Here is a 71238-nt window from a genome sequence, read left to right as displayed (position 1 = left end):
CCATGCTTAAGTAATTATAAGGGAAAAAAAAGACAGCTTTCCCATGTCTCAGTGCCATGCCCCTCCCTCTCCGAAGAAAAATGTCGATGACTTTGAGTGACCATGATGTGTTTTGGTTTGTCTCATCGAAAAAAATGCCTGAGCAGGAGAGGGAGAACCAGAACCACGGGAATCCACATACGCCACCTCTATCCCGGTCAACCCCCCCTCCCTCACTTCACTGCCGTGACATTAAGATGACAGCGGCGCTGAGAGGGGATGGGAAACATAAGGAGAGAAAGTAATGACTTGCACAAGTCTCACAGCTCCACCATGTGTTCAAAAGCAGGAAGAGACACATTCACACACATATACAGGACTGAAAACACACAAAAATGATGAACAAAACAACACAAATTCCTCATTTACAGGGGAATAAAGTAGAAAAACACAGATGTCTTTAACACGGACATGTTGGGACATGTTTATTAAGCAACACAGCTATTTGTCATGCAGCTAAGGACGGTTGCATGTTAAGTCATTTGTTTTTGAGACACCTTCGTAGGTTATTCAATGACAGTCATGGATTCTATATCATTTCTAAGTTTTGTCCTCAACAATAGATGCAGTTTTAAGGTTCTTTCTAAGCCTCTACATCTGTGTTTTTCACTGGATTGAGTTTAGATTTGTGCTGCCTATCCATAACAACCCGGGGATGATTTGCAGGCCATTTCAAATTCATGCAAATAATATGCCCAAAAAAATTCCTTCATATTAAATTTGAAAATACATTACATATCGACTAGTTTCCAGTAACACCTGGACTCCACTGAACTCTGTTTGTCACGAGCTTAGAAAGTCTTCAGCCTCAAAATAAAGTCCATTTGTGTCGTTTCTGTGTGTTCTGTTGTGTTGCGTTTCAAGGCAGTGATGATGGATGATGTCATCACTGGGTTTGACTAACGTGCACTGATGCAACCCATCTCACATATGAACATGTTCAACTGACTGTGTGATGTTGTGCATTTTTTTGTCACTGATCCATCCCATTAAATTGCACAAAGATGCATCTGCTACATACGGAAGCCCAGAGCAGACGTGGTACGTATAAACTTTTTTTTTAAGGTTTTCTCGAGGTAACGAGATAATTTACCGATGGTTTTCAAGGCCACTTTTTCTCCCCAGTCCGCCCCTGTTTATATGTGTTTTATGTGTTCGCAATTTGTTTGTCTTGTACAGATAACTTTCATATCAGCCCGCGTCATTTAAGGAGACGGCTGGCTCGACTGCAGCTCAACAGGCGTTTACACCTAAAGGCTGATTTATGGTCGGTGACGCAAGACGCAACCGACCATAAAATTGAGGTGACACACGCAAGCCCTTGCAAGATGCGAGCGCAAGCCACTATCTACATCACATCCAGTGGCGTGTTCATCTTACGGTTTCATCCCCCTAATAAAAGACCGCTGTTTTCAAACGCCAAGGTAGAAAGCGAAGAAGAAGAAGAAGAAGAAGAAGCAGCATGAATCCACTCGACACATATAAACAGGGGCGGACTGGGGGAGAAAAAGTGGCCTCGAAAACCATCGTTAAATTAACTCGTTATCTCGAGAAAACGATGATTATTTTCTCGAGATAACGAGTTAATTATCTCGTTATCTCGAGAAAAACCATCCAAAAAAAGTTTATACGTACCACGTCCGCTCTGGACTTCCGTAGCTACATACAAAAACTGTTATTCTTTATCTGAGCCTCTATGTTCCCACCACCTTTCTAAATCAAATCAAATCAAATCAAATTTATTTGTAGAGCACATTTCATGTACAAACAGTTCAAAGTGCTTTACATAAAATAAAAGCATTGCAGCAGGGAGTGCAAGAAGCATTAAAAATACATAAAAAAATATAAAGAGAAACAAATAAAATCATTTCTACACAAAACAACACGCTTAGCTTTGTCTTTAAAGGGAAGTTGTTTTTGTCTTTTTAAACCTGGACCTTATTTCTGGCATGAAATACGTTAATCTACTCACGATAACAGTTTGGTGAAAGTCGGCGTCCTTTGGAAGATATTTAGATCATCAGCGTATATCCATATAACGGGAGAGAACAGGGCAGAGACAATACAGCCTCTAAATAAGGCATTATCTGTCTTTATTTCACCACCACTTTAAGACCAATGAATGAATGAACGCGTACTATTGTACTGTTAGCTCAGAGCTGCCGTGTTGTTGTTATTGGGGGCTTATAGAAAGCTTTCTACACACACGTTTAGTGGGATGACGTCATCGACGCGCGCCTCTGCAGCACAGCTCATTCACTCCGTAGGTGGTGAGATGCACCCTTTCAGCCTGATAGTATTTGTTATTTTTTCCTGTTTACCTCGAACATCACGGACTGACACGGTTGTAAAAATGATTTAGCTGGCAGCAAATTAGTTCAAGGTGGTGAGGTGAACATATCCAAAGGTCTGTTCATCTCATACGTATTGTACTCCACATCGATCACGGCGCTTGCTGCTGCTAGTTTTGTGCAATATGGCAGGATATTTAGCAGATTTTGATGACGTGGACGAAGACTTTGAGTACGATGGACGTCCTTACCAGAGTGAATGAACTGCGCCACAGCGTCATTTTGATCATATTGGTTTTATTTTAAATAGATGTATGCTTATTTTATCTATGTGTGACACCGACACTAACTGGCCCTTTGTTAAGAACAGATTAGATCTCTGAGGGGCTCCTCTGATGATCTATTGTGCTTCAAATGGATTCATATTTATTATTTTTGTGTATAACTGAATGTGTTCTCATTCCCAACCTGTCACATAATGATAGTTGGTCAAGAGCCCATTACCATTGCTTTCCCATACAAGGGGAGCTGCTTTTCGGGCTACATTTTGCCAGTTTTCCTTCTGCAGCGGAAAGTGACTCACAGCAGCATCATAAGTAAATGCCCACAGGAGAACCTTGTTGCACGGATCTTACTCATAAACAGAGAACACGGACGACGGCTGTTTTTCACTTTCTCCTTTTCATGCTTTGGGTCTTCATTTGCCAACATTTCCTGTGTTGCCATAGTGACACATCCCGTGATTGATACTTCACCAGTTTGTTTGGAATACCCTACAAAACTGAAACTTTGGGGGAACCCTGCACTTTTAAAACCACTGCTTCTCACATAATATAAGTATGTTAGCACCAGGAAGTGAGAATGATCAAAATTTAAAATGATCCAACACCTTTTCTTTTTTTCTGCAGCCAAACTGGCTAAAAATATCAACTCATTCTTTATTGACTTATGCTGCAGTACTCCCCAAAGCCTGGATTTCCTGCTTAAAAACACGTGTTGGCACGCAAACATTGCCATTTAGCTCAGATCACTGCTCACGTTTAGCCTGACTTTCTGTGGTCCCTGCCTCTGAGGCAGATCATGTCCTCGGGTCTCTAAATATGTCATTAAACAGTAAAAATGTCAGAATTCCTCTTTGTGACCTGGAAGTCTGACTGAGCGCTCAACAGAGATGAGATCGTGGTGAATCAACAGAACGGCTCGACAGACGAATCCTGCGTTTGGCATGAAAAACAGTTCAGTTAGCCAACAGATGAGGAACAGATTTACTTGAATATGAATAGTCAGTTTGTACAGAGACGGTAGAGTGGTAGTTTTTATTCCCCCGACTCAGTTTGTCATTTAAAATACTCTTTTTTTTCTCTGTTATTGTCGATGATTACAGATGGATTTCATTCTTTGGGTCTTTCTCCACCCCATCTCCCATTCCTCTCCCAACATCTGTGTCAAATCTAAAGAATACAATGAAACCCCACTTAAGCACACTTAGCACTTATCCATCCGATCTGCCAGGCATGGACGTCGGAACTATTTTCTGAGAGGAAGCACATTTATCAATGATTAAGGATTGGATTTGTAGTTATTTTATAATAGCATGCAGTTATAAGAGAACTGGATGAACACGGCATCTTTATTGTTAAGAAAATGAAACTTTGATAACTAAATCAAGCCATTTTTTGTCATTTTTGTCATCACCTTTGTTTTGAGTCAGTCAGTTATGATTTGTACAATTTTTTATTTAGTCAAATAGAGAGGTGTTAGTTTGCTTTCCCTGGAAAGGGCATCACTGCAGCTGTTTTTGCAGCATTGCTTCCTGAGTTTAAGTTCTATCACTGACCTCTTTTTTTGTCATGTTTTGCATTTTTGTCACGTTCTGTGTTTCCGTCTCATCTTTAGTTCTGCTATGTCCTCACCTTTTTCCTCAGTTCCCTCTGGTCTGGTCATCAGTTCCACTCCCTTCACCTGTGTTCATCAGCATCAGCTGCGCTCACTCACCCTCCACAGTGTTTAGTCTGCCGGTTGTCATTTGCTCATTGTCAGATCCTCGCCGGTTGTCATTCGCTCATTGTCAGATCCTCACCGTTACACCTCATGGTTTACTCGTGTCCACTCAGGTCTGTTTGTTCATTGGCCCATGTGTGGGCCAGCTCTGACAAACCGGATCTGGGCCAGTAATGGGCAAACATTCTTTGCATCATGTGGGCCAGAACTGGGCCAGATCCCTTTTAGCTCATTTAAAATGGCACTCTTTCGGCTAATTAAAAAAGTTGATTATCTGCTCATCAACAGAAATGAAGCTGATAAGAACGTTTTGAAACTTACACCCAGCAGCAGCGACGTCCTCAGAACCACAACAGCATCATCGGGACTCCAGCTCTGCTGAAAGCATCTTTATCCTGATGCAGGTGAGGCTGGATGATCCGCAGCCGGGCGGTGCACCTTCTGGAAACATCCGACTGTAGAAAGAAGAAGTTTGTTTTTGCTTCATCAACATCTGAGCTGCAGCAGCTGCTGCATCAGTTCATCCAGCTCTAAAAAAACATGTAAATAATTTAGCTTCATTACAGCCTGAACTGCTAAGTTCCAGTTTTATTGATTCATTTCAGCTGTGAGGTGAACTGAGGCAGGTCAAAGGAACTGCGTTTCACTCCCATCTTGGGTGAGGATTTTCTCTTCGAGAAAACAAATCTGACCGTTTGTGTGGGTTTAATCGGCGTTTTAGTTCAAACAAACTCCGGCTCAAACCTCTCCTCACCGAGCTCTGGAAATAGAAGTGTAACCCCGAGTGGATAACCCAGTAAGTTAGACACTTAGATAACTACTGTACCCTGGTTCCAATCAAGGAGCGAGGGAAGGCTAATGTGCAAACACGAATATTTATTTACACAAACAACAAACAGTGAAATCCATTCGGATTCAAAATCCCCTGAATAAACGAATAACAACAACAAAACAAAACAAAATAAATTGTCCTTTCCAGATTATAGCTGTTCTGATATTATAGTTCAATAAAGTTCAGTCAAAATGCAATTATAGTCCATTCCCGTCAAGTCTATTTAATGTAAATGCTACCCGGGTAGTGTGTATGTGTGCTGTACGTTGTTCAGAGCTTTAAAAAAAATGATAAATTAAGGAAAACCCTGTAAGTATACATATACACACAATATATGTCAAACATAGCCTTAGCGGACAATTTACATTCATCAACCTTGAACATGGCGTCCAAAAAATGGCACAGGAAGAATTACGGTCGTCATGTGAACAATCATGAGCTTCTCCACCTCTGACGGCATGGAGCGGGTTTGGGGCTGCAAGGTTTGCAGGATGGACACAACATCCTGGATGGTGCTAACTTCTCGTCCCCTAAACGCATCCCTCAGTATGTCCAGCTCAAGGCTTAGTCGCGCTCGTGGAAAGGGGGTCAGTTCCAGGGGAACCTAGCCTGGGAATTCCCAGACGCCATTTGATAGACATTCGTAGCGCCCAATAAACGGCTCTAGGCATTCGTAAACCACGCCTCAAATACGAGAAAATGCACACCTAGTTCCCAGACCACCATCTCATTGAGATGTGGATGCGTCAGCCAGGCTAGGTTTCCCCTGAGCCGCCTCAAGAACTGCCTGCTCTCCCCCTGGGCTGCTGTATGTAGTCAGGCAGGCTGCATATCACATCAAAAGCACAGATCTATACATCAAAGAGATAAATCTAAGTCAGACAAATTTAGTTTAAATTCAGATTCTTTAGTTTTTTAAAGCGTAATGCAGTGGGTGGCAGGGGGTGCGGCCGGCGTCTACGCTGCCAGGGGACGTGCAGCCTGTTGCTCCTGGATTAGAGCAGGGGTGACCTGGGGGTAACTGACGAACACGAGGGACCAGGTTTTGGATTGTTGTAGGGGTTAAACTTTATCCACAGGATTTCCATCACAAAAGCCTCCTCAGCGGTGAACAGACGTGACCTTGAGGCCTGCCAGGGCCAAACTGAGGAAGTGAATTCACCGAAGCGTCCCCCATTCATGTGTAGGCCTAATAGGTCTCTGTCTATCACGCCGAGCCCCCGACCCTTGCCACACCTCCTTCTCCTCTTACACCGGCCCGAGTCCCTTTATTATGCTGATCTAATGACTCTGGAGAGTAATCCAGAGGACCTTCATTAGAATAAGGGTGGTGTGTTACGCGCTCATTCAGATCTGAACTGACACTGGATCCAATACCTGCCAACTTGGATGAGCTTTAAAGACGGCAGCTGTGGTAGCAGAACTTTTTTATGCTCACAACAAACTATTGTAAACTAAATCTATTTCAAGGGTTCAAGGATGTTAATCTAATTTTTATACTGTGGAACTTGTGGGTCCATAAACTGGACATAATAATCAGTTAAATAATATATGAAAAAACTGAGGAAATAAACTGAAATCAAGCGATATTTCACACCTTGACTTCACCAGACACAGTTACACTGGAAAAAATGCCCCTCCAAAAATAAGTAAAAAAACAGCAAATACGAAACGTTTTTGCTTGAAATAAGCAAAATAAATCTGCCAATGGAACGAGTGAAAATTGGCTTGTCAAGATTTCTTGAAATAAGATGTGATATTTAGGACTTTTGAGATAAAAGTGATCTTGAAATTGGCTTAAAAACCTCTTCAAATGTCAATAAAAGCTTGTTTCATGTGCTATGTGACTCAAAACTATTTGTTTGCCATACGTAGAAAGACTGCAGAAAATCCAGTCGATTATCAACTGCATCAGTACGTTTCTATGCACAGTTAAATCGATCGATGGTTAAAGCTTGACTAGGCCATTTAATTGGACGACTATCTGTTCCAACATACAAGCATGGGAGGGGAGTCAACTTATTGACTGAAGCATGTGGGATTGTGCTATAATAGGTGGTGAGATGCACCCTTTCAGCCTGATAGTATTTGTTTTTTTTTCCTGTTTACCTCGAACATCACGGACTGACACGGTTGTAAAAGTGATTTAGCTGGCAGCAAATTAGTTCAAGGTGGTGAGGTGAACATATCCAAAGGTCTGTTCATCTCATACGTATTGTACTCCACATCGATCACAACAACTGAGGAGCCTGTGCAGAGCGCCTCAGCCACTTTGAGCCCCATTGAACATCGACATGCAGGAGAAATTAGCCTCCCAACCCAGTTATCTCGCTGGGTTAGTCCAGCTTTAAGAAATTCAATTTAGCTGGACTAACACTCTCAGATCTAATCTAGATCTTTTTATTTAGACAAAGCAAACATTTGTTGAAACTGAAACTGACAAAAGGTAAACTCATGGATGATGAGGTTCTGTGGCTGAAAAACACAGAATGTTTTCGAAGCACAACACCAGATAAGATCAATTTGACTGCAGGATCAACTACATTCTTGTTTACTTTTGTCATGTGAGCAGTTATCTCACAGCACTTTGCACGTCACAAAAACTTTTTATTTTAGACTTGTAGTCACACCTCCTCAGCTTGGCAGACCATCTGGGGGGGTCCACGTCTGCAAGTTCATGTTGCATCCTTTTTAATTCTATTTTAGATCCCAAAGTTTCCCGACTGGCAAGTAATTCAGACTGAATTACAGGGTAACGCTGTGAAAAGATTCTATAATGTGATGCTGCAGCCATGAAAAATAGTCCCTAACATTAAACAGGGTGTGCAAGACAGCATCATTAAAGGATAAAAACACCAAAGTAGATAAAAATACATGCATTTTATGTTTATAAATTATGAGGAAAACATGTTTTTTTTTCATTCCAATCAGTTTCTGGGTGAATTCAAATCAAATCAGCTTGGCTATACAAGATGCAGTAAATGCAGAGAATCTCATGAACCAGCTGACCATTAGGGTACAGAATCAGCTGATATGATAGAACTTCTTCTTTCCTACTCTGGCAGTTTTCCTGCTGAGATTTGCATGTTGGCATATAAATCTGTTTTTGACCAAATTACCACAAACAGTGGGCCAGCAGAGACACAGAGAAGCTGCTTCCCCTGGGGCCCCTGTGAGTAAATCCAGCCCAGCCACAATTCTAGGTCAAGCAAAAAAAAGGGAGTCAGTTATTCCTATAGATTTTAAAGGATGTAGGATATCTACACGATGCTCTTTTTGTGACTATTTGTCACCTCCCTCGGGCAACACTTGTGAATAAATTGAATAAATAATGCTGTGTAGGATTAAGAGCTCTAAACAGCAGCTGCACAAAGTGAGCATGAATGTATCCAAAACCAATGATCTGATAGTAGATTTCAGGAAGTATCCCGCTGTCATTTCCCCTGTGGTGATTAATGATCAGGCTGTACACGCATCTGAGCACCGGAACTGACAACAAGCCGACCTCTGAGCCTCGTGTGGGTGCTTTGTGTAGTAAAAGCCATCGGTTTTAATCAAAAACTCCATAGTTTTCGTGTTGATAGAATTTTAACTTTGAATGAGCTTCATAATCTGAACAAGGTCAGAGCTTTGAAAAGGACCCAGACAACCCTGGCTGATCAAAGCCAACCTCCTCTCAGGACACAGATAGACAGATCGACTTTCACTGAACAATGTGATTCTTCTTTACATCTGGAGCTATTGTGCTTATTCCTCTGGTGATGATGATTATTTGACCGGTAGCTGTACAACAAATTCCACCTCTGATATATTAACTACATCCTTGATCCTTGACTTTGACTCTGTAAGCACACCACATACACTGTGGCAATGCAGGGGGATGATTTTGCTTTGCTTATATTCTACTTTCATGTCTTAAGATTAATCACACACACACACACACACACACACACCTTTCACAACTTCATACATTCTAAATTAAGACCTGGTATGCTACCACACACCTTCAGACCATGTGGAAAATCCTCAGGCAATACATTTCACCGTGAAAACAAACACTCTCTGTTCAATAAACCTCTTTGCAAACAAAACATGAATAGCACAGCCTTAGTCTTTGTGTGTTTTATTGATTCTGGGACAATAATCCAAAAAGAGATGTGTGGCTGCAAAACATATTGCATAGCCATGATTTATTATTTGTCCTTATTTGTGAGAAGGAGAAAAAAAAAATCAGCCAGGGATATGCATAACTGTAATTAAATGACATTTCACTCAGGAGGAGTAAATTTCACATCAAGGACTGGTTTGGAACCAGTTATCGGGCAATTTATTCCTTACAATTTACGAGCGAGCTTGCCCTCAGGCGTTCCCACAGATCTCAGTGGACTGACTCTTGAGAAGCAGAAGAAAGAAACAGTGCTCCCAGTAAGTCATTACCTCTGACTATGGGGTTATTAATCCAGACAATAAAGGCTGTATCCCTCAGCAGCCCATGTTTTACATTTATTGTGTGGGCTTTTAGCTTTGAGAGTTACAGTGAATATGCAGAAAAATGATGTGTTTGAGTTTATAAACCAATGGCTGAAGCATTTGGATCCTTTACGAGTGGTGAAAATCACATGTTTAAGTCTGGCATGTAGAAAGGAATTTGCTAAAGACAAATTTCTTAAATATTTCATCTTTTACTGCTTCAAAATTAAAAAGTTTAGGGAGCCTCGGTGGCCTGTACTTAGAAACACACCCTTCTGCCAGCATTTGGGAAACTTTTGGTCATTCTTGCTGCAAAAACCATCCAGTTCTGTGAGATTTTTGGGCTCGCTGCATTTTTTACATCTATTTACAGAGGTTTCATGACATGTAAGTCAGTGAGGGACATGATTTACAAAGATTATCCTGCTTCAGAAGCCATCCTTTATTCATCTTCAGCTTAGTTTTCTTTTTTTATGCATAAACTGTGTCTGCAACTCTGGCTGCAAAATGATCGAATTATCAAATAATCAAACTTTTTGTGAGCATCAAATTCTAAATTTGTTTATATTTTCTAAATATAACTGAGTTGGTTAGTGAAGATACAGAAAATAATTCCAATTGCACAGAGTTGTTTTTGCTACATAGCCGTTGCCTGTTTTGTTGGCAGTAATTACTTTAAATTTCAAAGTGACAGGCGTAATGTGGCCTCGGTAAGACCAAAGGCTCAGAAAAAACATAAGAAAATAGTTTACATGGTATCATTTAAGTTGTATATAAATTTCAAGCAATCACTGAGGTTTCATCACAACCCTTGTGTGCCTTGTCACCTAAGCTAAAGAAACTAACAGCACAATGTTTGACTTTTACATTCTCCCTGCCCTGTTGGAACAGGGAGGGCTTAATCTGAAGAGGCAGTCATATGGTTGCAGTTACCTTATTTCATCTGTTCTGTGTTAAGGAGAATGATGGCCATCAAACGCCGGTAAATGAAACACCATTTGTGGAAACCTCCGCTGTGAACTTTGAATGTTTGACACACTGACAAAAACATCAGGCCAGCAAGTTGAAACAAAAGGTACTGGACTATCAGATTAAACCTCAAAGATCTTCTGATCAGCAACACCTGAAAATCAAAGATAAATTCAAGATAACAACTGTGAAGAACTTGTTCAGGATGCCGGAAAAGATGACAAACTGACGGTGAAAGATACACAAAACCATGTTTATTGTGTCTCAGTTGTGGTTTTGAGTCATTCATTTACACATATATAGCTGGTTCAGCTTCTTTCATCGTCAATTTTTCAACATAAAATGACCATCTTTCCTTCACTATCACCAATTGAGGTGTACAGGTGTCTGAAGTAGTCATTAAAAAGTTGAATAATGCTTTAAAGGTTTTTGCTCAGTGCAGGTGTGTAACTGGTTTGTTCTGTGGCTTCGACAACCAATAAATCAAATAATCCAAAAGCTGTAATAACCACTGCGTGTGTTTGATTTAGCAGTAAATCAATGTTACTGCAAACAATCAAATTAAGAGGGAACGAGGCTTTCTAACTGTTGGCATTACATACTTTACATCATATGATAGTCAGCAAATGGCAAGACTAATGCCTGAAAACTGGATCCATTTGCAGTTTGTCTCTTTTTTTTTAAGTTTGAACATCTGGCAGATGTTTAACTGGAAGCAAAAAGCAGATTAGAGCTACCGTTTCTGATATATATATATAAAAAAATAAATAAATAAAAAAAGGGTTTTAGGGCTTTGTGGCTGAGTGGAAAGGAGAGTTTGAGTGGTGAGTGAGATAACATTGGCTTTGAATATTTCATGCAAGTGCTGCAGCAGCACAGATTTGTTTGAGCTAAGAGAATCATTGAACAAAGTATCCAATTCATACATTGATTGTCTTTGCTTGAGGTTTTGAAAACATGAATTAAAGCAATGCATGGAAAACAACTCAGTCAAAAAAGAAGAAAAATTAGTGTCTTTGAAATTTAGACTGGCGAGCCACGCCCTGTGGCTGCTGCATGCTTCCCACTTAATGTTGCCCTTTTTGATTAATTCTGGGCTTTTTGTAACAGGGATGCATTTCCAGAATCTCAAAGCAAACGTGAGAAAAATCCGCTCTTCTCACCCTATAAAAAGATCCACTTATTACAAAGAAGATGTATTTTGAAGCATTTGACCATTCAAATTTATATCAGGTTGGGTGGTGGGGTAGGACACGGATGCAGACTCAGAGGATGTAGAAAAGCAAACTGGGTTTTATTTCACAAAAAATAAAACAAAGTTAAAACAAAAGGCCGGATGTCCAAAAACTTAACTGTGGAACAAAAAAACTTAAACATGGCTAAACAAAAGACTTGGCATGAAACACTTAAAGCTGCAGTCTGCAACTCTTTTTCAAGCATAATGCCTGGAACTGTCCGGGGATTCTGAAAGTAGTACATTAAATACCGAAATACAAAAAAAATGAGTTCTCTAGGTCCCCTATATGTCCCGCTAGGTCCCTCCAAAGCCAGCAGGTTTGTTTACAAAATTGCAGACCGGACCGGTAAAAGGTAACCAATCAGGTTTACGAGCTGGGCTCTGCTGCCTGTCAATCACCGATTGTGCACGCGCGATACAAGGTAGGCTCGTCCCCACGCTTATTTATCTGGACTATTGAACTTCATTACGGGCTAGTCTACTTACTGTGTCTTCCATGATCGCAAATGACAGGTGAGTTGATGAATGAGGAGTCGTGTAGGCGCATCTGGCGTGCACGTCTACGTGCACGAGTTCTCATGTGTTGAAGGGGCGGGACAGGAAGTTGAATAACTTTTTATTTTTCGGTTAAAAAAAAATCAGCATTTCTTGCATTTTGCGACTACGGAGGTCACCGTTTTCAACTTCAAGCGTTCTGATAGATCATGTAAACTCTTAAAATGCCAAAAAGTAGGACTTTACGTATGACAACAACAAATCTTGCAGACTGCAGCTTTAACTTGGCGTGGCATGAAGGGAATCAGGAATCAGGAATCAGGAATCAGGAATCAGGAATCAGGAATCAGGAATCAGGAATCAGGATAAAGCGGTCTCAAGGTAGGTAACAAGGTAAAGATCCGACAAACTGAAAGGGGAAACCTGGAAACTAAATAGGGAACTGGGTGATTGTGAATGAGTGCAGCTGATGGGGAAAACACAGGTGAAGTGAATGAAACTAATGAGCTGGTAAGTGAAGTTAAGGGAAAAACAAAAAACCTGAACCAAAGACATAAAACCTAAAACATGATAAAACATCAAACTAAAAACATGGGGAAAATCCCATTTATTAATCAGCTTTTCATCTTAATCTCGAAATTAAATTTGACTACGGGAGTTTTCTTTTTAGCCCTTCTGTGCTCAGCTGCAACTGATGTGACGTGTGTTGTAGCCTTCAACTCTACTTTACTGACTTCTTGAAGGATCATTCTCTGTGTTTGGACACAGTGTGTGTAACAAGCTCAAATATTCACTTAGTATACGGCTTTTCAGCTCTTTCATGTCACAGTCATCCTCGCTACATCATGTGCTCGAGAGCACTGCAGCAAAACTACTGAGTGGATCCATCCACTTGGATTACTTTGGGTTGTTTTCCGCTTGACTTTCTTTTGTGTTTTCTCGCGATGCTTATTCAAGTGATGGATTTCTCCTGGACGGGCTCAATGCAGGACAGATCTGTTATTACTTGTGTGCATCTTCACTGGCTCAAATGTTCGCTTCTACGTCAGACTAAATGCACATCAGGGGGGGCTGATGTTTTATGCCCCGCTGGGCTGCAGTCATTGAGGACACACCAAAACTTTAATGGCGTATCTTTAGATACAATAAAGAAGGTAATCAGAGCGCCATTTAAACCAGGCTTCTTCAAGTTGGAGACTTGAAACATTGAAATCTTAAAGCCTGTGTGATCATTGCAGTATCTTTACAGCATTCCAGTTAACATTCACGCTTTTATATAACATCTGTCAAGGATACTCAGGCTTTAAGGAGAACAGAAAGTTAAAAAAAGAGAGGAAATTAAGGTAAGACATGGTTAAAAAGGGAAGAAAATAATCAAAATGCCAATATAAAAAAAGATAAGCACTGAAAAATCATCATTCCCAGCTCCTCACATACTAACACTTGGTCAGAAGCCCATTGTGTCAGCTTTCAACACAGGGAGTGCCCCTCGTGTCACTTTCTGATGCACAGGGAACTGCTCTGCAGGTGCTTCCTACCAGTTATCTTTCTCCAGTGATAAGAGAAGACCGCCGTCTACGACTATATGCCATTATGCGTTAAAAGCACTTGGACAGAATTAGGAAAACATCAAGGTTTGGCATTAAAATACGAAATTATTTACTGGGGAAACCTAACATCTTCCACATTACCATGAAGCATATCCTGAGACTTACGTTACTTACTCAGGAATTCCTGTTGGTCTTAAAGTGATGCTTTGGAGGTAACCTTTGTTTTCTAAGTCAATGAAATTCATGTTTATAACAAGGATCTCCCCAAGCATCACAACTAATGGGCAGAGCCTCTTCTTTATTTCCTGTTGCAAAATGTACAGGAAATCCAACCTTCACGAGCACATCTGCATATATGGTGACTCATGGGGGACCCCAACAAGTTCCGCCGCCAAAAGAGGACGCTGGCACACATTCTGCTTGGGTTTAAAACATCTCTAACTCTGGGATGACACGAAAAGGTGCTCCAGACATCAAGAGAGTCGAGAAGAATCCATCATCTTTATCCAGGAGGGAGCCATCAAAAAGGCCGAGGCCCAACCTGCTGCACACCATCAGGTTCTGGGAGATGAGGGCAGATGTGGGAAGAAGGCTGCGGTTCCCAGAGGTGGAGCACACAACCCACTGTGGTCAACTGAAAGCTGGAAATATTTCTAACTGAGTGAACAATGCTGTGGGAGCAAAGCTGTGAAGAAGCCCATGAGGGAAAGGTATCAAAGTACCAGCTCTTAGTGCAAAGAAAAAAGGATGGCAGGGGTTTCTCCTCCTGTGGAGAGTGTGTCATCAGGGGTTTAAGGCAGATTAGTGAGATGGCTGTTATCAGCTTTGGTCATGGACAAAAGAAGCAAGAAAAACGCAGCTCCAAGGATGGGGGAGGAGGTTTTGCTAAATTTGGTGTAAAAAAAAAAAAAAGAGGGTTAGAATGCTTTGGCCACCATTTCCAGCACACCAAATGGAGAGTGTTGTGGTTAAGGGGTGGGGAGCATTCAGTGAAGACAGTGTGTTAGGGTTAGGATGGTATACAGATGGATTTACTGAGCCAGTAGGGGAAACAGTTTAGTCATAGCAGCAATAACAGCACCACTATAGTAAGGTGACAGTGTAAGGGGCCAAAATATGCTGTGAAAAATAATTATTACAGAGGAAATTAGCAATAAGTATAAAAGACAAATAATTAGGACTGTATCTACAGGTGGTCAAGTGATAAAAAATAGTTATGTACAGATGCCTTTGCGTTTAAAAAACATTACAGAGACAGTGTAAAAGGAAAGGGATCTAAACAGGAGGTGATGTAACAGATGGTAGCAGAGATTTACATATTCATATTAGGAGTAAACTACATACAGATGTGGAGTGCAATGGTTATCACTGAAGTCATAAAAACCAGAGTAAACAAACCACACACATGCCTCATCATGCCTTCAGATATGCCTGCAGGCATCCGCAGACACGGCGAGGACTAAATTCTTATATTTAACGATGCAGAAATGCCTGAAAAACATCAAACATTAAACACTTGTGTCAGTCAAAGCCTGCCGTTCAAGAAATTCTGGCCAAATGTCAAATAACTGTAGTCCGCACTAAATAAATACGACATACTAAAGCTGCAAAGCCAACCACGTGTTACTCTGAGTGGGTATTTAACACCCCTAAACTGTGTGCTTTGCAACAAGGTGGAGGTGGAGGGAGGGGGGAAACGAAGGTGGTGCATATTTTGCGCGCTCCCGCGTACACGCTGTTTAAGGCGTGACAAACATTTTAAAGACAGTACATATCTACTTATAACACGCGGATTTAAGCGTTTGTTTTTTTTAAGTGTATTTTTTATTCAAGAAAGCACAAAGTAAGATTAATTTAAATACAATATCTTGAATTGGTTTTGTTTTCTTTTTAACAAACATAACCCACCCACCCACAACACCCATATACTGCTGTAAAGAAAAAAAAAAAAACACATATAAGCATAGATAGCAAAGTTAAATAAATGAACACTGCAATAAATTAAATAAATAAATAAATAAAGGGAAAAACAGTAATAATGATAGTAGTAATACTAGTAAGAATTAAAGTGCCCATACAGTGATGAGAAAATTGAGAAAAATAAATAAATAATAATAATAATAATAATAATAATAATAATGACAGACAATGGGGGCATTACATATTCAAGCACATGTCAGTAATTAGGCAAGATCAAATATATAAGCGTTTGTAACTAATTCTCCAGGCCTCGCTGCCTTGCGCAGGATACTGTAGTTCACCATTGCAGCCCACGTGCACGAGCAGTGCGCGCAAAAACCGGGAACGCGCGTGGAGGCGGTCCGGGGCTGCCTCGGTTTTTTCTGTAATCGCTTTTCTGGTGCTGCCTGCTACCTCGAGTTAAACAGCAAGGACACGGGAGCGAGCTGACGGCCGTGAGAGGATATACTTGTTACGGTACCTTGGGACTACGACGCGGAATTGCAGCATCGACGGCCAGCCGCCAGGTAAGGACGACACCCGCGTCCAGCCGCCGCTCGTAGAAACGCGAAAAGTAAGTAAATGTCCCGTGAAAAGTGTCGTTTTCCAGTGAAGAAGAAGAAGAAGAGGGAGGAGGAGGAGGAGGAGGAGGAGGAGGAGGAAAGAAGGGGGGTGGGGAGGTGGATGTGTGGGACGAGCCTCCCTTTGTGCCGAGGCAGGGTCACTGCTCTTCAACGCTCAATGTGGGCACTCCAGAAACGGCGAGGAACCGCACATTTAGCCCCCCGCGCCGCTCCGCTCCGCTGGCCCTGCCGCTGACCGCCCCCCATCAGCCCCACCGTTCGCAGTTTCGGACCAGTCCGACAGAAACGCCTTCTCTCGTTACAAATTTTCAATGAGTTTGGGGGAAAAAAACGAGGCCCGATAAGCTTTTTCTCCTCTTTAAATACCCTTCAGCGGTAACCCTACTTTCCGCCTCCCCCCAACCCCCCCCCGGCCTTGCAACGTTAGCTAGCTTCCAATAATGTTTACGGTCGCTTTTGTAAGGACGGCTCGGTTGCGGTCCCCCAGTTGACCCCCTATTGTGCGTTTCATCCCCATAATTGTTGATCTACCTGGCTTGACAGAGCAATGAAGTAATGTCTGACCACATACACTCGTCTTAACTTGTGTCTGCTGTTATTTTCGGGGTTGTAATGTCATCGTTTCGGTCTCTGCATAGCCGTTGGAGCGTGTACATTTCAGCCGTTGACGTCCCCTATCATTACCGTGAAACGCCCCCGGGGAAAGGCGACCTGCCCCCCTGCTTCAGTTTATCGTTTAGGTTCACTTTTTTTGCCCACCAGGTGTCTTTTCTGTGTCTGTTCTTTTGTTACATCGGGGGTACATTTTTTTTTATCTCACCTATGTCTTTGTGAAGAGAGCGTTTTGTTCAATTAGCCTTGAACAAAACGCCATTGCGCGGATCGCCTCTTCAGTTTCAAGTGTCTCTATCATCGATCTGCAATTGATGATTATATTTGTATTATATGTTGGCATTATATTTGTATTATATGTTGGCAATCTGATCCCAAACCATCATATTATCCAGTATTCGTTAAAAGAAAAAGATAAAGCATGACACAGGACAGCAGCAAGGCTGTTTAGTTTGTGTAAATCTGAGCCAGTGAAGCCAGTCTTATAAAGTCTACTCAACAGCTACTTTACAACATATATAACCACTCTTTGACTATTAGATGAATGTCTCGCATGAATTAAACTGTGATCTGTGCCACTACAGATTTGTAAACTTCATCCAGCTTCATCCACATCCAGATTAAGAAGGATTTTATGTGGAACAGACGGATGACGGACACCTGCCCACATCTAAAGTTTTGACTTTCCTCGCTGTCCGTGTTTTTCAGGGCCCACGATGTCCAGCGAAGTGCAGAGACCTGACGACAGCCCCAGCACAAGCGGGGGAAGCTCGGATATCGAACAAAGGGAAACGGTACCACCTGAGCAGGAGCGAGAGCAAGCACAGCCCAAAAAGAAGGAAACCAAGATCTCGAGTAAAACCGCTGCTAAACTTTCTACTAGTGCCAAGAGGTAAGCTGAGGGGAGGAAAAAAAACAGCCTGAATCTGAGTTTGTAGAGCAGGATTTACACAAGCACTATTTGTTAAACTGAAGCCGCCCCCCCCCCCCCTCCCCCTCAGTGCCTGAGGGTGTGAAGTTGTATGAAAAGACTACAGTTCCACAGGCGTTGTCATTTCAAACATCTGTGCTATTCGGCGTGACACCAAACCCACAGAAAAAGAAGGTAACACATGGTATCGAAATGTCACTGCTGTCGTTTAAAAGAGATATTCCCCTTCCAGCCTGTTTGTTTTTATGAGCTCTGCTGCGCTCCCGTTTCTCCTGCTTCTGCCGGATCTCCACCGGGCTCGGCGCTTACTTCCAAAAAAAGCCAGGTGATGAAAGAATTACGCAAGCAGCTGAGCAGGGAGTCTGTCGAGGCTGCTGCATCTTTTTATAAAAGTGACCGAAGGGGCCATCGCCTCCCCTTTCTGTATGTCCGCGCCTCTCTGAAAAGCAGTCTGCGTGAGCACCGTTTGCCCTCAGCTGCTCTTCAGCATCTCTGATTCATATTCTACAGAAGAGCAAAGATTAGCTTGATTTTTCTGCAACACAGACCATTCTTGGGTCTTTCAAACTGCTTTTATTCACTCGGCGCAACGTTTAACAGGAATATCTCTTTGTCTCTCTTTTCCCTTTCCAGGATTCAGAAAGAGCTTGCAGAAATAACACTAGACCCCCCTCCAAACTGCAGGTAAGGAGATTCAGCCTTCATGTGTTTAAAGCACTTCAGTAATGACTCCTGAGCCTGCGTGCACTGATGCTGTAATGAGTGCAGACAGCAGAAATGCGCTCCTTTCATGGCTTCTTGTCTGTTTGAAACAAAAAAAAGGAAGGCCACGCTGTAACGCACTCGTTTAGTCTCTGTTCTCATAACGCTTGCTGTGTTGTTTTGTTTGAGATGGTAATCTCAGGTGAATAAGACCGACCGCAGCCCGTACTTGCGTTTAAGTTGCTGCACGCTGCAGCCTTTTACACGGTAGTATTACGGTACCACTGAAATGGTGGGAAATGAGCGACTTTAAGACCTGTTTCGATTCTCGTGTGGTCCCCCCCCCCCTCGCTTTGCTGGGGATTTACCACAGACAATGGTTATTGTGTGCAACTGCTGCGGCTCTCAGCCCTTTGAGGAAGAGAGATGGTCGCGAGCGAGTGGTAGACCACATGTGCATCAGTCTCTGTGGACGGGACAAAAGGCGTACCTCTGGGGTGTCACTCAGGAGCCTGCCTTTATTAACCTAAAATACACAAAGTGACACATCCATTGACTATAGCTCTGTTTAGGGCAGCACAAAGATTACTCTCCATCTGCATTCTGCTGCAAATTAAGAAAGGAAATGGAAGCTGGTCTTTGTTGAAGACACGTGGGAGATTATGATGTTTTCTGATCATTTGAGACTGACTATACTCCTTCAGAGGCACCTGCTTAAAAATGATTAAGGAAAACGGCTTTGTGTGACTCATCTAGTGATTTGAAATTACTACACCCTAGACAGCCTTGTTTATTGCATGAATTAATCACGCCTGCTGGCTCTCATCAGAACCCCGCCATCATTAACGATAAACATTGAGCTAACCTTTTTATTTCAGCTCACAGCCCATTTTTGTTATTGTACTTGAAGCTGAAAGAGATGTTGTTTTCCTCAAGGACTCTAATCTATTTCAAACCCCTCCTCCCACCCCCCCAAAAAAAAAAACTAGGTTGGCTCACATGAAGGATTTAGCTTGAGGACACAAGTAAGTAATTTGAAAGTAAAATAATCGCTGGCGGATATTTCACAGTCATCGTCTTAGTGGGGGAGCTAGTTGCCTGGGAAACAATTAAGCTTCTTCAGGATTATCCTTTTCTGCGTGTGTTCCCTCTCCGTGCACGAAAATGACACCAAAATTTAATAATGCGCATTCTGTGGTGCCCTCAAATAGATTAGACCCTCTGTTAACAATGACGGGGGATCAGATGCATCGAAAATATCTCAGGAAAAAACAAACACGCTCGCCCGAATGAGCTCAAACGTCGTTTGCATGCAGCTCAATCCTGGTCAGGTCGGCCTGAAAGGTTATTCATTTAATTCGCTGTGACAAATGGAGTCACAGGCTGTTGGTCCCCCTTCAAGGGGCACGTACGCAGAGTTGTGTTGAAGAGATTCTACAAATGAGATGCTGGGGGCCAACTGATGTCTGCCTTTCCGATCCTCTCACCATCTTGCTCTGTGGCTTTCTCATCATGCAGTTAAAATCTCTAATGAATGGAAAGTCTCGCTTTTGTGTATTTCAGTGAAGGAAAGTGTTGATCTAATTTGGTGAAACATTCGTGGCAGGAGCTGCCCACTTAATAAGTACAATAAAACACGCATGCCTTTTCATCAAGCGTCCATTTAAAGGTTACTGCGATAACACTTTAGCCGCATTAAATACCCTAATCTGCCGTTTCTGTATCCGGCCCCTTGATAAATCACACACTGAATGATGCTTCCTGGCTTTCTCCCACTCAAAAGTAATGTTTATGCTTAAAAAAAAAAAATCAATTTCCATGCAGTGTGACCAAATCTGTGTGGCGCTGTGCAGGGTCACTGCTTGGGGACTGCGAAAGGTTTAAAACTGACACGGAGTCGTATCTCTCCCGGCTTTGTGGCGGCTCGCTCGTCACTTTGGCAGTTGTCATGCATCAGAAGAACGGGTGCGAGTTGGAGCCCAAAAGGATTTGACACAGCAATTATTCTCCCTGACATACACTTCAAGTATATTGTACAGGCAGCTTGTGCCTCCACACTGATTGAAGCGGCTTTTGAAAGCTTTCCAGCAGGCTTCACAAATGCTGTTTTAATCTCGCTGAGAATAAACTTTGATTAGATGCTCTTAAAGAAGAACATGACAGGCTTATCGGTATCTCTGGACTGAAAGCCGTGAAGATTTATATTTATGTTGTTGTCGCCCGAACAAGTGTGTGTCCACAGTTAATCTGATGACGCTGCTTATGTTTGGGCTGTTTTTTTTTTTTTTTAAGTTGATGTCGTGAACTCGTAATGTTTAGGCCTAACTATTGTTAAAAAAAAAAAAAAAAAAAAAGGCTTATTGATGGATTTGGAGATGGTTTTCTCTGTAATTTGATCATTTGGTACCTTAAATGTCACCATTTCATAACTCCCCAGGTTATGCTGACCACTCTGGAAGGCATTCATTTCTCTTTTAACAGAAAATCTGGAACAAATGAACTCTCCCCATTTTTGTTTGATGATACAATTTAAACAACACTAAAGATGGTTGTAGGTGATGATTCTGCTTCATCTCATATAATTGCATCCTGTTCCTCCCACTACCGCCTCCTCTGCTCTTAAAAAAAACAACTCCTTTATGCTTCCTAATTCATATTTCCTTACCTATTACACGTGTGTCATTTGCATTAAATTGCAATAAATGCTTTAGCAGCATTTACTAACAACAGCTTTCACTGGCATTTCAAGCAAAAATGTCCAAATTGATCCAAAAATCACAGCTACTGGTGATGAACCCTGCCGGTTTGGACTCATCCTCGAGGATAGACAAACATACATCCGCCACAGCTGCAATGTAGTGATAGCAGAGCAACGTTTCAGCGCCTAAAACATAATGGTAAATGTCAGGGTTTGTATCAGACCATCCAGAAAGCCATTTTCAACTTCTATTGTTCAGTGATGCTCGACAGTAACGGCAGAATAATCCCCTGCTGGAGAGGTGGAGATGCCAATTTCTCCTGCTAAGGCAACTTAGAAAGATTAAATTGAATGCAGCTGCAACACATGGTGCACTTGGGTAACAAGTTCAGTCCCCCCACACATCTCTGCCAGTTTGCTCCTAATCATTGTGGGAAGTATAAGAAACCACTAACTGAAGTGGAAGTAGATAAGCCTGAAAAAAAAAGTCATTTATGAAACTTAACCACAGAAAAGCTCCTGCTGTGATTTGAAATGGAATCTAAGATTCATACAGATTTTTTTTTTTTCCCTTATATTTGACCAAATAAGCAATTGTAATTTATTAGATTTCAATCAAGTTATTTCAAGTGCAAAAGTTGGTAAACTTACATGTACATATTTGTTGTTTTAGTTGGATCTGTTTCCATTAACAAGCTTAAGCCATCAAACACTAATTTCTGTGAAACCGCACATAGATTTTCATTTTATTCTCAAATATTAGTTAGAAATTGCTATTTATTTGGGTGGAAACCCACCTATCTGTATGGGCTGTGGTTCTGAATGTCATCAGCATGCTGACGTCCCCACAAAGTGAACGAAAGCAGAGACATTCCTGGCAGACACGAGCACTTTGGTTTGTTGGGCCATATTTTCCTGCTTCTCTTCCAACTCGCTGTCTCATTAATGTTTTGGTTCGAATGCTCTGTCTTTCTTCGTCTGTGGGGCTCTTTGTGGCAGAGGAGCTACACGCTGTAATTTCAGCAGAGTTCTTGTTTTGACATGCAACATAACATTAGGTAATCATACCGAGCATCGGATGGAAAACGATGAAATATCTTCTGTTGTTGTAGATCGGTTTGGGCATTTTCAGGTTAATAAGAGACAGAAAACAATACAAAAGCACCAATTGTATCGTAATGGCTCTCCCTGTGATAAAAGGCAACGGGTATTTTATTTTGTGAAAATAACAGGAAGTGCGTTGCTCACTGCGGCTAGCTTTAGCGGCGAATTCGTCGGAACAAAATTGTAAACAGCCGGTATTTTGTCAGGTTTTCAACACGTTGGGGATCTAAACGACTACTTTCTCGCCTGAAAATGTTTCAAATGTTGCTAAAGTTTACAGAGTTTAGAGCTTAAGCGAAATCAGCTTCAGGCCGGCTGATTTCGGCTCGGGCAGGAGCGAAATGCATTGTGGGTAAACGCTCTGCATACTGTCTGATTGATCAGTATTCGCTTTCACAGCCCAAGACTGCATAAATGTGGTGTTGCTCCATTGTTTGTTTTCGATGTGAACAAGCTGGCTGAAGGGGATGGATTTGGACTTGGCCAATCGATGAGCCGGGTTTTCTTCTTCTGGCTTCTTGTCAGCTGTTGTGACTGCGTGACGTTGACCAGGCGGTTCGATCCGCTTTAAAAAGTGCAGTGTGAAAGGGAACCGAGCACCCGAGACTATCCTGGTGTGAGACTACATGAAGCGATGCCCAAAACAGAGTTATCACACAGGCATGGCATGCTTTTTAACATGAATATGTATCTCCATCATCATCGAGGCTCACGGAGAAATGAGGCTGCCTTTGTTGAAGGTTCTGACCTCCAGCTCTGACGGGATCGTCTTCGTGTCTGGTGGTGTCTGCTTATTAGCTTCCTGCAGGCCCCTGGGGGGGTCGTGTGTGTGAGTGACACAGCTGGCGTAATTTTTCACAGCGTTACCATTAAGCACAGCAGGAAGGGCTTATCAATATTTATGAAGCGGTGCGGTGCGGGGGGGGCTGGAGGAAAGGGAGGGGTGAGCGCCAGGAATACCTCCCGGTTATTCACGTTGATCAACTCGTGCATCGTGCGTGACAGCGTCGAGCAAAACGGAAGGGAGTAAGGATTTGTGGTTGTGAGTGAGGAAAGCACACACACCTGCCTTTTTACAGTTGCTAGACAATGTCAACAGTGAAAAGATGTTGTCTTTTTGCTCCTTTCAACCACATATCTTCATATCTTCCCTGACAGTCATCCAAAGAAAAGTCTTTCTTAAGTAAATACACACCCTGTCTGCAGCCACCTCACACCTCTGCTCCCAGTTTAGTTTCAGTGTGCTGGACAAAAAGGATGTTCTTGTGAGGCCAACAGCTAAAACATAAATATCAAGTCGGCAGTTCATTGTGATTTATTAGGAGTGCATTTTGATTTTGTAACCTGTAGAAACTTTGCCAAATTTAAAGATCTTTACGTAAAGATGCAGAAAAGCTTTTCCTTTAAGAAGGTGGCCTTTTGGCTGTTGTTGGATGGAGCATGTGAGTCATTGCTTGAGGGAAGCAGAAAAGCAGATCTTGGCTGCAGTTGAGATGCATGTCAAGAGAAGTGATTAAAATTGCTCATAATCAGAGATGATCTAGTTAATTGATTGGCCCAGATTCTTGGATATTTTCTCTCTCTCACATAATTTGCGGCTCTTTAGATTCCTCATAGGGTCACATCTTACATGCAAAATTGAGTTACGGCTCACCTTCGCCATTTAGTTTTTCCTGCTGTCGTCCCAGTACACATGGAGGGCAGTCGAGTTAATAAACTAAGCACATGTCACTGCAAATATACTGTCTTTAAGATATCTGAATAGGTATTTTGTCAAATGAAAATCAGGATTTTGTCACCGTTTCTGACACATTCAACCATCCTGGAAAAGAAACTGAATTATGCAAATGAAGACGATATAATTGGGAATTCGGCTGTTACACGTTGCTGTTTATACAAATATCAGCTTCCATTTTCCAGCTGTCATGTAAACACGCTAATAGTTTTATCTTTGTTGGATATTATGCACATTGATCTCAATCTGTGCACATATGTGACACATGCTGAAAGTAGTTTTCTGCTCAAACAAAGCACGGCCGCCCTCATCGTCTTCCTCCTCACGCACAGATTTGATCTGAAAATAAATCCGTTTTCTGCCTCAGACTGGAGGTAGCGCACGCCGTCCCTCTGACACAGGCTCCAGAGTTTGATTTATCCTGAATGTTTTCCACTGCGCCACTTGTTTGACAGTGAACACGGCCTGTTTTGATTCATGTATGTCATTGAATTGTCAGTGTCCTCATTTGTGAGGTAGTTTTCTGGCAAACATTTGTCCACAGTGTTATTAATGGTTTTGCGGCGTCGCTGAGCATGAAGCACGGCGTGTAGACATTTTGTGGCAGTGTTGCCGTGACGACACCGCTTTCACAGTCGCTGTTTGGGTCGTTGAGAATGACTAAACGGTAATCTGAGGCTGACTTTAAAGCAAACAGGAGAATCTTTTGGCAAGCGGACAAACACGGTAGCTCCCATTACTCTAGTGACTGGAACCTGAAAACCTAATGGCTTTTCTTCGAAAGTCACAAATCTCTTTAGTTTAAAGTGTCCCTTTGACATTTGCTCTTAGCGTTCTGCTGTTAGTGGTGAAATGAGGAATAACCAGAGAAGAACATCCAACATGACTGCACTTCTCCTTGCTGATTTGTTTAACTGGCACTTTTCTCTACTTGCAAACCTTGTGGTTGAAAGGATGTCAAGAGTAGAGACCGTATGGGGCTCCTCAGCAAACCTGGCAGCTCAGCTTGCTCCGGTCACTGACCTTTTTGGTAATAAATCCAATCCCACAGCCACGCTGCCAAATGGCTGCCTTGAGTGCTTTTGTTGAAGTAGCACGGAGGCCGAAGAGGCTGTTTGTAATTACGGCTGAATAGACTTTGGTGGAAGGCTGTAAAATTAAGAATATTAACATCCTGCTTCTTTGCTAATTTAGTTCATAAACTGCTAGAGTCTGCAGTTTTGTGTCCAAGGCCCATCAGTTATAGTCAATCTCTTCCTGCAAACCATTTCACACGTCAGCACAAATTCTAACTTGTTTTAGTCAAACAAGGCAAAAGTGTGTAACTACACCGTGACAGACCCAGGTTGGTATTGGTTTTTAAGCCTCTGCACATTAATTCTGATTTTTAGGTCTGATTTTCTGTAAAATTCTCTGTTTTTGTGGTCTTGTTCTCATTGTTTCAGTATTAGTTTTGCCATCTGTCACCTGTGCTGAGCTGCACTGTTTTGTTTGATGGGTGATATTTTTATGACTCATGAGGTTGTCCTGTTTTCTTTGTGCTAAGCTTATGTATTATGGTAATTATTTATATATATATATATATACTCTGTGGTAATCTTTGGCCTGAGGCAAACATTTGCTCTGCATCAGAGTCTGGGAGCATGCAGCAGCACACATGCTGGCAAGAAAAACGCTTACCACATCAGAATCTGTGTTGTACCTCTGAGGCATTTTGCAGAATTACCAAGAAAACCTGGGGGTAACACACAGATTGCCTGCTGTATTTACAGCTTCTGAGGGTATGACTTTAAACCTCAGTGAGTGCAAACTTCCTGAATGTGAAAGGCCACTTCTTCAAACCTCTCTTACAAAGTATTATTTCTCAGCTGAGCCCAGCATGCAAGGTCTGTCTCCCTGTGGGAATACAATTATATTATATTATTCCCTTTGACTTGGAAAGCATGTATCCACCTCCTCAACCGTTTCCCTCGTCGCTGGATAAACTTTCCGGTCAGTAATTGCAGTATTCATCGTGCAGATAAACAGCAAAAGGCTTGATTAAAAAAAAAAACAAACCATGTCATTTCAGACTAAAAGACGAGAGAGCAGAGGAAGGAGGTGTCACCTCAGCTGTTGAGCAGCACAGTAATTGGTCTTGCAGCTCTTTCACGGTTGGAGGAGAAGAAGATTGCTTCATTAAAGTTCCTCCTTTGATAACCGCGGCAGCCGCACTGACAGAACAGAAGACCTTAACCCAATGACTGTGCTATTAAGAAAATCTGTGCCTGTGGAGAATGAGCTGGAATGACAGAAAAATGCAGATAATGGCTTTATTTGTGCTTGGCTGTATTCACAAGCTGAAAAACGTACCGATTTGCAGTGTGTTTTATTTCTGCTCAGACAGCTGTTTACCGCTGCCATGAACGGCTTCCTGTGTGAGAGGCGGCTTAAAGAGAGCGCTGGTTCTGTGGCTTTGCTCTTCCTCACACATGGGTTTGATGAAATAAATGGAACCTCATCTTTAAAGTATCAAACACCAATGTTAGTCCAGTTGTACGGGCTCTCGCTTCACTTATCAAACCAGCTGTGGTGAGCACTTTTATTCCAGTGGTGAAAAACCCCAAACATGAAGCCTTATATGTCACTGCTGCTGCACGTCGCAGTGTCGGCCTCCATCGCTGTGCGTGCACGGACTCACAGCTGCAGGCACATCAGGTACAGGACGTATATGCTGACTGACAGATTCTGTAACACCTCTTTTACATCTGCTTGAAGAAGTGCAGATGTTGTGTTGGTGGTGGCGCCCTTTCAGAGCTGATTTAACTTTAGAACCTTTTAAAGAACCTGTTCTCTTTCCCACGAGCCAGGGAGCCACAACAAAGACGCGTCATTAGCCGCGTCATTAGCCGCATTCGCACTGTAACCTTTTAATCCACGTGGCCGTTTTTTCCCGCATTCGCACATTCAGGAGCTCGGGACCACGGCCCTCAGTTCCTGGAACCATTTCAGCTCCTTCTCCACAGCTGGGTCTGTTCTGGTTTCCATAGGAACACATCTGACGGATGTGTTTGGTGGTCGGTAGCTCCGCCCCTTGTCATGCTATCACGGCTGAAATGTTTCCTCATACGACACAGACACAACCTGCGCGTGTTTAATAAGTTAAACCTCCACGTGGTCTCCTTTGTCTGCGGCGCTCTGCTCTCCTTCCTTCATGAAACCAAGAAGTATGGCCTGCGCTCCATCCTTCGTCTCCTGACTCTCTCTGTGAGCTCTTCCAGCCTCCATGTTAGACGCCCGATGTGATTGTCCATGATTAATATCACCATCATGCAGACCATGAACACGGTGGCCTCCCCGCTCTCCATGTTAGCTTCTTGGTGGGGTTTTTTCTTCTCTCCTTACTTTTCTCTGGTTTTGTTTTGTTGTTGAATGTGGCGCTAAAGTAACACGTCGCTGTCGCAGACTCCACCTGACTCATGTGAGAATGCAAACTGAAACAGTTCCCCTGGGGAAGGGCAGCTATCAGAACGAAATTCGAGGAGGACCGTTCTTAGAACTGCTCTGTCCGAATGCGGCTACTGCTTTTTGTTGTTGTTGTTGAGCATCTCTCTCATGTATTCTGAGGAGCACCGTGCATCTCCACAATCCGTGCAGTGTTTGTCTTGTTTCCAGGCGATTCAATAGGCTCGTGTCATTTGTCTAATTTGTGCCTTCTCGTCTCCTCCGTCCTCCTGCCTGCGACCCTGGAATAGATCACAGCCAGTTGTTGTGGAGGATGTTTTAGTTCAGTCTAGATTTAAAAACGTGTGCTAATGCATTTTAAAAGTCTGGTTAACCTGCTTATTGAATCGTGCACATATCAACACGTGTTTACTCGTGCTTTCTCGCAGTGTTGTCTCTGGTGTAATTTGATATATTTAACATCTTGCATTTCATTTTGCACTGCAGTGTCCTAAAATAACACCAGCTGGGATGTCTCAGTCTTTTCTTGAGATTTAATCCTGGTCACAGGTGATGAATTTGCATGGCCTCGTGAATTCACCTGTGAGAGGCAAACGCCTATCTGATGACTACCCCTCTTTCATCAACTTAACCTGATCCCTGATGTCTGTGGGAATTGGCTCTGGGTGACGATAACTATGAGATATGTTGGAGATGTTGCAGAGATTAGCCCAGCTCATGCTGTCAGATAAAGGTTATCTTTTGGCACCAATCTGCAGATTGCCCTGACGATGAAATAAGGCAGAGGGGATGATTAAATGGGCAAAGGACATTGTGGTTTCACATACCGCACTGTATCATGGCAAGGAAAAGGTCATTCAATATATATGGAAATGATTCCTGCTGTCTGTGATTATGGGGCCTGACGTGGGTAGATTCTTAGTAATGGGGTATTAAAGTATAAAATGACAACTTAAGCCTGTGGAGCAAGATCAGTGTGAGATGTAATTGCTCGTTTTTTTTTTAATTTTTCAAAAAAAAATTTTATGCAGACAACACAAGCTGTTATGTTGGTTCCACATGCAGTGAAGAATCTGAGCTGTTGTCTCTGTTGGGGAAAAAAAAGCAACGTCAGAGGACAGAACAAAGCTGAAAGAAAGGGAGCAGTGTGAGGCTGTGGTTAAACTCTATTTTGGTGCTCTGTTGTGGAGGAGCCAGCCCAGCTGTCAGAGTGGGTTCCTGCATGAGGATAATCTCTGAGGACAGGGCAGTGGCAAGATTCTCACAGACACCCGCACACTAATGTATCCCCCACCCCTGAAACAAATGACCCAAATACACACTGAATTAAGGCATTTGGCTGATTTATACTGCAGATGTGCTGTTATTTACTCAGTTTTTTTGTTATTTTCGCCCTAAGCAGGACTGTTTCGGAGGTCAGGGTCATGCGTTTGTGATGAGCCGGTCTGTCACTTTGGAGAGAAAATGATCATCTCACACAGATGGAGCAACAGAGGTGGCGGGAAATATTTAAGAGGGCGGGGTGTTGGATTGTTGCTGGTTTGTTGTTCCTGGCACCTTTTTGTTGACTTCATAGTGACCTTTAGCATCAAAATATGAACTTACTGACCCGAAATAGACATAATGCAGTGATTACCTGGTGTTTAGCGAGAGCTAAATATGTCGGCTCGGTTTTGACCAGGGTCAAAGGAACATAAGCCCGCTAAGCCCTCATCACCAGGTTCCCTGAAGAGTTGACGTGACTCAGCTTGTGCATCTCTTGAACAACACTGCTCACCTCTTCCAAACCCAAAGCTGATTGAGAGACTGTCAGACCGGGAATGAGCTGGCCCTCAACCAGCTGCAACAAAGCACCAAAGGAACGCCGAGCCGCTCGAGGGGGGGCGGTTCCCCAAGCAACAGCCAGCAGTGGCATGCATGTTCACTTATTGACTTAGCCTACAGCCCTTGTGTGGAGTGAGGGCCAATGCTATGGGCTCATCTCTATCTTTCCATCACATCTAAGTTATCATCTCCTCTGCACAAAAAAAATTGGCACATTTGTCCTTTTGAGATACTCAGAAATGGAATAGGCAGCTTTCTCTTTCACCACAGTGTCAAGGACTCCTTTGAGGCGTGTAGGGGTACTAAAGTGGTCATATCGAGGTGTGCACTGTACAGAAATGTAAGCATTGGTTTCATGGATGAAGCATTACCATAAAAGGCGTCTTTTACAGCAGTAAAATGGAGCCAGGAGGTGTTCAGGAAATATTTCCATCGAAGTCGAGCTGTAAAATTACCTATGGAAGAAAAAAACGGCACACACCCGCAGATAAATGGTGAAGTTTGTGTCATCTGTCTGCATCTGAAGGGAGGCTGAGGCCTTATGACAGACCGATAATCACTGAGCGAACTGATTGGACCGAGCCGAATCGCTTGTTTTAAGCTCTTTCTGGTGTACGACATGTAAAACTTTGTCTTCACTCCACAATCATTTCTTCCAGATGTTCCCTTTCTTTTGATCACGTTCAACCAACACTGAGGACAAACGTCTGTTCTTTCTCCATCCTCGGTCTCAAGCTGTGTTTTGTTTTGTTTTTTTCTTCCTGTTGTGGCTGAAGTTTCAGAAATTACATTTAAACACTGCAAGCTGCCGACAGCTTTCAGTGTTTGTTTAGTTTTTGTCCATGAACACGTAAGAATGGCCATTCTTTCCCTGATTTGGAGTGTTATTTACACCAAAACTCAAAAGAATTACTGGCAAGTTGTTTAGAGTTTGGGGTGTGTTTACTCATCTGTGAGGAGCACTTTCCTCTCTGACTGTCAGATTGTAACATTTTGTGTTAGTCTGTGAAATGTGGATTCGATATGTCGGCTTTCTGTAGGTTTTCGTGTTGTACTTGTGAGGTGAGACATTCTCATCCCATCACAGCTGGCCAGTCGCCACCTGCAAAAAGCCGGCCGTAAAGTTTGGTTTCCGTTGTCACCTTTGTGCACTGCGGCGTGCACCAGAAGTGATGTTATCGCTGCTGACACGAGTTGGGCTGTTTTGGCTGCTCCCAGTTTATGTAACATGGCACATGGGGTGCGGCCGGTGTTTCTACAAAATAGATGAGATAGACCTGCGAGCAGGCGCCACCGCTGCAGTATGTGGACGCCCGGCTGCTACTGAAGATGCGGACGGACACTTTGAGAAGGATTAGAGAAGCTGAGAAACATTTAAGGAAGGAAAACCCTGCCTCCTGTACATTAAACAGCTTTATCTTCCTCATTGGTGCCTGGATGAAGATATTACTGAATGCCAAATCCCTGTCTCTGATATCAAACCTGTACTTTCTTCCTACATAATGGATAAATGGCAAGCCGAATGGGACAACTGTGCTGGAAATAAGCTGCATGAAATATGTAATACTGTGAAACAAATCAAACCTCCATCATTTTCATGTAGACATGATCAAGTTGTCTAGACAAGGTGTAGAATTGGACATTCTAGACTCACTCATTGTTTTTTGTTAACTGGAGGTGAACCTCCCCTATGTGATCTTTGTGGTAATCCCTTATCAATTAAGCATATTCTATCTTGCTCTGCCCTTAGAATAAAAAGGCAGCAGTTTTTTAAAGAAGGTACTATAGTAGGTATTTTTAATAAGGTCCCACCTTTAAAGGTTTTAAACTTTTTAAAGTGCATTGATGTGAACAAACTTATTTAATGTATTTATTTATTAACCTCACTGTTGGTATTTAGAGTTAAGTGCAATGTATTACCTGTATTAGCCATGAAATACCCATAGCTGCTTAAATGGCTTTAAACGAAAACAAACAATCCTCATTGGTGACGACTGTAATTTATGGCCAGACTGCAGCAAGTCGAGCGTGCCCAAAGCCCACGGTTCACACCAGTGTATCAAGCATTTCAGAGGCTTCTGGCAGCCTTTTTATTTTCCCGTTTTATCACACGTGCTGCAGCTTTTCTAGATACGCATGTCTCTGCCTGAGCATTAACAGTCCAATATGAGATGACTAGCTCCAGGTGAGTCAGGCTTGCTGTCAGTTTCTCTCCTTTCTTTCTGTTTCTCCAGTCTGTTATGATATGCCGTGTTTGAAACGTTCAACAGGCGTGGTTTCCACTTTCATTGGCTGAGTCTTTGCTGAGGGTTCATTGAACAAATCCTCCCCTGCCGTGTTCTCCACAATAATAGCACACTAGATATGTGGTCTGTGACGTGTTCGCACGCCTCGTGCACTGCGTCTTTGAAGCGGCCACACAAAGAGCTCCTCGTCTGCGGTGTAAATTCTGATTATCCTTGGATCTGGACCGTTTGTCTGCGACCTCCAAAGTTTGTGTGTGATATGAAGAGCCAGCTTTAAATCTTCTAGTGTTGATTCTGGCGAGCGTTGAGCCCCCGAAATGGCTGCTCTGGGTCGGCTTCTGTTGCTGACGACGCCGGTGAAACATCAGGGAAAGATGCTGAAACACTTCGCAGCCATTTGTAATACTCAGGGTGTTATTTCTCATGGTGTTTATGAGGTTAGCCTGAGGGAATACAGAGTTCACATGAGAGATAGGCCAATTAATCGGTCAGCTGAGTATTCAGGACAGTTTTTGCCACTCTGAATTAATCAGTATTGGCTGACATCTGAGTACGCTAAGCAGATTAGCGGGTGGGGGGGGGTCACATCTGTGGGGCAGCACAGTTTTGTTGCTGCAGACGTAAACGTAGACCGTAAAAGAATGGTCCACTTTCAGCCAAAAGCCTGCTGGAAGCTGTGACAGCTGTTGGAAAATCAGAGGAGACAAAGTCGTACTATCGAGACTAAACCAAGTAATTATTCTTATTTCTTCCATCACTTCTATCTTTCATTTTCACTGTTTTTCACTTTAAAGTCACACCGGTGAGAGAAGGAGATCAGGAGAGTTTCACAGCGTAATGCAGCAGCCTGAGCTGAAGAACAGGCTACAGTACTTTGTCATTCTCATTGAATGTAAGTTGTAAATTTAATTGGCAATAATATTGAGTTTCATTTGCATTCAACGTTGATGCTTTCAAGGACCAAATCCACTACTTCCCTCATCTGTAGAGGGCCAATAAATCAACATGTTAAAAACTCCTCCTGAGCATTTTCCTCCAGGAGAAAACTTGACATCCATCAAAGCTCGTTTTAATTTAATCCGTTTAAAAACGGCAGAATAATATCTAAATGTGAGCAGCGGATCATACTGTGGTTTGTCCTAACTGCTATCAGATGTCGACATCTGTCTCTTTCACCCATGAATTCTACTATTTTGGGGTCATTTCCTTCTCTTGGTTCAGATGTTTCTCTGTCTGAACAGAATGGAACAATGTTTGTTTGGAGAAAACAAAACAAAACCTGCATTTTTTTTAGTTATTTGGTGCCTTTTAAATTCAAGCAACACTGTTTGTTCCTGCCACAACGAATTAAACGAGTGTTGCAAAGACCCCCGTAATCCAAATGTACAACATCTGTGTCCTTTGCTCAAACACAACTTTCCATGCTCGTGTTGGAAGTCTGGACCTCAGCACCTCTTTAAACGTGAAGTTTGTCTCCTTCATTTTCAAAATTCTCATTCTTCCAATAAAATCTGAGATTTCCTTTGAAACAGCTGAGGTCCAGAGAGGAGAATTTATCACAATTAGCCATTTAAAGAAGGCTTAAGAGAGGGGCTGTGTGAAGGGATGCAAAGTAGATTAGTGGAAATTTACATGTGTTGACACTGAAGGAGGAAGGAAATGTCTAATATCTATTTATGGAGAATGATCTATTGTCAAGGGCATGCTTGGAGCCAGATGCTGCTCTTAAGCGTTTGTTGTTTGAGGCTGTTATGCTTTCAGGAAGTATCTGTCCTGCATTAGTGGTTTGAATAAAAGTGAGTGGTGATATCACAGCCTGGAGTGAAAGTAAAACCCGTGTGCCTTCAGTTCTCAGGCACACATTTGTCTGCACATCTGCCAGCAGCCGAGTTAAACACCATCCCTGGTAATTACATGAAATCAGAGGGATTGTTCATTGTCCTGAGCTTTGTGATCTGGACATTGTCCCGGCCTCTGCCTGGCTTTGTGCGACGCCAGGGCCCGACCACGAACAACGGTGGGGGAGGGAGCTCCTAATATGGAAATGGCATTAATTACTTGGCCAATACAGCAGATGTGACCTTCAGCCTCCACTCTGCATAAATACTCAACCCCCCTATGGAAAAGACATGTAAAAATCTGTCTGAGTATGAAATCATTTTAATGATTTTTAACTTTTTTTACTTTTTTCTTTTCACCCAACTCTCATTCCTGACGTCTATGATCCAAATGATGAAGGATAATCTAAATCCTTGTAAAATAGCCTCAAACTAAAAGCCCTCAAACCTCGTTAGGAGTTTGCTTTCCCTCAGCCCGTGGGCACGTTTGAGCACCAGGATGTCGGTTACAATGCGCCGTCCTGATTAACATATTAACCACTCCTTTGTTTCAATTTTCCAGCGCCGGCCCCAAAGGGGACAACATCTACGAGTGGAGGTCGACCATCCTGGGGCCGCCGGGCTCCGTGTACGAGGGAGGGGTCTTCTTCCTGGACATCGCCTTCACACCAGACTACCCATTCAAACCTCCCAAGGTCGGTGGCTTGATGACATAACCAGGCAGATATTTGGATGTTTGAGTAACAGAGTGGGTAGCAGACGGGACCTGATTCTTTTTCTTAGTGGTTCACACATGAGAGGAGAGAAAATATCAAGTGCTGTTAATCCATTGTTTGGCAGGAACACTTCAGTTCTAGTTAACCTGAATATTTTTTAAAAGGTCTTACGAGGCAAAGGTTTCCTGAGCGGCAACAAAAAAACATTTTGGGTAAAAATGCAGAGAAAGCAGACCGGATCAAAATGAAACTGGATGAAACCTAAAAGCATTTACCAGTGGCTCCTTCATAGATTTCCATAATGGTTCCATATCAAGACGGTAGTAGCATAAAATATTTAATTTGTTGCGTGAAAGTGTTTATCCCTGCTGTTTGGTCTGAATAACTGCAGCCCAGGATGCTGTGAGCTTATTTATTACATGGTGACTGGAAACAAACCTTTAAGTGATTCTCAGTTTATTAGATGGTTTTAAATGGTAGTTAATTATGTGGGTGCTTCATCAACCAGCCGCTGCAGCTCTGTGACCGATGAGTCGCTTTAATCCAAGTCAGCGCCACTATAAGCACGAGCAGAGTTCCATTATCGTGTTTTTTTTTTTTTGTTTTTGTTTGTTTTTATCAACGGGTTGATGCAACACGCCAAAAATGAAAAAAATGTCCTTTTTTTAAGCTAAATGATCGCCTCATTAACTTCCCAGGGTGTTGATCGGTGGTCTGGAGCAGGGGCTGCTCCCATTGGGCCAGCTGAACAGAAAGAGTGAGTTGATCAGTTCCTGAGCTTGTTGACAGCTGGATCTGGACTCCTCGGTGCTAATTCTATGAATATTTGTGGAGTTTTTAGCTGAGTATCAGTGCTGCATTAAATTCCGATCCCGTTAAGCTCTCGTGTGTTAAAGTCTCGTTGTCGGCGGGGCCCTTTAGTGATGCTGAGGGTATGTCGTTACTGAACAGGCATAGTGTCGGGGACAATCTCTTTTGAGTTTGCAATGCACCCAAAAGCCCCCTCAGTAGGCCTTCACTGCCCCCCCCCCCACCTCCTTCCTTCTCACTCTTTGTGCTGTGTAACCACCAGCTCTGTGTTTGACAGCAGACTCTAACAAATCCACAGGCTCCGGCCCAGCTTTCTGTGGCCACAGGGCCTTGAGTGTTTCCGCCCCCTTCAATACCTCGAGCCCCTCCAACACACTGTGATCTGCAGCCAAAACTCTGCGCGCACACACATGCTAAACCCCTCAGCCAGTTGCTGCCATACAACAAGTTGCCGAATGTGCTCACATGGGACGCTCAGAGAATTTTGGATCCACAACCCGACCCCCTTTTTTTTTTTTTTTTTAATATCTCTGGACTCTGAAAGCGAAACAGGAGTCTTCCCACTCAGTCTGACAAGTTCATCAGGTGGATGTTTCTGAGTCTGAGCCAGAGCCAGCGGGGGAGCAGAGGCGGTGGGGGTGGAGGCGCTGGTTATTTATAACGTCCTGCCTTGTGTGATTTTTGGGAATGCCAAGGCTCATTTGAGATCTCCTCTGGAGGATCAGGGTCAGGAGGGCCAGATGTTGGTGATTGGAGCAGCAGGGCAAACAGAGGTGTCACGACCAGATGTCTGGCTCAAGTCTCAGCCGAGCTGGCAGACCCAAACAGCCCCGTGGTAGGAGGCTGTTGGCTGGAGGGGTATGTTGTGCTTCATATTATGAGTCACTCCTGGAGACGGTGTTGTTGGAGGAGGCTGTTTACTTTTACAAGTAAGGGAACTAATTGACACTTGGGTGGTGGAGTCCAGTATTTCAAGTCAAAACAGAGCACTTATTGTTGTGGTGCTTTGATTTTACACCATGCTGCCCTCTGTTGGTCGGCCCGTCTCACTTAAAAATCAAATGCTTGTTTGAGGAGCTGCTGAATTTTCAGTATTTTAATTTCACCAAAAATTAACCCAGAAAAACAGAACAGATTGATGTGGAGTTCTTCTGGATATTGTGTGTATTTGCAGCTAAATGCACATCCAGCAACGGTGACAAATGGTGTCAAATGGCCCCCAGTGGAGCAATCATGCAGAGCCATTACGCCACCATTGATGCTGATACATCAGTGTTGAAGTGGAAAAAAGAGAAAAGGGGAAGTGAAAGCCTGCAGCAGCTTTTAGCTGCCCCCTCTGTCTCACCTATTATTACAACAACACCTTTAACGTGACAGACCACACAGCAAATTATCATTCCAACACATTCCAACATTAAACCCCCATTTTAAATGCATCAGCCCCGGCCCACAGGCGGCTATTTAAGGTTTAAACACATCATTTGTTGCCTTCTTCCTGCAGGATGGTAAAGTCTGTGGTCGGGTGTAACAGAATATTACATGTCCATAAAGCAATTTAATCTTTTATTCTGTTCTGTTGACATTTTCTAATGGAAAACACAAGCAAATAGTCATTTTAACTCAACTCAACTTTATTTATAAAGCCCTTTAAAACAGCTGTGGCTGAAACAAAGTGCTGTACATGAATAACAACACGAAATATTAGGCATAAAACATAAGAACAATGTAAAAACAATAACAGAAACCGTCTCATGCTGGGTTAAAAGCCAGGGAATAAAAATGGGCAGTGACGGGGCTTGTCTTATGTGAAATGTTAAACTTTATATTATCCAACAAATACTGTAAGGATAACCTTGTTTTACTGGAATTGTTTGAAAATATACTTTTCTGTTGGAGAAAAAACAATAAGCAGCAATCTTCATAATGAATTTCTTATATTTACCGTAAACAAATCCAAAATGTCACTAATTTAAACAATAAACAGCCTTTTGGAAGTAAAAACCGAGAGAATGGGAAGTCCACTTAAACAATTTTATAAGCAAAATAGCTTCAGTTCAGACACATTATCCGTAAAGTTTGACTATTATTGAGAAGGAAATGTGGAGTATTATTCAGGGAAACGCTGGCGAATTTAGTGGCTACGTTTAGAATATTTCAAACCGTTAGATCAAAGTTAGTGTTTCCTATGATGAGGCAGGTGTAAATCAGCAGCTGTTTGGTTTGACGTCTCACGACAGGAGAACCCTGGGACCAGATTACCTTTTAATGTGAGGCCGTCACATGCAATGGTGTCAGCAGCATGTGAGCTTTGCATGTTATGACATGTAAAAATGTCGTTAAATATTAGAAGTCCATTAAATATATGGTTGGGTTGGCTCGGCATTAAGGAAGCGGGGAGAAAAATCCTGTCCTAACAGAATCCAACAGCGCCTCCAACATGCTAATGAACCCAATTAGCAGATTGCACGGTGTCTTTGAGCCGTAACTTCCTGATGTAAAGGGTGTATTTGTTTAACTTAAGATGATAACCAGTGGCTGCCTGTAGTTTCTATCTAATCACACAGTGAATAAGTGTAAAGACCATCATTTGTTTGATGTTTTTGTGTCTGCAGGTAACTTTTCGTACGAGGATCTATCACTGCAACATCAACAGTCAGGGGGTGATCTGTCTGGACATCCTGAAGGACAACTGGAGCCCCGCCCTCACCATCTCCAAGGTGCTGCTGTCCATCTGCTCCCTGCTCACAGACTGTAACCCAGGTGAGACCCAACATCCGCATTTAAAATCTTTTAATGTGACATATTCTGCGATTTGAGCAGATTCTGTCAGTGCCGGAGTCCCTGAGAGAAAACGGGCTCCTTCTCCTCCGCTGCGAATGTTGTTTTCACTTTAACTCGAGGCCAAAATTTCAATCTGACACGCAGTCAAAGTCATGTTTCCAGACTGTTAACGGTGTATTAAGTAAACCGTGACCAATTCAAACCCTCATTGTTTCCCCAAGGCCGTCTGACACTGACAGCTCTTTGGCACAGCTCGTGCTTTGGGGTCGTAAATAATAAAACCACTTTATCACCGCAGAAAAAAGAGCAAACTGACCTGCCGTGTTTAATAAAAACAAATATTATTACATTAAAAAATAACTGTAAAAATAACACAGATGTGTCACTTGGCTTGAGAGCAAAGTTCCGTCCATCACTTTTCACTGTGCTGAAGCGCTGTCTGCTGTTGTTCAGCAGCATCGGTACTCTTAATGCGTATTCTATATCATTTAATATGATTGAGGATAATGGAAATTAGCCAGTTAAAAGGAATAAACTTTGAGAGGTTATTGCTTTTCAAAACATTGAGGAGACACGATGAAGAAGTAAATACGAGCTCCTCAGAGTCCTCGCTGCTCCCGGAGGGGATTTCATTCATTTCCCTGTAATTGAGACGGTGAAATCAACTCGACTGAAGGTCAACATAATCAAATAAAAACTAAATCTGAGTACACATCCACCCAGTCAAAAAAGCTAGTTTATCACGGATGGATATGATTCATTTTTAAATCAAATTTAGTGGAAAATCTGTTGACAGATGTGGGCTGCTACACGTCACGTTTCCTGGGCTTGTTGGAGTCGTTTAGGAATGACCTGCAGCTCCAACTATCCCGCTACGATGCCGACTCTGAGCCATCAGAACCCTCCTGTATCCCAGGATCTTTAATGGGAAAAACATCTGTGCGGTTAAATGCATGCACATTGTGCCCTCCTTCAAATGCAGCAGAACTGCCTTCATTACTGCTCCAGCTAACAAGTCTCCACTTTCAGTCGTGGTGTTACTTTTATCAACCAGAGGCTCACAAACCCACGCAGCCTCCTTGACTCTCTTTCATTATATGATCTGGTCCCGAGGCAGCAGGGGGGTAACCTGGTTCTCACGCAGATGGATGTTTCTCATCCATCTGGAATTTTGTTGGTTGCCTAGCTGTTCTCTGCTGTGAGTAGGCGGGGATTGTATTCAAAAACCTCTCGAACCTGATTGGAGAATTCAATGTGTGTGTCACGTACTACTTCGACCAATCATATCGAAAGCGGACGTGACGCGTTGGAGCGCGACCAGTCTGTGGTGGAAAATAAACAAAACACAACAGCAGCGAGCAAAGCAGGAGCTAGCAGCAGCTAATCTGTTAACACCCCGCCCCAGGATTGTGATTGGATCTAGGCATAGAGGCGGGCCCGTTTATGGGGTAACCGAAGACTTCGGGCTCAACAAGGCGCGCCCAGACCCTCGTGCGAGCTCACGAAGTGTAACGAAGATGCACGAAGCACGAAGGGTCTGCGTGAGAGCCAGGCTAGCAGGGGGGGGGCTCCACATAGCTTTTTCTTACATATAACGGCAATATATTCTGTTTGAGATATATATATATATATAAAAAAAAAATTTCTTTTTTTATTATTATTATAATCATTATTTATTTATTTATATATATTTTTATTTTTCCTTAAAGGCAAGGCAAGTTTATTTGTATAGCACAATTCAACAACAAGGCGATTCAAAGTGCTTTACAGAGACATTAAAACAGTAGAAATAAAAGGCATGATTTAAATTTTAAACAAAAAAGAAAGAAATGAGAGCAATGGATAAAATCAGTAGTTAAAATGTGATTAGGGAAAAGGAAACAAACACTATAAGCGATGCTTTTTTCTCCCTGTGGCTCTGAGCTCTTTCCTCACTGGAAACACTGAAAAATGGATCACGTGTTACTCAGGTGTTGCACTTGTGACGTGTAATTTTAGTTTACTTGAAATTTCCTTCAGTCTTTTCATTTTAACCTACTTAAAATGAAAATAGTTTTTATAACATTGTTTTTTTGTTTGTTTTTTTGCTCCCCTTCTACTATTTTACTCTTTTTGTTCTTTTTTTTTTTTTAATATGATTTTGTCCAAATTTAAACAACTTTTCTATATGAAAACAGGACGATGAAACAAAACAGAAGTCAAAGCTGTAGATTTTCAACATTTTCATATTTCAATAAGTTCATCAGAATGTTTTGCTTGGTCATCTTGGCCTTCTTCTCACAGTCATCATCTCATAACATCCCTGTGGAGGTTTCCGCAGGGATGTATCTGTAAAACTGTAAATGAACTAGTTAAATCTGCTTCACCTCGATTTGTTAACCTGACTTAACCGCTCAATTTGATTTAAATAAATAGAAACGATGCAGAAATAAATGCCTAAAGAAAGGCATTTATAATTATGTGTGAAGTTGTGTCCGTTTTGTTTTGAATTTCTAGCCTGAGTTTTAACTCGGTAGATTTGATAGAAGTTGTCTGAAAATAGAACAAAACTAATGAAAAGAATTCAGTAAACCCAGAAACGCAGCAAAGGATTAAAGGGATAGTTCGCCTCTTTTGACATGAAGCTGTATGACATCCCATATTAGCAATATCATTTATTAAATTTGACTTGCCCCCTGCTGCGTCCTGTGAGCCGAGTTCCAGCCTCGCTTTTTGGCGTTGACGAAGGTAGTCCGGCTAGTTGGCTGGGGTTTAAAAAATAAAGCGTTTTGCTTCTCAAAAAAATATGCGTTCAAAAGAGTAATACATTTGCATCACAAACTTGTTCTCCAGGAAAAAGTCAGACTTCACAATCACTTGGCGCTATTTTCTCTCCCTTCATATCACCGCCTGCTGACAGCCGCGCCTGTAACGGTGTTTGCTGCTCGGTCTGCACGGTCTGCACGGCAGGCAGTGATACGAAGGGAGAGAAAATAGTGCCAAGCGATTGTGAGGTCTGACTTTTTCCTGGAGAACGACTTTGTGATGCAAATGTATTACTCTTTTGAACGCATATTGTTTTGAGAAGCAAAACGCTTTATTTTTTAAGCCCCAGCCAACTAGCCGGACTACCTTCGTCAACGCCAAAAAACGAGGCTGGAACTCTGCTCACAGGACACAGCAGGGGGTAAGAAAATGTTCATAAATGATGTTGTTAATATGGGATGTCATACAGCTTCATGTCAAAAGAGGCGAACTATCCCTTTAAAGCTGATGTACAGAGATGGAAAAATGCTGCCGTTGTGTTCTGATTCCCGGCTGATACTGACTGATGTCCACGTTGTGTTTCTGTACCTTTCAGCTGACCCTCTGGTGGGAAACATCGCCACACAGTACCTGACCAACAGAACAGAGCACGACAGAATAGCTAAACAATGGACGAAGAGATACGCCACATAGACTCCCTGTCGTGGACCTCCCCCCTCCTTTACCTCTCTCTCTCCCTTCACTGAACCTCTCTCTACCTCTCACCCTTAGTCTGTCAAAGCACACTCACTAAGTGCATCGGTATACCTGCCCTCCCGTCACCCCCTCTCTTCCTCCCCGTTTTACCTTTTCTTTGCAAAAACGAAAAATATATATCTTAAAAAAAAAACGACAACAAAAAAAAATGTCCTTTTTGTTCCTTGTTGACTTGAAAGCTTCTTTTTTTATACAAAGAGTAGATTGGGATTTTTATTTTCCAATAACTGAATGTTGGAAGTATTGTATTGGAGAAAAAAAAAAAACACAGAATATTATAAATATCATACACATTGTCCTCCAGCTATACAGTATGTATTCTCATTTTCTTAGCGGCACCTGGAACAAACATGCAGAAAATGCTTTTACTTTGTTTTTCCTCGTTTTTTTTGTTTTCTTTTAGTATTTCTCGTCGGTATGTTATCTGCATGGAAACAGGAAGGTTTGCATCAGTGGATTCTTCATGCTTTTTAACTTCCTCTGATTTTGTTTGTACTGTATGTATTTTTTCAAAGGCTTTTGAGGCAGACCACAAAAGTATAGGTCTGCCTGTGAAAGAGGCAGGACTTGTATATTTACTGGCTACCCGCCACCTCTGCGATGGCAGAGTGGTTTGTCGTGCACTTGTATTTCTGAAGCACCCAATAAAACACACTGTGGTTGGCTTGTGAGAAAAAACGCTCTGCGCCATCTGCGATTTGTCTTTCTCCCGCAGCCTCGACATCCTTAAATATTTACTCTTGTTCAGAGGTTCTCCCTCATTCGGTTTGTCACCTCCCCACTGCTGATGTCTCCCACACACAAACGCACACGCCTGATTATAAGTGGTTTATCTCGTAGTTTTTATTACCAGCATCAGGGAGGTGGGATGCTTTTAGCTGGAAGACTTCCAGGCCGCAGGACGTCTTCCAAACACATGGATGGATTTAAATAAAAGACCTAAAGAAGTGATTGGATATTGATATTCAAATAGTTCTGAGGTCATGTTTACATGATCTTAAAGGGATAGTTCGCCTCTTTTGACATGAAGCTGTATGACATCCCATATTAGCAACATCATCTATTAAATTTGACTTACCCCCTGCTGCGTCCTGTGTGCGGAGTTCCAGCCTCGTTTTGGGGTTGATGAAGGTAGTCCGGCTAGTTGGCTGGTGCCACAAAAAAAAAGCGATTTGCTTCTCAAAAACAATATGCGTTCAAAAGAGTAATACATTTGCATCACAAAATCGTTGTGCAGGAAAAAGTCAGACCTCACAATTACTTGGCCCTATTTTCTCTCCCTTCGTATCACTGCGTGCTGCCGCCTGCTGACAGCCGCGCCTGTTACGGTGTTTACTGCTCGGTCTACACAGCACGCAGTGATACGAAGGGAGAGAAAATAGAGCCAAATTGTCATTTTAATAACAGCTAACAGTAAGATGAGTCTATGCTAATTTTCATCTAACTGCTAATAATGTGCATGCTAGTCACTGCTACCTTTTTATATATGTACCGTTTACATTGTCCAATTAGCTCAGTTTTTAGCGCAAACATTAACGTTGCCATTAAATGTCGCCATTTTCACAAATAGGTTCTGCCTTAGCGTTAAAAAATACGCCGCCATTAACGCTGTTACTCTTTGGTAATCCTGAACAAAGCGCCCCACATTAACGTGTGTTAACACAGCAAGATGGCATCATGAATTCACCTGAGAGAAGTTGTAGCTTTGAGCTTTTTATTCGTCAGTCCAACGAGGAACAGCAACACGAACATTTACCCGTGTTTTTGTAACTTCGTATATTTGCCCCTGAATCTGATTTCTTTGTGGGAGGTGGGGGTGAAGTAAATGTTTGCTTGCCAGGAGCTTCCATCTTTGCAGTAATTATGTGATTTTTCACTCATTTTCGACCCCATTTGTTACCTTTTGTTGATGTGCTGCTGCCAACGCCGGCTACTACTTCCTCTACTTCATTCTCTGTTGGTTCTCTGGGACACCAGACACTGCGATGACTCTCATCCCATCTAGTGTTACAAACTGATATTGCATAAAAACGCGGTCCATCCCCCAAAGGATCTGAGCTGTATATCTCAGCTGTATGGTATTATATATATTCTTAACATCACATAATAGAGGTTTTAAACTTTTAAAGGGGACTTCTTCAAAAACAATGGAGGGAAAGCGACACAAAAAGTGTTTTGAGGACATTTAAACTCCTTTTTCTCATGCTGATATAGCTGTTAGTTTAGTTCAGACAAGTTAAATAGTTCACTAAAGGCTCTAAAGGCTTTCGGGTGAACCGATTAAAACCTTGCAGATGTGTTCTGTTCGTACTACCTATCGGGTCAGCTGTGCCAAAGCTCCACAAGGATGTTTTACAGCACACGCTTTAATCAAAATTGTAGAAGTACTTGGTTTTGAATTAAATTTATAAAGAAAATAACACCTGCTTGGCAGTTTGATATTGTTTCATAATGCTTTGTGTATATTTGCCAAAATACAATCATCAAACATTATTTGAATAACAATCTTCAAAACAGGGGGTGATCTTTGGTAAGCTCGTATTCATGATGGGAACCTGCTGAAAATGGAAAAATGTAGGGCCGAGTCTACTGATCTAAAGGAGATCATGCTTTGGGCTTGCTTTTAATACAGATTTGATATTCTAGTTAGGACCCCGGTGAGTGTTTTGATTGATCAGTGGTTTGTATAAATATTAATGTGTCCATAGCCTGCGAGGCACAACGAGGTGGCTGCTCGCCAGACTGGCTGAGCTCACTATGGCTGCATTAATTGGTGCTGAAAACAAACTGGATGTATTATTTTTTTGTCAAAGATCAGTGAAAAGGATTAGCTGGATCTGTTTCAGTGAAGAAATGTTTTAATTATCCTTTGCTGGATCTTAAAACTATACTAAGGCATACTGTAGATGGATGAGCATTCGTATCCAAGCATTATACTGTATGACTTGAATAAGAACAAGTTGATATATCGTCAAAGTGTCCTCTATTTGTGCCAAAATTAAAGTCTAAAACTAAAAATGGACTGTAATTTAACAAAATACCCCATACTGAAAAGCAACATTTCCACCATACAAATCGATTCATATATAATTCATAAGTAACTGGACCAGATGTGGGCTAAATACTGAGATAATGAAATGCAGTAAAGAATGCTTTCAAAATTAACCTTTTCAAACTGTGAAAATGTGCTCTCAGCACGATGCATGCATGCATTTTCACTTCATAACATTATTATATCTCATGAGTAATTCTTGGATAAGTCCACAGACGTGTGGTCAATTTATGAGGTAATTGTTTAAGTTTCTGTGGCTGATAAAGACAAAACTTAGTCAAAGCTGAAGATAGATCAGAAATTGTCCCTCAGCATTACAAAACAAAACATACCAGATTATTTAAGTCATAAAAGTTTTATTTTTAAATATGTGGCCAGCTTTTGATACATTTAGAGTATTTCTAGTGATTTATCTCACATTAGTGTTATTTATTTTTTTTACATTTTTTTTTATCAAGAAAGCACAAAGTAAGATTCATTTAAATACAATATCTTGAATTGGTTTAGTTTCCTTTTTAAACAAACAGAACCCACCCACCCACACACTGCTGTAAAGGAAAAAACATAAGCATAGATAGCAAAGTTAAATAAATAAATAAATAAATAAAAGGAAAAACAGTAATAATGATAGTAGTAATGCTAGTAAGAATTAAAGTGACCATACAGTGATGACAAAATTGAGAAAAATAAATGAATAAATAAACTAATAAAAATAATAATAATAACGACAGACAATGCATTTTCAAGTACATGTCAATAATTAGGCAAGGTCAAATATATATATATTTATAAATATGTGGCCAGCTTTTGATACATTTAGAGTATTTCTAGTGATTTATCTCACATTAGTGTTATTTAACTGAAATATTTAACCAATGCAACTCAAAGTTCACAAACTCAACCTCCTGTTGCAACCGCATGTGCTGTCAAAGTGTCACTGGTGCAACATGACGAGCTCCCAGGGGAAATAAACCGCATTAAATTACAAATGTTATTTTATTTAACGTGTAAAACCACAAGCTGCACGCTGTCCTGATGGCACAGTGGGACCGGTGCTGTTCTGCCGAGTGAAGCCGCGGTGAGCTACTTCCGTTCCGCAGAGGGCGGACAGGCACCAGCCAGCCTCGACGGTGGCGGAGGTCCAGACACAATAGAGTGGGTAAGTTCGCAAGCAAGGTGAATGTTTAAAGGCCGACGTGACGATGTGCAAACGGAGTTAATTTACTGGTCTGCAGCTTGTCTGTGTTTTCGGTTATTTCCATGGCCAACTGCGCAGAAAAAGACAAACAAGACGATCGGGTTTAGATCGGGGGAAAAGGCTCCGGCTATGTGCTGGCTCCTCTTAACGTTTCAGTCCAATGTTTACACTCTTCCTAGGTGGGGGGCGTTAGCAGGTATATCTGGCGGGGGTGAACTAACTAACTAATCCTCTAAATTTATTTTCACTTAACCCACACTTTTCAGGCTTTAGTTGAATATACAGTTATGAAACAATTTACTTCTACACGCGTTTAAAGCTAGTTAGCCTGTTTGCTAACGATATTTCGTTAACCGTCACGGAAAACGTTAGCTAACGTTAAAAAAAACTCGTAGAGTCTAACCGGTACTGCGAGATCTCGCGAGAGAAAGAAACTACGAAAACAAGTTAGCTTTTAGAGATAAAAAAAAAAGAGGTGAAATCTTGATTAATTTATCTTTAAATTCTGTTTGCAGTTAATAAGTAACGCTGCTATCATCCTAATACAGTCTAATACACTAACCCTTTAATAACTATTGGCTTCATGGAGCTTGTAATATAGTTTCTGTTTAAAGTAATTTAAACAACTTTAAATTGAACTGTTTTTGAGGCTGTAGTTAACGCTGCTTTATCATTTTAACTGTCTGAATTCAGACAGTAAGTTTAGTCTTAATAGCCACATGATGCGAGCTTTAAAACTTTTCATTCGCCAGTTCTGTCAGGCTATTGAAATATATTATTTTCTTTTTAAAAATATTGACTTATCCGGTGACTTGGAGGATAAATTGGCATCTGCGCTCGTTAGAGAAAACTGTAAAGGTGCTCCATCTTTTTCCAACTCTGCTTTTGTTTTGTTTGCAGCAGGTTGCGGCTCTTCTCCAATCCAAACCGGTATGTTGGATGAGGATTCCCGTGCCAGCACCAGCTCTTCCTCATCGCCACCTTCCTCCAGCCAAACCAGACAGAGGGACACATCTTGCAAGAAGAAACGGGACAGCAAAGCCAGCATGAGCAAGGCCTCCAAGCTGCTTTCCACCAGCGCCAAAAGGTAGAACTTAAAACCCCCAGAACGCATAGTGATGTTTGAACGCAGCTTGGGAAATATCTCTATGCTTGCATTGAAAAATATTTAGAAAACATTCTGATTTGAAATGAACTTTGGCGTGTTTATATGTATAATAAAGAGTGCTTGCCTCTAAACATTTATCGGCTTGAAAGTGGGCCTGCTAATCTTTAAGGAAAACAGATAAAAATGATAGTAGCAAGTTGTCCTTGCTGAAATAGCAGATCATTTTGGCTGATCTCCAGGATAATCTTTCATTTTTGTAAAGTCTCCAACAAGTAAAAGCTGCCGCCACATATTCTCGCATGTTTTAGGTTTATACGAGGAAACAACCTAAATAAGTGTGGAGTCATGAATCCCAAATCTAGACCCTCTAACCTTCGAGGTGGGAAGCGTTACTTTAAGGTGTGCTCTCGTGTTGGTATCCACGTACAAAAATGACCAGAGAGTGCAATTATTAAACGGTAAAGTGAAAGTGATGAATAATTGCACCCACACACAGCACGACGTGCACTCTGGTGCTTAATCCTGACAACAGAATGAAGTGTGAAACCAACTCTGTTACATATACATGACACACTGAGAGCGCACACAAGCCAGTGAGCAGCCACCCGCGATGGCAAACAAATAAAAGAGATTAGGAGATTGTTTATTTTAGATCAGAAGAGCAGCCTATTAAATCCGCATCACATTTTGTTCAAGGTAAATATTTGATCCGACCAGCAACTTGGTAAATTAATCTCTAATTAAGCGCAATGGCTACATTCCCCAATACATTTGAACACATCTCTACAACACAGTGGTCAGATTAAGAGCAGTTAGCACGACTGCATTTTCTATTTCTCACTACTTGGTGGTAAAACTCTCGCCCAGGATCCTTTGATGACAGAATCCGAGCAGGATAGCACTCAGCTGACTCTGTTATCCAGGAATATTGTGGTGTGGCTGATAGTCAAAATCCTATTTCAGTATTTTCATTAAAAATGTATACAGAGAAAGGCTCGGCTAATAAATGAACAATCATTTTGTTCTGGCTATCACTGGCAGCTGCACAGCAGACGAGCTGATCTGTTTTTCTAAGTCGTTCTCCAGTTGAGTTTCTGAAAAACCCGAAGGTAGCTTGTGATGTGTTGTTCCCCCCGCAGGCTGAACGTGTCATAAAGTTTGCAATGACACAGCCCACCCGTTCAGGGAAGACATTTGATTGGTCAGTATCTCTCCTTGAAGGATTATTGTGCTGCCCTGTAAAGCTTTTCAGCAGCACTCCCAGTCACAGACCCGGCTCCTCGGGAAAAAAATGTCACTTTCCAGCAGAAACTGAGTTAAAATGAGGAATTTTGATTTTCCTTTTGATTAGATTATTAAAAAACAAACAAAAAAAAACATTTCTACCACCTGTAATGGTTCGACTGAAAATGTATCCTGATTGAAACAGATTGGATCTGTTTGATAAGGCAAGGCAAGTTTATTTGTATAGCACAATTCAACTACAAGGCGATTCAAAGTGCTTTACAGATACATTAAAACAGTAGAAATAAAAAGCATGATTTAAGTTTTTAACAAAAAAGAAAGAAATAAGAACAATATAAAATCAGTAGTTAAAATGTGATTAAGTTTTGAAACTCAGGCTTCAGATTTGGATAATGTGTTCACACATGACATTTTTACTTTGATTGTAATGTATTTTCCAGACTATAAGTCGCACTTTTTTTTAATAGTTTGGCTGGTCCTTTAAATTATATATCAATTAGTGGTGGGCATAGATTAATTTTTTTAATCTAGATTAATCTCACTGAAATCTTGAAATTAATCTAGATTAAAATGGCTCATTCAGGGGTCCGGCAATCCGCGGGGTTCGCGGAAACAGACGTGTAAACTTTAGTTCCTATCCAAACAATAGTCGTTTAATCCTGAGACTGTTGCAATTGCCGTGTCGAGTGCTTCAATACAATAGTGTAGTAACCCCACGCATACCTTTCTCACTGCAATTAAGTTTTATTTCGGATTTATTTCGGATTTTATTTCGAATTTAGTTTCTTTTTCACAGCTGCCTCTGCTATTCCTGCTCTTCTCAGGTGTACGTAATGTAGTTTTACATCATTTGTAACGTGATGTATATCTTGTATATCAAATTGTAAATAACAAAACGTTTATTCGTGTCCCTGCCCTCTCTTTCCTCATGTTCTTTTCCGCGGGGGTGCTGCACAGCCGCGGGGCCTTTTAAGAATTTAACATTCTAAATGTGACGTCACGAGCTACCAAAGCAAATTCTCAAGTGAAGCTTCTCCAGCGACCTCCGCTACCAGGTAGCGGAGGTCGCTCTTGGTGAACACGCAGCATTAGGGCAGACCAGCTTATTCACATGCATGGCTCCAGAAGTTTCTCTAGCTTCGCCAACTTCTCATATTCAGCACTTGTTGGGAGGGCCAGGTGGTGCTGCTGTTGAGATAGCGTTGTGTGCAGTGCGTCTCTGTTGCGTCACACGCGCAGTATCCTCCCTGCGGCCACCATATTAGGAGCGCTGTCTGTTCCAACAGGGCAGATTTTGTCAACTATCCCCCACAGATTAGCGACCTCCATAAACTGCCTAGCACAGGCTTCTGCAAAGTGGCGTTCTTCTGTTTTAATCACACCTAACGGCAGACAAAGTACATCGGCCTACACCCGAGCTAAAATATCAAGGTAAAAGTCATCATAGTTTGCTTAGGCTACCTATTTTGACCCAGTTCCCAACCCAACTTTGAGAATAGATTAACGGCGATATTTTTTATATCGCCCGATAAGACTCAAATTATCGCAGCACGTTAACGCCGATAACGGCCCACCACTAATATCAATATATATATATATTTTAACATGTTTTTAAATGTTAATTCATACTGACTGACACAAAACAAGGGGTAAACGTTGCTATCTACAGCTGCGAGATGACACTCCAGGCTTGTGACAGCTTTACGCTGCAGCTGCACCACTGAAAAAATGAACTGAAACATTAACTTAAAGACGACTGAGAAAGACTGAACACGAAGAAAATCCTATTCTGCAGATTCCAAACTGTAGGTGGTAAAATATGCAGACGAAAACGGCAAGCGAGCAGCAGAAAGAATGTTTGGAGTGAGTGAGAAACTTGTGAGTTAGTGGCGAAAAGCAGAGGTTGATCTTACTGCAGTGAAGAAAACAAAGAAAGCTACAATGGCCAGAGCTGGAGGAACGAGTCCACAGGGGGGTCTTTGAACAGCGTACTGCCAGGAGAGGCTCGTCAACGGGGCAGTTACGTCTCCACGCACTGGTACTCTCCAAGGAAACAATTTATATCTGGTAGAACATCTGGGCCACTTTTCAACACGTTGCAGCAGCAGTGAAGGAGGATGGCAGAGCTTTCATTCAACAGTCACATCGAAAGAAATCCAGGATGGAAGAGGAACAAAGCTATTCTCTTCCTAGAATAGATCTGCTGTGTTTTAATGGAGCGACACAGAGCTTCCTTTTTTCTTTTAGAAAACTAAAACCGCCTTCACACGGTCGGTCAGTTTCACAATTCACATAGAAACGGTTTCTAAAACCAGATTACTCAATCACCAAGTTTCATAACGGCATATTTCAAAGATGCACAGATTAATTATTTCTGTGTTGTTAAGGTGGAAGCTTTTGTTTGAATGAACCATTATCTTGAGTTGTGGCTGTGATTGATTCTGCTTCTTTGTGTGTGCAGGATTCAGAAAGAGCTGGCTGACATTACACTGGACCCCCCGCCAAACTGCAGGTGGGTTTTACTTTTTTAACACCAATCACACATTGTTTACACTGATTTTAGCCGTTAAAATACCTATAATCTGATACTGAATCACATCAGATTTGATTTCTATATAACATAAAACTGTAGTTGCTCATTTTTTTTTAACTTAAAGTTAATATAATTCACTTTTTATACTCCAGAAATCTATTAAACATTCAATTCAATTAAAATATGTCGGTGTAAATAAATGTGGAACCTGGAGTAAGTTATCGGTAATCAAAAATCCAAAGTATTCATTTCAAAAGGGAACAATGACTAATTGGATAATTCTGTGGTGGTTTGTAATAAAAAAAAAGGACTTGTTTATGTTTATTATGTTTCTTTTAAAGGGCGAGTTTTATAGATTTGATTGGACAAGAAAGCGGCCTGAATTTATCACACAGAGTTCTGAGAAACTGATATAAAAATGGATTAATTTGGGGGGAAATGAGCGGATTAGTTGTTGTAATCCTTGAGTCATTCTAGCAAATTTTAGGTATGAAACACTTAACATTTTCTGTAATGTGGTAATTATGAAAATCTCAACTTGCAGGGAACGATTCCCCCTTTTGTCAAATCATTCCACTCCAGAAAGCTCCTCAGCAGCTCAGCCTGACCTCCACTTTTTCTATAAAACTGTGAAGTGGAACCTCAAGTGGAAATCTAGCTTCTGGCATCTGACCGTAACCTAAGGACAAACGCACCCGGATCATTTGGTTTGGGGGCGATTTGAGCATAAACATGCCAAGTTTTTGCAGGTGTACAGGTGAATACTAACACCAGAACACTAAACTAAATCAGCAGCTACATGTCAACTCGAGGTCACTCAAACTGTCACTTTGCTCTGATTAAAATTAAACAGGATTTTCTTATCAAGTAACCGAAAGACGATTTGGCAACACGATGATCTCGAAGCAGCAGATTGTCTTGACCTTTTTTTTTTCCACACGGTGTTCAGCGTGGGCGACGGTCCAGTTAAATGTCCGTTTTCTCCCACATCTTCCTGACATATTATCTTACCACAGATAAGAGTTTAGGAGGTTGGATATCAGTGAGTGATGGAAGGGAAAGTGCAGTATCAGTAAAGTCGCTCTGGAAATGATGACCTTCACTACAGTTAAGGCCTAAACTTCAGACATTTCTTTCAACGTCCTGTTAATTGGGTCAAACTTTGCATTTATACTCTCAGTGGAAACTGCCAAACATCTGCGCCCTCCAGAGTGTGAGCAGTATCGCGTCTTCTCTCCGTGACCCCCTCTCCCAGCGGGGCTTCATGTCCGCTTTGAGGGAAAATCAATACAGATTACAGATCATGATGCACAGACGCATCTCAGGGAATCTGCTTTGAACTTTGGCATCAGTGACTGAAACGGGGCCAAAAAGGAACATTTTTAGCTCAACTCTTACAGGGAAAGTAGCCTGAAATAGTTTCATCTGATCAGGGATGTGAAAATGAATAAATGTCCACTTTCCTGTAACGTGTGGAGAATAATAGAAACGTTTAACGCCGCATCAACACCCACACGGTTATTGATCTTCGTGGAATTCCCTTTTAATGACGTCGGGCAGCTATTTGTAGTCTGTTTTAGTTCTCCTCTCTGAACACACACCCACACACTCCAGCATGCTGCCAGTAAACAGCGATGATTAAATCTATTGATGCACATTCACACTGTTTCTAATCTCCGTTGGTGTCTTTTTCTCATCTTACTTTCTGATTTATGGGGCCATCTTTGCTGCGTTTTCTGTTTTTTATTTTCCTTTTTAATATCTGGAGCACGACAACGTAGCAAATAGGATTTGACCAAATATACGTTGACATATTGAGGAGATTCTGCAGGTAATTTTTCCTGGTATTTTCCTCGGTTTCGGTGCTTCTTCCAAACGTTTGTGCACTCTTAAGTGAAGTTTGCTCTTTGTGACTGCAGTGCTGGCCCCAAAGGAGACAACATCTATGAGTGGAGATCGACCATCCTGGGACCGCCAGGCTCCGTGTACGAGGGAGGGGTCTTCTTCCTGGACATCGCCTTCACACCAGACTACCCATTCAAACCCCCGAAGGTACCGAGCAGTGGGGATATAGATGGGTTTGCTGGACAGAAACATTACTGGATGTGCACGTGTCCCGTTGGCAGCTGTGATAAACGTACATTTTCATGTCAGCCGGTAATATTTCGGAACAATCTCTCCTTATTTGACGATATCTGCAGCTGGTGGAGACGTTAGTTTCACTCGGCTTGGTGTGTAATAATTTTCTACGTTTCTACTTCACAACCTGCCGCATTTAACAGAGACGACACCTCAAATAATTCCCCGTCGGGAATAGTGACGGGATTCAAGATTCCTCTGTTGCCACTTAACAAAGTACGGTGAAATTTCGAAGCCGCTCGGGATGATGGATTTGGCAGTCGGTTAACTTAATGAGTTCCAGACTGGGGTAGCTGTCATATTTCTAAGAGAGTGATTGCATGGCCTGATGCACATTACTGAGAATGGATTTGAAACGGATTAAAATTGAGGGATTTATTGATTTATTGGACCTCTCATTATGGTAAAATCCTACCTTCCACGGTGACATTTCCTCTAAAGTAAGGGAGTGTGTTTGTAGCCAGATTATTTAACAGTAAAGAGGTGAAAGTGCTGCATTAAAGAAGATTCATGCCGATTCTGACTTTAGAAATAGAAAATGTTTCTGAATATTAATATAAGTCATGTTTTAGCCCTTTTCACACAGGCTAATCCCAGGTTCTGTTTGTAAGTTACGGAGGAAGAATGGGGGTCAGAGTTGACGGATGAGTGGAACTGAAAGTAACTGATAGAGCTCTTAGTGTGATAAAGTTGTTTTTTTAGACGGTATACTGTCGCTCCCCCTCTGTGTTCAAAGAACTACCAAAGAAAAACGTTTGCCACCAAAACTTTCCAACACAGGTCTGTAGTTTTTCAGAGATCCACGGAGACTTTCAGCACCCACACATGTGAATAATGGTTTGCCTGTCCGTGCCCCACCGGATTATTCGAGCCAGTTATGTAACAGCTGTGGTTTCTGTGGTTGCAGTCATGGAAACATAGCTTTCTGTGTTTAATTGATGCTCTTTTCTTTGGTTGTGTGTGAGTTTATGGAAACTAGAACAAACCCAGGTGAACATTGGATATTCATAGGTGGAGAAGTAGAGCTGCATGTCACTTAATAAGTGGTTCGGGCCGTTTGATTGGTGCGATAAACATACAAACTCCTGTAGTAATGCTCCACATTTGGAGCTTCAACAGAGGATTTACAGTCATATGACTCGCCTGCGTTCAAGGCTGACGGGTAACTGATTAACAGAAGCTAACTACCTTTCAAGATAATGACTCTTTGCAGTTGAAGTACCTCTGACGAGTCACCAGAGGGCGTTTATCTCCTGCACCTTCACAGCAGTCTGATATTGATGAAAACACACAGGAGTGACTGCTTGGATCTTTTTGATCAGTTAAAAGCTTTGTGGAGCAAAATGTTTAAGAGCGCTTTATTCAGGATTGGAAATGGTGAAGAATGTGCCTGCGCGGTGGTTAGATGAAGTGTTTTTGTGTCTGCAGGTAACTTTTCGTACGAGGATCTATCACTGCAACATCAACAGTCAGGGGGTGATCTGTCTGGACATCCTGAAGGACAACTGGAGCCCCGCCCTCACCATCTCCAAGGTGCTGCTGTCCATCTGCTCCCTGCTCACAGACTGTAACCCAGGTGAGACTCGCGTTGGTTCCAGCTGGATCAGCACCTGGGCAACGACAGTTTTACTGCGTCTGATGTCACCGATCAGAGTTATTGTCATGGCAACGCCACAACGTATACTGAGGAACGTATGAGAGGCTTTTTATCAGCTGACACAACTCTGGTTTCTGGGAGGAAGGAAAGAGGATAGAAGGAAAGGAAAGGATGGAATACAGGAAAGGAAAGAAGAGAAGAGGATAGAAGGAGAGGAAAGACGAGAAGAGAAGGAAAGGATAGAAGGAGAGGAAAGGAAAGAAAATGGAAGGAGAGGTAAGACAAGAAGAGAAGGAGAGAGGATAGAAGGAGAGGAAAGGATGGAAAGAAAGAGAAAATATCAAAAGGGAAAGAAAAGACAGGAAGGAAAGATAGTTATAAATCCTGATAAGGATTTGTCACAACAGAGCAACAAATAGTTCAACCACAAGAGGGCAGCAGAAACATAAAGCCACAGAGACGCAGATTAAAAGCAATGAGAATAGATGAAACCAGTAAAATTAATACCTCCTGCCATGTTTAACGCTGAGCATTAAAATATAACAGCTGCAGGAATAAAGACTTTCTCAGACATTATTAAAAACTCCATGGGATAGCAGCACTATTTATTTGTTTTGGCCCTGTTTTCTTCTCTACAGTGACCTCTATCCAGCCCTCTTGATCAACTTATTGATCCTATTTTTAAAACATCAGTGATCACTATCCAAATAGACACATAAATATTGATATGACCCAACGATTTTTTTCTCTCTGTTGACAGTTAACAGTTATTTCCTTTCTTTTGATCATCCCTGCTGGGAGTTTAGACAAAAAACACTAGCTCTGAAACAAGATGGCTGACAAACAACAACAATGAAAATATTTCTCTGCCACAATGCGTGTTTAACTACTAGCTGCTTCACTTCACACTGAGCAGCTTCGAAATGACTTAAAAAAATGTCTGTTGGGGTGGAGTTGCAGTACATTTCCAGCTTGGTAGCACATATCTGCAGCATACGAATAAAGCCGCCGTATAAATGGGCACCATATCTTTAGCAAGGCTTTCCACCGGGCCCCTTTCTTATCGTTCACTTTGAAAACGACTCCCCTACGGTAGGATAAAGCTGCAGCATTTCTCCCACTCTGCGGCCCGCCTCTGTTTGGGGTGTTGAAATTAATTGGTTGTGCGACCACCTTCGGTAACAATGTCTGAAATAGCGAAACTGAAGCAGGCCCAAATAATAGCACGTAGTGATGCTCCGATCGATCGGCTGCCGATCATGATCGGCCGATAATGCCCAAAAATAGCCTGATCGGCGATCGGAAAAATATGCCGATCAAAAAGCCGATCACGTGACGTAATTACAAGCTTTTTTTTTTTTTTTTTTTTGACGTAAATTACTAGCAACCACTTTCTAATGTGGTACGGGACGTGTGTACAGAACCGAACAGGCAAAACCTCTACAGTGCTTCTCGACAACATGACCTCTCCTGTCTGGAATTTCTTCAAAGTGTGTCAGAAAGATGTGAAACTTACTGCGGTCACGCCATCTGCGCTTCGCGCTAGCTACACTTGAAAATCGAGTGCCCGTTTACATCGCTTCATACGGTAAAGCGTGTGAGCGGATTTATGGTGCATTCAAGTGCACCCCGTAAACTCAATAATCTATATCGAAGTTGATTTTCATTTGTTGGAATACATACACCTGTCATTACTTGGTTGTTTTTTTTACTACATTCTTTTTAATGATTAAAACAAAATGATAGAACAAAATTATTGAAGCATATTCAGAATCAAACTCATTTCTGCATAGTCAGATTTGAAAACTTCCTTAAAACCAAATCAAAATGTTCTCTGCCGACTCCACCAGATTCTTGTTCTACATGTCCCCAGCTACCTCTTTGGAGATTTTCAAGTTATTTCACTGCATCATTGTTTAATAATCTGATGCTGAAATCATACCCAGTGGATGATGTATATGGGCAGATTAAAATAATAATAGAAAGTAAAAAAAACAATTGTTTTCTGCAAACTCCACCAGATTCTTGTTCTACATGTCCCCAGCTACCTCTGGCAGTTTAATTTCTATAAATGGTGCACTCTCTGCTAGATGAAAGGCATGGAAATGTCCGATTCCTTCCATGATCGGCAGTGATCGGCAATCGGCAGATCATGATTTTGGTGATCGGTGATCGGTGATCGGTCCAAAAAATGCTGATCGGAGCATCACTAATAGCACGTCCTGGCTAGCTGCCATGTTGTTTTTTTTGTGTCTCTGTGGGATACGGGTGGGGAGAAAGGAACGCTGAGCTCACTCCGAAGAGCATCGGCTGTGCATTTTAAAGGGAGAAAAAACATTTTCATAAAAGACAAATTCAAATTAATCGATTAAAATTGATTTATCACCCATCCTTCTTTTTAGTTTTAAAATTAATCACCGGTTCTTTGGTCTTCCTTACATGCGACCTAAAGAAATTTGAGTCGCACCAGCTACAAAAAGGTCAAGTAGACCCACAATGGCAGTATCAACTGAGACGGTTGATACTGCCAGACAGGACGGCTGAGCATGGCTGTGTTCGAAACCGCCTACTACATACTCATCGATCAGACAGTATGCAGAGCGTTTACCCACAATGCATTTTGCTCCTTGCCGAAATCAGCCGGCCTGAAGCTGATTTCGCTTAAGCTATAAACTCTGTAAACTTTAGCAACATTTGAAACATTTTCAGGAGAGAAAGTAGTCGTTTAGATCCCCAACGTGTTGAAAATCTGACAAAATACCGGCTATTTACTATTTTGTTCCCACGAATTCGGCGCTACTAAAGCTAGCCGCAGTGAGCAACGCACTTCTGGTTATTTTCACAAAATAAAATACCCGTTGCCTTTTATCACAGGGAAAGCCATTACGATACAATTGGTGCTTTTGTTTTGAAAACAGGAAGTGAACCTACCCTCGTTGTAGCTAGCTTAAACTGCCGTTTTGACAGGAAATGACGATCGGCGACGTCACGTTACGTTGCATCTTTGAGTATGAGTAGTAACTTCATGATGCATACCCAACATTTCGGAGAATCTAGTATGCATCCGGGAACTTAAAAAAAGTTGAAGTTAGTAGGAGTAGTGGGAGAAGTAGGCGGTTTCGAACACAGCCCTTGTGTAGAGGGCGAATAAAAAGGGACTTAAAACCGTGCCCTGTGGGGCTCCTGTAGTCGTTAAAATTGAGGCTGTGACAAAATGTCGCCTAAAATGCAAGCAGCGGTTGTATTATTCAGTTTAAAATGGTGTTAGCTGAAACATTTGTCTGAAACTCGAGCCTTGTGAGGGATTATGAATGTTGTCAGAGTAGCCATGATACCTTTTAGACTTTCCTTGGATCCTCTCATTGGAGCCACAGCAGACAGCCAGTCCAGGATACATTATTATCTCTTCATGCTGTTATTTCACTAGCTTCAGTTTTTAAACATGTGTTTCTGCAGATTAACTGAACTCAAACTTTCTTCTTCTTCTTCTTTTTTTCCCCTGTTCAGCTGATCCCCTGGTGGGAAGCATCGCTAACCAGTACACGAATAACAGAGTGGAACATGACCGAACGGCCAAACAGTGGACAAAGCGATACGCCACATAAGCCCACAGGACATCAGTGGGGGGGGGCTCTGGGTTGTTGTGTCGGGTTATTTCTATCTCAGATTTTTAGTACTTTATTGTCTGGTATATTCTTTTCTTCCTGATTAAGTTATCTCTGCAAATAAGGTAATAAAAGGAACACAATGGGAGTCCTGTCGTGCCCTTTATTTTCTGATAAAATCTGGCTTTCATAAGCAAAACGTAAGCAGGTGCTTAACAATGCAGTTAAAAGCAAATGTGCAGTGTAATGAATATGATATTTATGTTATCCATCAGATCTACACTGGATGAGTTGTAGCTGACACATTAATTACATGTCCATGTGGAGGTGCTGCTTATGAATAGGCCGAAGATTAAAGTCGTGCAGGGTAACACATTCAGGGTCTCCATTTCAGACCATGTTCCAGTTTCAACGATGCGTCTTAACGCTCCTCTGTCGTCAGCCCTCTCACTCGGTTACCGCTGGGTTCAGTGTAATAATTATTTAAAGAAATGTGGTTAACCTGTCGGCAAGTTGGAGGCATATTTACAGCTTTGTTGACCCCGGAGGTACAGGGAGGGCTAAAGATGGAAACACTGCTGGTGGTTGCCAAATATAGACGCCTACTAATGTCGTCAGATGTCAAAGCCAGACCACCACCGGAGGTGACATGTGCCTGATCATTTGTAGTGAGAAACCTGCAGGTCAGAAACGCATTAAAGTTCATCCTCATCGTTAAAAAGACGCACTCAGTGTCTCGGAGAATGGAAATGACTTTTTTATTAAGTCAGTTTTGTGCTAAGAAAAGTGTGTTTGAGGCTTGAAAGACGTTAATCTCGTTATTTCAGCACTCATTGGACACGTGTATTCAGGAGTTGCCAGCAGATGTAACCTGCATGTTTTGGACTGTGGAAAGGCTCAGACCCCCCCCAGTGGGTGCAGAGAGAAAATACAGACTCCCTGCAGCGCTGCAGTTCTGATCGCGTCAGACTCTGCTCCGTCACCAAGATTAAAAAAAACAAAACAAAAAGCAACGTGTGTGTATGGTTTCCTGCTGTGAATTAGATTAAAACTCGGCCACAGACTTCAGCTTTCGTTGTTCCCGCTGCTCTAAAAACGACCTTTAAAGTGTTCGGCTCTCAGAAATCCTGCTGGTGGCCCACGTGTCTGGATGAGCCGACTTCCTGCCGAGAGGGAATCATTGGACAGAGGCTTGAACTCCGGCCAGACAGCTGAATCCGGGAAATGAATACTCAGGGTCTCCAAACCATGACACAGTTTCTTTTAATTATTTTCTCGCACGCCGGCTTATTTCTGGGAGAGGAAAAATTTAAAAAAAAGCCAAAGTTGGTCGTTAAACCCATTTAAAAAAAACCCTGGCTGGTTGTTCATACGCACCTGAATAAACTCCATGAGTTAGCTGCTGTAAATGTTAATCATTTACATTTAATGCTTCTAAGTTTAGGCATAGCAGGCAGATTGGGCTGCAGGCTTGAAAATAGCCACCGCAGTCGGGATAAGCAGCATTTTTACATTGATGAATAAATGCCAAGGACGACCATCTGCTTTGCATGCTGAATAAATCCAGATCAGTTCTGTTTTACAGCATTTAGAGGTTGAGTCACTGTTTCCATGGCCTCACACCAGCGTTAACCATTATGTTCATAATGTTTATCCCACCTTCAGGTGTCCCGTGTGCCATCTCAGGTCAGAGCAATCTGAACCAAAGGGGCGGGTCAGAGGTGCCATATAATGTCTGATTTATCCAATCCACTTTATTTATAAAGCACAGTTTAAATAAACACAAAGGTTTCCAAAGTGCTGTACAATAAAATAAATACAATAAAACATAATAAATAAATAAATACTGTCCACCCCACCCCAAATAAAATATCTGTGAACATAAAATCAACAGCCTACGTGGTATTAAAAGCCAAGAAGAAAAGAGGTGCTTTTTAAGAAGAGTTTTAAAATTAGACAGTCAGGAGGCCTGATTTAGAGGATTTTTAAGGCCGCTGACCCTCTCCAGCTACCGTTTGAGTGGTTATAACACGAAACCTACAGATGTGGAAGGGTTTTTCACCTCGATGCATACTGGATGTGTTATTGTGGGGACTTCCTGGCTCTTCATTTCTTAGAAGTCATACTAACAACAGAGGGTGCAAACAGAACTCTGGGTAGATTGATGTGCAAATTCTGAATAGTTTCTACATTCGAAATGTTTGAAGTCAAGTTATCTGGGCTGCTTTTAGGGTTCAATGTAAAAAAACGAAAAAAAAATCCTTCAAATCTGGCGTCAATGTTCAATTAATTTAATTATAAACTCTTGACTAAAAAAACAACATGTTTTGCTATAATAATAGGTTATTTTTAACCAGTTTCACTGTGACATGTTGATGTTTTGCAGTCATTCAGCGTCTGGAAGGGAGACTGTGACCAATCTCCAGTCATATGGTTAATTTCTCAGTTTTTATCTTAAGTTCAGAGAATCAGCTCAAAGAGACAGAAACTTATTTTATTTCTTTAAATACAGCATCAGCCCAGAAGCTGGTTCGTCACATTATCCTGTCGTATATGCAAATAACACAGTTGTGGTATAAACGTGAATCTATTATGCAGCTGAGTGTTGAATGAGTGTGTTTATGGGCTGCTTTGTGCAGGTTATTGAGACAGGAAATCCTTCATGTGTGACTTTAAAAAGTTTGAACCCAGAGCAAACCGGAGAACAATGAGACACTGATGCAACCTGGAAGATGATGGCTGGTAGTTTTTAAAGTTATCAGCACTTTCATTCCCATGTAGAAGCAACAGGAGCTGCCTCATCAAGAACCAAAACAGGCCTCCTTGGACTGGTTGACACCATGTTTTAGAATTGATTTAAAGATCAAACTATTGGCTTTAAAGGCCTTTCAGAACCTGTCATCTACTTATCTAGCTGACCTTTTAGTGCTGTATGTAATCAGGCAGATATCTGCCCCTGAGGCCAGAGGGTATTTGTGGTCAGAGCTGGAATGAGGAGTTTGGGTCAGCAGAGTTAACTGTCCCAGTGCACATGAACGGCAGCAGAATCGAGTTATTGACTTAAATGCGTCGAACGCAGCGACGCTGCAGACTGGAAGACAACTCAAGACGTTCTGCTGCTTCTAACTTCCTCTGCGGGAGATTACGGTCCATGCGAGTACAGCCCAATTCACTGCACGGACGTCGTCTTTAAGCTGCTTTAATTATGATTTTGTGGGATGAGGCTGCGGGTATGAAATCAGGATTTTATTAGAGCGGAGCCACAGTCTGGAAGTGACTGCCAGTGGACACGTAGTCTTTGCAGTCCCAGTTTCTGATGCGTTTAGTGAATAAGAGCAGCTTTATTGGGAAGCTGGCTGCGTCAATATGCACTTATGCTTTACTGTCTTCACTTTGGAGCATGAACAGAGCACCTGGGCCCGTTTTGGGTCATTCTAAAGGTCCGATTTTGGTCCGACTGGCACAATAATGAATTTTTTCTAGCTTGGATAAAACATTTTTATTGACTTCTTTTATATCTCTTCCTAAAATGAACCTTTTTATTTAAATTTTCACTGACGGGTTGCTCTATTTCATTATTTTTCATTCTGATTACTTGTTTTTTATGAAGTTAGTCTACTCTATATTTTCATTACCCCCCTGCCCGAACCAGGATTTGCATCCCCACCCCGCTGTGACTGGTGTGCAGTTGGTGAGAGGCTGGGGTACATTATGGTGGTTGTGGTGTGAGGGGCAGTGTTGGCTGGCATTAGGGGGGTGACTCTGAGACGCCAGTGGTCATTGTCTAGCCTCCTGGAGGTGTCGTGGGCCCAACTAGACGAAACACTGATGAAAGGAGGTTCCCACCTGATGACCCCAATGACATGTTGGTCAGCACTGCTCACTGATCTATATAATAGGGAGTATAGGGAATTATTCACTGAGTCTGGTCCTTTATTTTATTTTAATTTTTTATTTAGTTTCTTGTGTTTATATTGAATCCTAAATTGTCTTTGTTTTCTAAATTGTCTTCCCATTTGTCTAGGTACCTGACTTATCGCACTTACTCTAGCACTAGTTATGCTCTCAGCTGTTTGGTTTTGGAAGGAAATGCACTTATGATTTCTTGTGACCTGAAGTTCTTTTGGCTACCGATGTGGAACAGACTTATTGTAAGTCGCTTTGGATAAAAGCGTCTGCAAAATGACCGTAATGTAATGTACTTGTTTTTCTTTTTCCACGATAAAAAAAGCCTTTTGTTCCTAAAATGAACCTTTTTATTTAGGTTTTCATTGACAGGTTGCTCTATTTCATTATTTTTCATTCTGTTTACTTGTTTTTTTATGAAGTTAGTCTACTTGTTTTTCTTTTTCCACGATAAAAAAAAAGCCTTTTGCTTATTCTGCATATGTTTGTAACTTGTAAATTGAATTATTATCAGTGATTTTAACAGTAAATGGGGAGATCTCCTTCCTGAAGACCTGAGAAAGCGTCACAGTGGTTGGTAGACCAGATAAATGGTGCTTTTAAGACGAGCTTTAAAAATGCAAATGTTCCTGCTTCATGGAAATACTGCGGCTGAAACTGAAAGAAGCTGTTCTTTGACTTCATAAAGCGGCCTTCTGTTCCTGTTTTATCAGGAGAGCAGGGGGCTGCAGGGGGGGCTGCAGCAGCTGGAAGGACCGGCTCATTTAGCAACCTGAACAACAACACAGCCTGACTGTGCTCAGCTGTCAGGGCTTCACCCTACACGTTGTGCTCTGCAACGTGACCGTCTTTTGCCATTCCTCTGTTACGTCGCCACGGCCGCCTGGCTCCGCCCATCCGGTGTCCAGAAAGTGTGTCACTGGGTTAAAGTGGCTCGAGCAACCCCGGTGTAGGGGCGTGGCCGACAAATAGGTCACATGGGTGAGTCCTACTATTGAGAACATTTAGTCCTCTCCACTAACCCGCAGTCAAACACAACAAGGGGGAGTTCCGCTGGTTCAGCCGCGCACACACTGCGGACCGTTTCCCGACCAGCAGCCGTGCTGTGAGCCCCAGCTCCGTCTCTCTGCTCGCAGTATTTGCCCATAATTAGCCGCAGTTTGTCGTGACAAGACAGCCGGAGTGACTAAAATCATCTGTTTGGAGATTTTTTTTCCCTCTTCGATCCGAGATGCCTGAGGACGTTGGAGCAGCCAAGCCTGGTGAGAGCAGCACATTTCATACAAATAACTGGAATACACAGTCCGTGTACAGACAGTAATGCGTAATGTGTGCAGAATTAGGCTGTGCTGCAGTGCCAATGAATGATGCGTCCTGTTGAGGCAACGAGGACATTTTGATTTATTTTGAAGGCAGATCAAATCAAATCAAATTTATTTATATAGCCCATTTCATGTGCAAACAATTCAAAGTGCTTTACGTAAAATAAAAGCATTGCAGTAGGGAGTGGAAGAAGCATTAAAAAGAATATAAAGAGAAACAAATAAAATAATCTAAATGAATTTAAAAACAAGTACCAGTCCAGATAAGTTAAGAGATATTTCATGCATAGACACATGACAACAGAAATGTCTCAGATCATCAATTAAGTGTGTGTTTTGTTTGTTTTTTACGCTCGGATTATAATGACCCGATTATGCGTCAAAAGGCGTTAACGCGCGTTAAATGTTGGTTTTAGAGGTGTTTAGTTGCACTAAAAGCTGTAATTCGGGCTCCGTGGCCCTGCTGTTAAACCGGGTTAGGAGTGCCAGTGCGTTTACATTTGACACAACAACAGTGTTCCACTTCCCCGATTCCGCTCACATGGACGCCGCATCCTAAGCCATGTGCGCGTGTGTACGCGCTCTCAGCAGCGCCGCTCCGATTGGTCGAGGGGCGTTTCCACTGTGCGAGCACGCGTCGGCGGAATCGTTCTCGTATTGGCCCGAGCGGAGCCCGTGACGTAGAGAATTGGATAATCCGCCATGTGCACGCTTCTGCTGGCGTGCGGCTGAGCTGCGAGGTCCACGTGAGACGGTGGAGAGACAGCACGCGGCTGACCTAGATCTCTCGGCTCGCGCCGTGCGTCCACAGAAATGCATGACAGGTCCACGTGTGGGTGGGCCGTGAACGAGAACAGTCATGGTTTTTGGTTAGGTAATCGTCTGTGGCCTCGGAATGAAGTTTGTTTTCCTAAATTAAGAAAAACTCGCGTTAATATTCCAGCAGGGGCGATTTTAGGATCTGGTCTTTAGGGGTGCCCAGCCCCCAGTGCTCACAGAGGCACATTATTTCTCACTAATTGAGGCGAACTAGTACATTTATACATTTCGGAGCCGTATTAGTTTTGCTTTGAGTAGTGTTTTCCCCTACAACATTCAGTTTTGACCTCTTCATTTCAAAAGACTGTGGCTCGACAGAGAGCCTGAGACAAATATTGAAGATAACTCAACATTTATTTTGGGAGTAAAGAGTTAAAACAAACAAAAAAAATGCTAGAAAATAAATAAAATGGTCACTAAAATAATGCATTCTTGAGCAAAAGAAAAAGTGTTTTTGCATAATATAATATTTTAAAAATGTGCTGAGCCAGGGGGTCCCGAGCTATCTCACGGTGGTGCCCTGGCACCACTAAAAAAAAAAAAAAAAAAAAGTTTCAGTGCAATCTGTTGGTTTCCTTAGCTAGGAAATTGTTTTTGAATTGGCTCTATATGAACGAATTGGATTATTTTATGAATAATTATGATTACAATTAATTGAATTCCAATTGGCTTGAATTGGACTTTATTATCTAAGTGCCTTGAGATGACATTTGTTGTATTTGGCGCTATATATATATAAAAATGAATTTAATTGAACTAAAAATATCCTAGCCTCGCCCCTGTATTCCAGTAAAGATGCATTTTTGTGTTTTTAACAGGAAACTGACTCTGTGTGTTCGGTATTTTAACTGCAGCTCATTCATTTCAACACTTTCCCCTGGACGGGGTTACTGTAACAGTGGCGTGTTTATTTAACAGTTAAATTAACGTGTTTTTAAAGTTTCTGCTTTATAGAGCAGCCAGCTTTAGTTATCTGGCTCCGGACAAACATGTTATTACATAACCACCCGGGATGATTTCCCTTTGCACCGTTTGATTTCTGCAAGACTTCCCCTGGCGCGTCAGTGTCTGGTTGTCACGCCAACGGAGCACGCTCCTGTTTGCACGCAGACTGGGGCGTGTTATATAACCGCGTTATCCAATCAGCACTGGAGGTGATTAAGCTGGTCAAAAAGCAGCAGCCCAATGAACCAACCAGGAAACGGCAACAAAACGTGGACAAACACGCCGCGTGCACATGTACGTTCCATGAACATGTTTGTTTATGTGGCCTGTCGGGGGCTATTTTTACTGCAGTGGCACTTTAACTCCTGTTATCTTTGGTTTGCATTTAACTGAGCTTCATGTGTGGTAGATTTAAAAAAGAAAAAGAAAAATCTGTGTTTTGATATAGATGATGATAGATAAATGCTTTATTCATCCAAATTTGGGAAATTATTGTGTTGCAACAGCGTACAGTATAAAAGATATGTAAACAATTAAAGGAAAAACAAGCAAATAGAATAAAAATAGAGAATAAACATCAGCTATAAACAAATCTACAGTATGAAGAGTAGGGTAAATAATAATAATAGTAATAATAATAAACATCAGTAAACTAAATAAATATGATAAAGAGCTAAATTAAGACGAGTGTTGACTGTCACCTGTCCTCCTGTTAAGCGACCTTTCCTCTCTTCTCCACAGGAGGAGTCATCGCCTACATTTCCTCCAGCTCTGCCTCCACCTCAGAGTCCCGTTTGAGCCCCGGCGGCAGCTTCATGTCGACCTCGCCGGCTCCGCCTCGGCCCTCGCTGCCCAGCAGGGCCGTGGGCATGGTGGTGGATATCGCTCCGCCGGCAAAGCGCGGCCACGGCACAGAGAAGGCCGGCCGCTCCTCCACGTCCGCCAAGAGCAGCATCACGAGTACGTCTGGAGTCGCTGTTTTTACAGTATTTGCACACTTTGTTGCCCATTGGCCCGTTGGACGCCACTCACACGAGTTGCTTGTCTTTGCAGAAATCAACGGCATGGTGCTGTTGTGTAAGGTGTGCGGCGACGTGGCCTCGGGTTTCCACTACGGCGTCCACGCCTGCGAAGGTTGCAAGGTGAGACGAGCGGCTCGATTGATGCAATCGCGTACGTTCCTCTGAGTCCCGCTCACATGCTTAACGCTGCTCTTGGCTGGTCTCTTGCAGGGCTTCTTCAGGAGGAGCATCCAGCAGAACATCCAGTACAAAAAGTGTCTTAAGATGGAGAACTGCACCATCATGAGGATCAACAGGAACCGCTGCCAGCAGTGTCGCTTCAAGAAGTGTCTGGCTGTCGGCATGTCCAGAGATGGTGAGCGTTTTTGATTCGGTTTTCCCACTCAGGAGTTGGCCTCGTAGCTCTTTGTGTGTTCTGACGCCTCCGTTTTCACTCTTAGCTGTCAGGTTCGGCCGCATCCCCAAAAGAGAAAAGCAGAGGATGTTGCTGGAGATGCAGAACGCCATGAACAACATGATGAGCAAAAGCAGCCAGCTGCACGGCATGCTGCACGGCCAGCAGAGCACGCCGCTGCCCATGGAGGCCATGACCAGCGACGTCAGCTCCTCCTCCTCCTCATCGTCTTCCTCATCTTCTTCTGACTCTCCGTCGTGCTCCAACCCCTCCTCCCCGCAGTGCCCCCAAGACTCAGAGTCTGTGGTTTCCATGGACACCAACTGCAGCTCGGCGTCCTCCTGCGCCTCGGACAGCAGTGAGGACGAGGCCGTCGTCACGGGCAACAGGCAGCACCAGGACGCCTTCACGTTCAGCCAGCAAGGCCAGGCCGGCGCGGCCGCCCGGGAGTCGGCGTGCGACAACCGGCAGCAGGAAAGCTGGAGCAGCTGGAACAACGAGGCGTCCGCGGGAGGCTACCAGCACTGTCCTTACAGCGGCGGCCAGCGCGTCAGCAACTCTGCTTACAGGGAAGAGAGGGGAGCGCACCAGCAGCACAGCAGCTGCGCTCCATCAGAGGAACGCCAAAGGCAGCCGGAGCTCAACACGCAAGCCGCCCCCGGTGGTTATAACGGACCAAACAGCTGTGGGAGAAGCAGAGCACACTTGGTGAGTATTTTCCCGCTTTCGCCGCTGCTGCATCCCGCCTCGACTCCTCGCCGTGACTCTAAATGCCAACACTTCTGCTTTCCAGGTTTGCCCGATGAACAACTCGCCGTTCGTGGACCCCAGCAAGCCCAGCCAAGTGATCTGGGAGGAGTTCTCTATGAACTTCACCCCCGCTGTGAGGGAGGTGGTGGAGTTCGCCAAGAGGATCCCGGGCTTCCGGGACCTCCCCGAGCACGACCAAGTCAGCCTGCTGAAAGCCGGAACATTCGAGGTGAGAGGCTGGACGAGCTAAAAGTAAACGCCCCGTGTTATTCAGAGAAAGTGAAAAAATCAGTTCTTCTTTGTGAACAAATTCTCTCGGGGATGAGATCATACGAAGTCTGAAACCCGTGTTTAGAAGCTTATTTACACAACTCAGTCGACTGGATCTCAGTTTTCCTCATAACTTTCATTTATTTGCACAAATAAAACCTAGATTAAAAATCTCTGCTCCCTCCCTTATTCAGGTGTTGATGGTGCGGTTTGCCTCCCTGTTCAACATGGCCGAGCGGACGGTCACCTTTCTGAGCGGCAAGCGGTACAGCCTCGACACGCTGCGGTCGCTGGGCGCCGGCGAGCTGCTCAACTCCATGTGCGAGTTCAGCGAGAAGCTGGCAGCTCTGCGGCTGGACGCGGACGAAATGAGCCTCTTCACCGCCGTGGTGCTCGTCTCAGCCGGTAAGAACGATGAGCTGAGATCTGTAACTGACCTGAGATCTGAGATCTGTAACTGATCTGAGATCTGTAACTTACCTGAGATCTGAGATCTGTAACTGATCTGAGATCTGTAACTTACCTGAGATCTGAGATCTGTAACTGATCTGAGATCTGTAACTGATCTGAGATCTGTAACTTACCTGAGATCTGAGATCTGTAACTGATCTGAGATCTGTAACTGACCTGAGATCTGAGATCTGTAACTGATCTGAGATCTGTAACTGACCTGAGATCTGAGATCTGTAACTGACCTGAGATCTGTAACTGATCTGAGATCTGTAACTGACCTGAGATCTGAGATCTGTAACTGATCTGAGATCTGTAACTGATCTGAGATCTGTAACTTACCTGAGATCTGAGATCTGTAACTGACCTGAGATCTGAGATCTGTAACTTACCTGAGATCTGAGATCTGTAACTGATCTGAGATCTGTAACTTACCTGAGATCTGAGATCTGTAACTGATCTGAGATCTGTAACTGACCTGAGATCTGAGATCTGTAACTGACCTGAGATCTGTAACTGATCTGAGATCTGTAACTTACCTGAGATCTGAGATCTGTAACTGATCTGAGATCTGTAACTTACCTGAGATCTGAGATCTGTAACTGATCTGAGATCTGTAACTTACCTGAGATCTGAGATCTGTAACTGATCTGAGATCTGTAACTGACCTGAGATCTGAGATCTGTAACTTACCTGAGATCTGAGATCTGTAACTGATCTGAGATCTGTAACTTACCTGAGATCTGAGATCTGTAACTGATCTGAGATCTGTAACTGACCTGAGATCTGAGATCTGTAACTGACCTGAGATCTGTAACTGATCTGAGATCTGTAACTTACCTGAGATCTGTAACTTACCTGAGATCTGTAACTGATCTGTGATCTGTAACTGATCTGTAACTGATCTGAGATCTGCGCTCACGCCTTCCCTGTCTGTGTTTTCTGGTTCAGATCGCTCGGGGATCCAGGACCTGAACTCGGTGGAGGCCCTGCAGGACAAACTGATCCGGGCGCTCAGAAACCGGGTGATGGAGAACCACGGCGACGAGTCGGCCACCACTTTCACCAAACTGCTTCTCAAACTTCCTGAGCTGCGTTCGCTCAACAACATGCACTCGGAGGAACTGCTCTCCTTCAAAGTGCACCCGTGAAGGCTTCCTTGAAGGGCGCGTTTGTGCCCCCACCTCCTTTAAACCTCCACCAGGACCTGCCTCCCACTGGCCCCTCACACCCCCCCCCCTCCGTATTCGACCAACCCCACTGCGTGTTTATCTCTAGAATGTATGAGTTTGTTTTTTATTGGTTGAGGAGGTCATGTGGGGTCTGAAGAGAGAACAATATAAAGTGTACTGTATTTATAGAAGAGATAGCTTTGCTTGTTGCACAGAAACACACGCGAGCGCACGTGTGACGAGGTTTTAAGTTGTGTAGACGGATGCATTTTTCTATTTTCCAGAGGAAGGAGAGTACTTCAGAGGCTTTATGGAATTATAAAGTTTAAGAAACAACATTGTAAATGATCTTGATTAGATTTATTTTTTATTTTTTAACATTTGTTTCCTCCAAAAGCCATTAATTCCAAAGTGTATTCTCGAATGAGCGGGTGAATGCGAGAGATAATATATCGTGTACGTTACATACGTTTGGTCCAATAGTTTGGCTGTTCCACGTGTGGTGAGAAAGACGAGCTATCAGAAGACGTGTCGAAGAATGTGTGACGGTTGCTGCTAATGCATGGCTGTAGTTAATGCCAACAACTATAATCTGGATCTGCTCCCCGTCTGGTCTTTGTTCTGGTGTAAATAGTGTTGTACGTTTCCTTTTTTTATTTAATATTGTTTACGCGATTCGTGTCCACAAGAGCTGCCAGTACTCTGCCCGGTCGATGACGCCACTTAAAGCGAAACACTATGGCTGCACAGGTTCCAGGGCAGAAAAACCAAGTATGAAAGTATGGCAAAGTCCACAAGTAGCGCAGCACTGCATCATGTAAAGGCCATGTGTAAATGTAACAACGCAAAACTGTTTTTGACTGTTTTTTTTGTGTAAAAACAAACTGTTTTCAGCATGGCACTGAATTTCGACACCTGTTTTTCTTGTTCACTTTGATGAAATGTCGGCTTCTCCTACTGGCAGAACTGCCATATGTAAATAAGTATATAAATATATATATATATATAAATCTCTTGAACATAGATTATAAATACCATAGAGTATGAATAAAATCAAGTGAAGAATGCTTTTGTGTGGTCAGTGTTTTCATTGATGAGATCATTCTAAGGTTGAACCTTTTAAGTTGCAGTGAGTCTTGTTCACCAGTAGGTGGAGCTACTTGCCAGCAACATCGTGGTAGAAACAGCATTTCATCAAGTTTTGCCTGCAGAGCTGCTTTAATTAGGTTAATTCAGTTAAGCTGAATTTGGATTATTTTAACAAATTCACACTATTGAAGATTGCAAATGTCTATTCAAATAAAAATGGACAAAAATATGATGTGCAAAAAGTAAAACACTGTTTATACCCCCCCCCCCCCCCCCCCCCTTCTCATTTCACGGGTCCATCATGTTTGAGACATTAGAAACAATCATGTTTCGGTCTTTGTTGCTTATCCCTTTCACACTTATCCCTTTCCCTGTGTGGTGCTGAGTAAATCAAATCAAATTTATTTGTATAGCACATTTCATGTACAAAACAATTCAAAGTGAATCGTCCCTGCTGCAATGAAATAAAAGCATTGCAGCAGGGAGTGGAAGAAGCATTAAAAGAATATAAAGAGAAACAATTACAGAGAAAAAGCTTCTCTGGCGATGCTCTCTAAGCCTTTTGTCTCCTGGCCAAAGCTAAAATGTTTTTAAGTCGTCATGACCTTGAGAAAGCCATCCATGCCCTAATAAGTTCAAGGTCAGACTATTGCAATGCACTTTATGTCGGCGTCTCCCAGTCTTCTCTCAGTCGCCTTCAGCTGGTGCAGAACGCTGCTGCCCGTCTTTTAACTCCCTCTTAACTCCCTCCATTGGCTTCCTGTCCTTTATAGAACTGATTTAAAACTTTTAATGTTTGTTTTTAAAGCTCTTAACGGCCTCGCCCCGTCATATTTATCTGAGCTTTTAACAGTCCTGGTAGAGCTCTGAGGTCAACAGATCAGTTTCTGCTGGAAGTGCCCAGGTCAGAATACAAACCCTGGGGTGAGCGAGCCTTTTCCCAAAGCTGCCCCCAGGCTCTGGAATAAGCCCCCCGTCCAGCTGCGTCTTATTTCTGACCTGGGCCTCTTCACATCTAAGCTAAAAACCTACTTATTTAGGATTTCTTTTAATACCCAGTAGCATGATGACACTTTTATCTTATTTTATCTTATTCGATTTTGTTGTATTTTATTGCTTTCACTGTTCTTTTATTTGTTTTTACTTCTTCTCTTTATTTATTACCTGCTGTAAAGCACTTTGGTACACCGTAAGGATTGTCTGTAAAGGGCTGTATAAATAAAATACATTTACATTTAAGTTGTGCCTTTAAA

The 71238-nt window shown here is 42.4% G+C and overlaps 3 protein-coding genes across 5 annotated transcripts; all 3 read left to right on the top strand.

Annotated features, from left to right (window-relative positions):
- Nucleotides 1-16218: 16218 nt before the first annotated feature.
- Nucleotides 16219-42047, top strand: LOC142380404 (ubiquitin-conjugating enzyme E2 E2). 2 transcript variants are annotated; one of them, XM_075466238.1, is made up of 6 exons: nucleotides 16219-16417; nucleotides 17748-17931; nucleotides 18604-18654; nucleotides 34124-34256; nucleotides 37700-37847; nucleotides 41209-42047. In XM_075466238.1, the coding sequence occupies exons 2-6, from the start codon at nucleotides 17756-17758 to the stop codon at nucleotides 41304-41306; spliced, it is 606 nt and encodes a 201-aa protein (XP_075322353.1). In that variant the 5' UTR covers nucleotides 16219-16417; nucleotides 17748-17755; the 3' UTR covers nucleotides 41307-42047. The 2 variants fall into 2 exon arrangements, with proteins under 2 accessions (XP_075322353.1, XP_075322352.1); XM_075466237.1 differs by having other exon boundaries at nucleotides 16221-16370.
- Nucleotides 42048-45471: 3424 nt separating this feature from the next.
- On the top strand, nucleotides 45472-57994 carry LOC142380403 (ubiquitin-conjugating enzyme E2 E1-like). Of its 2 annotated transcripts, none has more exons than XM_075466235.1 (6): nucleotides 45472-45580; nucleotides 46520-46706; nucleotides 50434-50484; nucleotides 52425-52557; nucleotides 54073-54220; nucleotides 57749-57994. In XM_075466235.1, the coding sequence occupies exons 2-6, from the start codon at nucleotides 46552-46554 to the stop codon at nucleotides 57844-57846; spliced, it is 585 nt and encodes a 194-aa protein (XP_075322350.1). In that variant the 5' UTR covers nucleotides 45472-45580; nucleotides 46520-46551; the 3' UTR covers nucleotides 57847-57994. The 2 variants fall into 2 exon arrangements, with proteins under 2 accessions (XP_075322350.1, XP_075322351.1); XM_075466236.1 differs by having other exon boundaries at nucleotides 45494-45580; nucleotides 46523-46706.
- A 4725-nt stretch (nucleotides 57995-62719) lies between these two features.
- nr1d2a (nuclear receptor subfamily 1, group D, member 2a) lies at nucleotides 62720-69963 on the top strand. The gene is made up of 8 exons (XM_075466234.1): nucleotides 62720-63014; nucleotides 65580-65798; nucleotides 65892-65980; nucleotides 66071-66215; nucleotides 66301-66962; nucleotides 67048-67233; nucleotides 67469-67679; nucleotides 68676-69963. Exons 1-8 carry the CDS (start codon nucleotides 62984-62986, stop codon nucleotides 68873-68875), a joined length of 1743 nt encoding a protein of 580 aa, XP_075322349.1. The 5' UTR covers nucleotides 62720-62983; the 3' UTR covers nucleotides 68876-69963.
- Nucleotides 69964-71238: the final 1275 nt, after the last annotated feature.

This window comes from Odontesthes bonariensis, chromosome 5 (genome assembly GCF_027942865.1).
Source record: "Odontesthes bonariensis isolate fOdoBon6 chromosome 5, fOdoBon6.hap1, whole genome shotgun sequence".
NCBI lineage: Eukaryota > Metazoa > Chordata > Actinopteri > Atheriniformes > Atherinopsidae > Odontesthes > Odontesthes bonariensis.
Note: the sequence above shows the minus strand (reverse complement) of the source record. Positions and strands in the feature narration are given on the sequence as shown.

Excerpts from the sequence above, each read along its gene's own strand:
- LOC142380404 (XM_075466238.1), top strand. The coding sequence starts at position 17,756 with ATGTCCAGCGAAGTGCAGAGACCTGACGACAGCCCCAGCACAAGCGGG. Across the intron at positions 18,655-34,123 it reads GACCCCCCTCCAAACTGCAG|CGCCGGCCCCAAAGGGGACA; the intron begins GTAAGGAGATTC and ends TCAATTTTCCAG. Across the intron at positions 37,848-41,208 it reads GCTCACAGACTGTAACCCAG|CTGACCCTCTGGTGGGAAAC; the intron begins GTGAGACCCAAC and ends TGTACCTTTCAG.
- LOC142380403 (XM_075466235.1), top strand. The coding sequence starts at position 46,552 with ATGTTGGATGAGGATTCCCGTGCCAGCACCAGCTCTTCCTCATCGCCA. Across the intron at positions 50,485-52,424 it reads GACCCCCCGCCAAACTGCAG|TGCTGGCCCCAAAGGAGACA; the intron begins GTGGGTTTTACT and ends TTGTGACTGCAG. Across the intron at positions 52,558-54,072 it reads ACCCATTCAAACCCCCGAAG|GTAACTTTTCGTACGAGGAT; the intron begins GTACCGAGCAGT and ends TTGTGTCTGCAG.
- nr1d2a (XM_075466234.1), top strand. The coding sequence starts at position 62,984 with ATGCCTGAGGACGTTGGAGCAGCCAAGCCTG. Across the intron at positions 65,981-66,070 it reads ACGCCTGCGAAGGTTGCAAG|GGCTTCTTCAGGAGGAGCAT; the intron begins GTGAGACGAGCG and ends GGTCTCTTGCAG. Across the intron at positions 67,680-68,675 it reads CGTGGTGCTCGTCTCAGCCG|ATCGCTCGGGGATCCAGGAC; the intron begins GTAAGAACGATG and ends TTTCTGGTTCAG.